The following is a 72,089-nucleotide window of genomic DNA, read 5'->3' as shown; positions in this document are numbered from 1 at the left end:
CAATAGTCATCCCATTCTCCAAGCATGCACACTATATTTACCTAGGTTCCTTACTTTGTGAAATAGATTAATTGAACATATTTCCAATGATGACCATTTCACAACTTCCAATCATTATCACAAGAGTAAGAATACCAAATTCTTGTTATGTGTTAGATTCTAACATTTTATGCAATGATCCTTTTGTAATGACATAGCACCAAAGTCACAAAGACTTTACCAATGATATTACAAAGTGCTCTATTAGAGATTGTTACAAGACAATTCTATAGACTTCAAGTCTCAAATTCAAAGTACATTCCTTTGAACATCCTTCTTGCATAAAAAAATTCTAATCAACTTAGATTCTTAATATCCAACTCCCATTATGGAAACATTTCTATATTTTCCATATGACAACACATTCTAAATAGAATCATGTCTATTCATAATAATGTCAATATGGTTCATCCATTACTATACTTCCAACTGCCCACCAGTGACCAATCCTTGGCGAACCTCAGACGGTCCTTGACAGTTGTTAATTATTTTAGTCATATCCGGTTCTAGTGCTATTTCCCTCTTCATGCCCTAGGCATTTGGAAAATCAGAATGGACAAATATTACAACATATGTAATCGATCCTATACCTGAAGCGTATGGGGTACAATACATAATGTCTTAAATAAAGACATGATGCTTTACCAGTCTCTTACTATAATATTTCGTATATAGAATTCTCTTATGTCGAATCTTTTCAACATACCATTCATATATGCCTTTTGACTAAATTTTATTAAAATTTCTCGAGCTAAGGTTTTAGATTTGAAATGAAGTATAAGTTCGAGGGTGGTCATTGATGTGAGACGAGCCTGTTTTTTTGGGTTTTGGTCAGAATCGACTGGTGAGTCGGGCATAGGTGTTCAGTAGTTATTTGAGGTTAACGACTTGTCGCAACAAGCAATCAAATTTGGAAGAGATTATCGAGTTTTTATTCGATGAGCGAATGACATGGGGTATACCGAATGGGCGATCAGTCGGGGAGACATACCTCTATAGATTCCATGTTTTGGAGAGGCAGAGTGGGTTCTGCAACAGCGAAGGGTTCGTTCTTTTTCGAGTTGGAAGGTTCAGTTTGATTTCGGTTATCCTGGGGAGATCGGTTATGTTTCAAATAATCAGTTGTGCTTCTCAGGCTAATTTCTGGGATCTGGGTGATGATAAGGGGCGATTTCGAGGGTGAAATCTAATTCAAGTGGGGGGTAATTGTAACATCCTGTTTAGGATCGTCTATGATTTAGGGTTTGTGGGCTGCAACCCGAGCATGAGGAAGTCTTGAGGCTGCGACGAGTTACTAGAAGCGTAGGACTTATCGCTATCTTCTCGTGAGTATGAGGTTCATGGGAAACAGAGTTATAGTGAAGTAGCTATGATAGTTTGAAGTTTTAACAAGATTAGTCATTTATCAAGAAAAGGTGGTAGCTGAATACGTTAGGCGTACGTGTGTGTACGCTTAGCGTACTCATGCGCATGATTTTAAAGCGAAGCCACCTAGTATGCTAGGTGTACCAGAGGGTACGCTAAGTGTACTAGGCACAAAGTGAAAACCCTAATGAGGGGGGTGTCCCTATATAAAGAATAAGATGGCCTCGTTCCTAGCCACCATTTCCAAATCTCAACTCTCTCAAAACCCTAATTCCCATTCTTTCAGCTTGAGTGATCATTGTGAGCTTATAATTGTTCTTGTGGGATTTTTGGAGTGAAGAAGGTATTGGATTTGATGTCTAAGCCCATAATTATTATTGGTATGTATTCGACCCAACTTGGCATGGTCCATTTGGGTTGCATGGCATCGGAGCGTTTGGATAGACAAAATGAGAAAAAAGGATACCAGTGATGTATATCAATATATTATAAGTTCTAATATATTAATATGAAATCATATTATTTAATTATTATTGATCAAGAATTAATTTAGAATTAATTTAGTGATCAAAAGGAACAAATTAAATATGGACTCTTATATATGTGGTGGGCCAAGTTCATTTAGGTTGTGCTATGCTTTTATGGATAGTCCATGGAGTGTTTAACCCATGGATCCTATGGAAATTAAAGGTCATGGGTATTACGGTTTACATGAATGTAACCCTAATCATCCACACTATATAAAGAGCTCCCTAGTTCATGAAATGGCACTAGTGTGTATACATAAGAGGGAAAAACTGATTTGGTGCAAGTATCATTATTCTCTAGTTATTCCAAGGGTTCTTGGTGTTGTGTGAACCATTTGAGGTGCAACACTTGAGGCGCTCAGCTCTTAAAGGTTCAAGACTTCAAGCTCCATCAAAAGGTATGTCATTCTACTAGATTCTTGTAGTATAGTTGCTTCATAGTATGCTAGTTTGGATGAAACCTTGGAATATTGAATATTTGCATGTATAATAGAGAAAACACAGATCCAATGTTTATAGGGTTGCATGTACACCATAGGAGTGTTAGAATGCTCAAAACCCTTCAGTGATATCAGAGCTAAGGCTTCTTTTCATTTATACTTGATGCAACAGCTTAAAAATCAAAAATTATGGCTTTCTCGGCACTAGACTCGCAGAGTCCACTGATGGACTCGCCAAGTCCATGAAGAAAATCATCCTACTCATTGAGTAGGTTCATACACTTGACGAGTAGGAGCCCCTGACAACATATTTTCGAGTTTTAAGGCTGAAATTGGTCTAGAATCATTACCTTAAACTGTTTTGGACTTATAAAACATGTTTTTGATGTGGTAATTATTATGGTAAACCAATTTCAAGGTTGATATCAAAATTTCATGTTATATGTGTGTTTATGTAATTCTTGAAATTGTTGATGTGATTGTTCATACACTTATGAGTTTTGGTAGATCATAGGAATTATTTGCAAAATTGTTTGTCAGTTAATTCTTGATCTAAATGTGTTTTAATGGAGTCCATAATTTGACCTCAAGTTATGGATTACCAAAAGTCATTTCTTTTAAAGATCCATTAAAACGCATAGTTTACAAAAATTGAAGAGTCTTTTTGTTTTATGAACTCCATAACTTGTCCTCAAGTTATGGATGTTAAAGAGTCTCTTCATTAAAGTTTCTAAAACCTTAATTAAACTCATAAGTTATGAAAATTCAAAAGTTTTTGAGTAATTCAAAACTTGCCCTCAATTTTTGGAATCTGTAAAGTTTCCCCATGTGAATACTTTAATTCCAAGTTAAACGCTTAGAATTTTAAAAGTTAAAATTCAACCCTTATACTATTATAATATTAATAGTTAAAAGTTATATATATGTATAAGAACAAAGTCAATCTTACCATTAGTAGGCCTCATTCACGAAGCCAGTTTATAAGGGGGGTATAAGGTTAGTGCCTATAAAATGGCGGTTTAACAGGTGTCCACTCTCACCCACTACTTCCTTGACTGGTGGATGGTCATTAGCCGAACGGGTTTGACAGGACTATAATTCTCCCTTCATTAAAAGTATTAATGATAAATACTAAGTAACTAAACACTTATGAATTCCTAATCTTAGTTACTTTAGGGAAATGTGAATTTTATGCTAAACCATGAAATTACACTTTGCACTTTGCTTAAGTCGGTAGTGGAGTGTGTGTGATTAACCGGCACACTAGCCTGGATTTAACAAGGTTGGAAAAGGGTAACTTCATGTTTATCATAGGATTAGTGGAGCACGTTTGGTTAACCGGCACATCGATTAAGTGATAAATCTTAAGCGTACCAAGTATATTTGCATGGTTATTCACACCTTGTATTGTGATCCTCAGCATCCCAGTCACAAAACTTGTTAGGGCACAATCGAGATTGAAACATTCCATTGAAAAGTTCAATAAATCTCAAAAGATCTAGGAGTTTCAAATCCAAGTAAAACCTAATAAATTATTTCGTTTTTCATTGTAGAAATTGGTGAATCGTCATTCGCCTACCTTTAAATATTTTATAGCTTGAATTACGACATCCCTCTTCCAAGTTATAAAATATTGTGTTGGGTCCTAGCCTTAATATTTCATATTGGGTGTTCTATAAAGGAATTAAATCAACTAACTTGAATTTCTCCCATTGTAGATGTCTGGTTCAGACAACTATGATCTTCCCAAATCTCTTGGAACAAGCTTTCCTAATGAAGATGATGTCCCAGAAATCATACTTTACTTCCTCCACCTTCTCCAATTATTCTCCCTAAACCCACAAGTTTAAATTTCTTGAAAAGTTCAAGGTCACTCAAGCCCTATTGGCAAGAAAAGTCTATGTGCACTCACATTTTGAAGATGGAGTCACATATTGACAAGCCGGGAGAGTTGGGTCTCATAGTCTTGAGGAAGTTGGTTGTTGACCAGGTTCTTCAATTAATTTCTAAGTCGCATAGTGAGTTCTGTAAGGACTACTATGTAACATACTATGACATGACCCTTGATGATCTTACCTATTTGCTTGATGCTGCTAAATCAGCAATGATTTAGAGCACTGGTAAAGCAAATTTGGTTGGAAGATAGACTTCCCAAACTTCCATGGACATTGATAATGGTAACATTGGAAATCCAGAACAGCTTTCTCTTCCCAATGGAAAGGGATCGACCATAGTCTACTCGGTTGACCAAATGGTAAAGAGAAAGGCTAAGTTTGAGATTGTCCCGTGTACCATTCCCAAAGGGTCTATATGTTTCTATTGCCAAAGGAAGGGGCATTGGTTGCGAAGCTGCCAAATTTACCTAAAAGATCATAAGGATGGAAAACTTGTAACAACGTGAATTTCCAAAACAATTTTTCATTTTTAAAACAAAATTTCATTCATAACAAAATCCATTGCATCACATATTATCTCAATAAACAACCCCAAAATCTCAAGTACATAAGTCTTCATCAGTGTGTACAGATCATGCTGGCACCTTCCCACGATCCTCGCTGGTACCTGAAACACATATCACATACACGGTAAGCATAAATTCTTAGTGAGTTCCCCAAAATACCACATACAACACATACGCCACTCGAGGCTATAGTACGACCCTCCGGTCGATGTGTCTCATTGGGACCCTCTAGTCTCGTAGCTCGTTGGACCCTCTGGTCCGGTCATAGCTCGTTGGACCCTTCGGTCCGGTCTGTATCTTTGGACCATTCGGTCCGGTCTATATCGTTGGACCCTCCGGTCCGGTCTATACAACACATAGCATACATATATCAAAATGCACATAATCTCATACATACAAATAGCACACAAGACCCTCCGGTCTACACATAGATACCACTCTAGGTAATGTATAGTGACTAGACTCACCTCGAATGATGTCTAGTAAACTCTCATACACGATATCCCCGATCTAGCCTCCGCCTCTAATCACATAAATTAATTTAACTAAAATTAACAAAGATTCTCATAAGCTAGACTAATCCATTCCTATAATCTCCTAGAAGGGAAAAAGACCATTTTACCCCTCCAATGGTCCAGTTATCCAAATGCTGACCAACCCTAGAAGTCAACGAAAGTCAACTCCAGACAACGATCCAACTCTGACCAGACTCGCCGAGTGCACCTGTGCAACTCGTCGAGTCCCATAGATTCTCAGTGAACTCAAGAAGACTTGGCTCATCGAGTTAACCACTAACTCGTCGAGCTATCGCATGATTCAACTCATTGGGACAAACCCTAAGCTACTCGCCGAGTCGGCTCATCACTCGGCGAGTTTGTTAAGACTCTTCTTGCATTCAGATGATTTTAAGTTGAAATACTTCCTCAAAATCCAGATCCATACTCTAAGGGCTCATTTACCATGTAAACTCGTAAACTTTACGCCCATGCATGGCATTTTGGGCATGAAATGCCAAGAACATGATCTAAATGGGTTTTTCACTCATAAATACCAACAAGGCTGAATAAAGCAAGAACCTTTGGGTGATAAAGACCTCCTAAGGTCCAGATCTGGAGTTCAAGCCTCCTCATGAACCCCAAATCCTCAAAGTCCCAAAATGAAAGGAAAAGAAGCCCTAATTTGCAAAATGAGAGATCTACTCAAATAAAAGGGAAAGGTTCGAACTTGATACCTCCAATAGAAGCTCTTGCACGAATAAGCAAAAGATCTATCAGCCTCTTCTCAATCCTAGCTTGGAATCTTCCTTTCCTTCACCAAAATGTACTCAAAATTCTCAAGTAAGGCTCAAGACTTTCTCACAAGCTCAAGGGGCGATTATGGTTTCTTCTCTGGGAGGTGTGGCCGCAAATGAGGCTATAAGTTCCTTTAAATAGGTCCCAAACTCGGTGATCTAGGGTTTCCACTTACAGCGCCTACTCGGCGAGTCTACTCTTGGACTCGTCGAGTAATTAATTTAACTCATGTGGCAACCCCTCCTCTACTCGATGATTTATAGCACCCACTCGTCGATTAGATCAAAGATTCTCAAAAATAAATAATTAAATAACATACCCGGAAATCCGGATGTTATAGAAAAGTCAAAAAGTTTGACTCTACTTCGGGTAAAATGAACTATCTAACTTTGTTAAGTTCCTACTTATTGATTATTGGTACATGATGTGACAGGATCAAGCAAAGGGAACGAAGCTTAAAAGAAGAGTATGTTGAATTTGATCGCGAAGATGGATTTCAATCGCATGGTTCGAAGATCGGATTCTTGAGCTACTTCTTAGGAGTTACGATAGATTGCTAGAAAATATGTAATAGCATAAGTTTTCATTTAAAGTTGCATTGTAAGGAAAAAGTTTTTTTGCATTTCTATAAATAAATAAATTTTAGTTTTATTTTATTTTATATCTCCTTGCAATGGCTTTTATGAAAAATTGTTTTTTATATGATTCCATTGATAGCAATATTGGAAAGTGGATTTCATTCTTTTATTTTTGGTAGTGTCTAAATTTACCAAACAAGGAAAGATTCTCATCATCCAAGTTTCAATTGGACCGAAACTTGGAATCATGCAAGTTGTATGATGAATGAGAATTTTCATCTTTGGAAAATTAAGACTAATTCCTTGTTCGCATGTATATGTGAGTCAAGTGAAGGACTAAGGGATCAAGTACACATTCTTGTGCACTGGTCAAGTCCACAACAAAGATCGATAAGACTATTCATCATGATTTACTAAAGTTTAGTAAATATGGTTATACTTACAAGTTTAAGTATAATTCTAAAACATTGAAAAAGTTTCGATGTATAGCAGAACGAATGAGAAGAATCAAATTTGGCAGAAAGATAAAAGTTTCTCAAATCTAAAAAGATGGGAGACTACTTTAGTATCATGTTTTATGATCATCTTAATGATTGTAAGACCATATCACAATTCATCCTCTAAAGACATCTTAGTGCATTCTTATGGCTAAGAAGAGGAGTCATGAATTGTTGAAATGGTTAAATCAAGAAGATGAGTCATACTTCATTCCGAAACAACTCTTAGATTCATACTCCAAGATTGTAACTTGAGTGATACATCTTAAAGAAGGTTTATAACACTAGTCAAATGTAATAGTAAAATGTGTCCTACTCTTGTACATTTGAAATTGGTAAGTTGTGATGTTTTGGATAAAACAAAGACCAACTAAGGCCAATTGTGTGAAGTGTTTCTCTTGATAAGACCTCGCACTATCTCTTAAATATTTGTTTGTCAAGGAATGGGTCTTCGCAAGAGAGTCTTATATGTCAAGAGGACAGTGGGAGTCTAAAGGATTCTGAAAGAGTTTCAAGAACTAATCAATAATAAAACTTGTAGTTTATCACTAGCACACGACCTGAGGTTTATAACCTATCGTGTTGACATATTCCTAATTTTGTGCCCATTCCAGTTAAAGTTGGCTTTCCATATGAGTTCTGAGAATTTTCAATTGGTTGCATAACAACTTGGAAGCAATGGCAGACCCTTGTGCTGCCAGGTGGCAAGAATGTAAGATTGCACAAGTTTGTCCATATGAGTTCGGATTTGTCACTAACCTTGTCTTGTGATTATGGTTTTAACAAATTCACATGGATAGGAACTCACACAGCATAAAATCTAAGTGTCATAAGGTTTCTCTCCGATTCATGAAAATGATGGTGAGAAAACGCTTTCACTAAGTAGATTCTAAGTAGATAGCAATTGTGATATTTGCATTCTCAAAGTCGTTAGTGGAGTGTGTGTGGTTAACCGGAACACTAACATGGACTTGTAAGAAATGGAAAAGGTCTAAACAATTGAGAATATGATTACGACATCCCTTTTCATAGTTCTAAAATTGTTTAGACACACATGTGAGCTATCTAAGAAAAAGGTGTATGATTTTGATAATGTTTTATCAAAGCATCTCGTATCAGAAATCTGAACTTTGGTAAGAAAGTCAATAAAGTTTTGATTTCTAGAAGTCCAGCACATTTCTGAGTACATGTCAAAGCTAGTGGAAGCATAAGTGTTATGCTAACAATTATGATGTTAGTGGGAGCATGATAAGTATTATAAGTGTTGCAAGTTAGCAATGTTAATTATAGAAAAACAAAAGTTCAATTGGGAAAAGTTGTTTTGCTATAATTAAGGGAGAGTAAATTATACTTCATTTCAATTCTAAAAGCTTAGATTGAGGTTTTAATATTATCTTTAGTCAAGTATACATATATGAATTTTATGTTGGAATAGCTCAACATAAGGAAATTATATATATGGGTCCATTATTTGCGTTCTAAAATTCGATTATAATTACGAATCCCTTTTCATAATATGAATTATGAGAACTTGGAAAATAGAAATAGAAATATTGTTGCAAAAAGACTGGTCTAGTATCATGTCCTTATGTGAGACATCATGAATCATGTCTCATATGCTTCGGATATAGGATCGATTAAATGTGCTATAATATTCATCCTTTCTAAATTCTCCAAATGCTTAGGGCATTAAGAGGGGAAAAGTCTAGAGTTGGATATGAATAAAATGATTAAGCAATTCTCGAGGAAAATTTAAGGTTTACCAAAGATTGATTGCTCAGGGACAGTTGGAAGTATAGTGTTAATTTAGGAAGGACCATATTGACATATTTTGAAAAGAGGCAACTCCTGTTCCGAAGTGATAGTCAAAATGGGAATATGGAAATGTTTCCTTATGTGGAAGTTATTTAATATGTGTAAGATTAGAAAACTTAATGCAAGAAGGATGTTCAAAGAAATGTACTTTGAATATAAGACTCCATTTCCATAGAGTTGATCTCCATTGGAATACTCTGTAATGACTGTTGACAAGTCTTTGTGACTTTGTGCATAATCATTACAAGAGGATCAGTGCATATAAGTTTAAAATCTAACAGATTTCGGTAAATGGTAGGAATTTGGATATCTTACATTTACGATAAGGATTTGGGGTTGTGAAATGAGAATCATTGGAATTATGTTCAATCTATCTAGTTCACAAAGTAAAAATCATAGACAAACTTAGTGTGCATACTTGGTGTATGACATAACTAATGTTTAGACAAACATAGTGTGCATACTTGGTGTATAGCATGACTATTGTATGGATAAACATAGTGTGCATGCTGAGAGCATGGCATTACTATTGTTTTGATTCAAGTATAAATTTAACTAGTTGAAACGTTATACAATGAATAATGTGTAATCAATATGTTGATAAATAAAAGGTGTTCTATTTATATTCATAAGTTCTGAGACCATATTGGATTCGATTATTCTTGTGTATCACTTTGCATGTTTTGACTTCTAGAATAACTAGGCCATTCTTCCTGAATGACTAAGTTATTCAAACCATACACGGTCGATAATACGTTGGAAGTAGGTATTAAGGCAAGACTGTCATGAAGTTGGTTTGTAGATGTCCATGGTATTGGACATAGCAAGAGTTGCTACAACATTCATGAATGCTCATAAGTTCTGAGTATTGGATTCAACCCACGCTCATTTGAATCACTTCATGGATTTTATCACGAGTGATCATGAGACGATAATATCTTATATTCTTCAAACCTAGAGATATGAGTTTTTGACTATGAGTTGGTTATACATTGATTACACGAAAACGCATTGGTAACTCGATGTTATAAAACGTGCCTTTGTGTATGATTCAACAAGTAGTAGAACAAGCATATGAGTCAAAGTTTATTCATTCCTTTTACCCTTGGAGGGATAAAAGCGATATATGTGGGCCCTCGATGATTTAGTGATGACACCCCTAAGTGCTTGGCCAAGCCTATACTGATTTGATTTGTTCAATTAGTCGGTCGTCATAAATCGGAAATCGGGAAACAACAAATGGACAGAGAGAATGATTATAATCCATGTCTCAGTCCATATGATATCTAGAATGGAGGAATATATGATCCCTTATCTAATGAACACGTCATTGATTTGTTCAAAGTACGGCAACAGCTTCAAGCTCTATCAAAAGGTATGTCATTCTACTAGATTCTTGTAATATAGTTGCTTCATAGTATGCTGGTTAGGATGAAACCTGGGAATATTGAATTTTTGCATGTATAATAGAGAAAACATAGATCCAGGTTTATAGGGTTGCATGTACACCATAGGAGTGTTAGAATGCTCAAAACCCTTCAGAAGGAGCATGGAAGAGAATAGAGTTGGAGTCCAGGCTTTGGATATGAGCTTTTCTGTGGTTGGAGCATCATTTGAAGGTATAAAGCTCAAAACTTTCCCATCCTTTTGATTTGTGCATGATATGGTCCATTTTAGGGTTTTTGGTCCCAAAGCTTGAATCTTTATGAGTTGTTGCACTCTTGAGCATATTATATGTCCTTTTAAGTGTTTCTAGTGGAGAGGATCAATAAAAATGAGGTCTTGGTCGTGAGAACTACCTCATGCATGAGATATGAGCATCTTTGAGAGTAAAGAGTGTGAGTTTTTTTGTTTGGGACTTTACCGGCCATGCAAAGGATTAAAGTCACAAACTCTATGGAGTATGAGACTTTAGGGAGTCCAAATCTGAAAGTGTAGCTATTGTCTTAACGGGTTTAGATCAGAAGAATGGGAAAAAGCAAAACTAGACGTACGCTGAGCGTAACCCAAGTACGCCCCGCGTACTGGGTTGGTGACCGCAATCAGGATTCATGCATGCTTGTGTACGTTGAGCGTACCAAGGGAGGTACGCCCCGCGTAAACTCGCTGTGGGCTTTTTGGGCCTTAAGGGTTAGACCTGGATTTTTGGGCTTGTGTACTAGGGATTTTGATCAGAGAAATATTTATATACATGTGCCTTGGGCCCTTGTGTTGGTCTTGTCACTTGGACTTGAGAGTTGGGCCTCAGGAGAGCCCATTCATTATTGGGCCTTAGTGGGCCCAATAGGTTATAGGTTATTGATGGGCTAGTTAGTGGACTACCATTAGAACTAAAGAGTGAGAGTTTGGACTTAGATCTTAATTGGGTAATTGTGGATTTTGGTCCAATGTTAGAGGCTGGTGTGCAGCAGCAACAGCTATAGCAGTTGTTCATCATCCGATGTGAGTCTTCTCACTATACTTACCTGAGTGGTAATACCGAGCGGCCGGAGGGCCTTATATGAGTTATTGACTGGAGGGTCCTATTTGACTATATTGAGTTATGTGATATTGTGCCTTTCTGTCTTTGTGATATTTATGTTATTCTGTGTTTTCTGAGATCGGACTGGAGGGTCCAAACCGAGTTGTGAGACTGGAGGTTCTTCACTAAGATATAGGACTGGAGGGTCTAACACGAGCTGTAAGACCATAGGGTCCTCACCGAGATATAGGACCGGAGGGTCCAACTCGAGCTGTGAGACCGGAGGGTCCTCACTGAGACACATGACCGGAGGGTCCACACTGAGCTGTAGCCATGAGAGGCTTATTTTGTGTGTATGTGGTATTTTTGGGAACTCACTAAGCTTCGTGCTTACCATGTTATGTGATATGTGTTTAAGGTTCTACTCAGGATCACGGGAAGGTGCCGGATTGATTGTACACACAAGAGAAATAGTTATGTTTTGAGGATCCTAGATAATTAATCAAACAATTATGGAGTTGTGTTTTGTTAATTAAATAATTTGGATTTTTGTGAAATATGTTATGAGAATTATGTGATTTTAAAATAAAAAAAAAATTGTTTGAAAATTTACGGTGTTACACAACTATAACGTTTATACACATATGACCATTAAACTTTACATTTGTTCAAAAAATATCATTACTTTACTGGTAATAGTAGGTCACCCGCCACGTGTCATGCAACGTGGCTACTGATGTGGATTTTACTATTTATTATGTACACATTATACCATTAAACTTTTTTTGGTACACATTATACCATTAAACTTTTTTTTGTACATATTTTACCATTAAACTTTTTATACACATTTTACCATTAATCTTATATAATTTATTCAAAAAAATAACATTTTAAAAAATACATATTATTACATAAAAATGGGGTTTCCATCATTGTTACTCCCTGATTTTGTAATGCTTGGGGGAGAGGGTTTGTTTTTTACAATGATTCTAAGCACTCCCTTTTGCAACAGCATCTTACATTTATGTTGGTCATACATCGATTGAATACCACAAGGTTTGAACTTGAGACTTCCGTATAGAATGCCTAAGAAATACTTAATTATTCATTATGTTAGCTAAAATGTAATGAACTTAGCATTATAAGTCATTTTCATATCAGTATACAATGATATAATTATAATGCAATTTTCTAATCATCAACAATAATCAAGAACCCGATTATACAGGAGTTGGATACAGATATAATCGTCAACTCATTGTTCGTTTCATATTGTTAGTTCGTTTTGAACATTAATATGAATAATTTGGAGACGTTAAGCATGGTGTTGCATGGCATTCTAAAGACCTCTAAGTCTAAATGGCCAAAACAAATCAATCTACCTCAACTGCTATTGTGTTATCTACAAGGGAGAGAGGTGTCAAAAGAAAGAGGCCAAGTCATTCGATGAGAAAAGGGAAGGGAAAATTTGGTTCAAACAGCTCCAACTCCAAGCTCTAAAATGGTAAGCACAATATGATATGCCTTCATCATAGAATCCTCAAGAAGTTATATGCTTCCACTACAAGGAGGTTACACACAAGAAACGTAGTTGTCCGCAATACCTGGAGGAGCATGAAATGCCTCAACATGAAGGAACCTTAGGAGATTGCATTTTTTCTTTGCATGTTTTAAGAGCCGTTGGTGTTGGACCATTATTTGATTTACGGACCACCGTAGTAGCAACTGCTATGACATTTTGTTTTAGGACGACTTATACTTTTTGCGGATCTTTTATGATTCCCATTTTGCTACTATATATTATTGTGTTTAACATTTATGTGTGTAGCATGTATTTGCGTTGATTACTTTCTATAACATTTATGTGTGTGCCACTCATGAATGACATTATTTTCTATTTTCAATACTTAAATCAAAAGGATAGAATAACAGTGCAAATACATTATATTGTCATTATATTAATTACGAACTTAATTTTTGAGTTAGGTATTAGGGCACCGTAAATGATACATTTTTTTGTGTGTCTAATAAAACCTTTTCTAATTCTAACAATATCTACAAGACGGTCTCGGTCTACCACAAGTCTGTCAATCTTTGCATCTACACTACTAATCCAGTTTTATGTCACTTTTTAGTTTTTTCTTAGTATTTGTTATGTATTCATCCTTTTCTTTCACCGTAGCTAGTAGAAATGTTTGTAGGTCTGTTAAGTGTCCGACTCTTTTCTAAGTCCTTTCTGAGTGAACATTTGTAGGTTCATTTTCTTTCACCTTAGACGAGAGAACATTCGTAGGTTCGTTAAGCATCCAACTCTTTTGCAAGTCATTTCGGTTGGCTTCTTCAATGTTATCGCTTCAAATATGTTATTAGTTGATAACCGTTCATCCGGACCATTAGAAAACATGTTAATATAATAATAAATATAATAGTCTTCTTTTTCACAATGTTAAACACCAAATTTATATGAACTCACTTTATAATAAATATAAATAGAAAATATAATGATTAAAAAACACTGTAAGTGGAAAATAATATTAGACAAAACTGCAAAAAATGGTCCATATGGTATACATTTTTTCTGAAGTTTCGTCCAAACCTCAACTTTTTTTGCGTCATGGTCTTTTTGAGGTAGTCTGGTTGTGGAATTAGTCAATGTTAAACTTGAAAAGACTAATATACCCTTTTAATTTGTTTTTCTCTTTTCTTAAACATTTTCCCTTTTATTTAAATTTTTAAATGTAAAAAAATAAAGAGGACTCTCTCTCTCTCTCTCTCTCTCTCTCTCTCATCAGTTATAGACATAAACACACTCACACATAATATATACTTCAACTCAAACATCACATGTACACATAAAATTAAACACATACATGTGTATACATAAAACTTTAATAACCTAGAACTAAAATTCACAAACATACATAAAGACTTGAATTGAGATCCATTCGATTTGAAGAAAAAAACTATACCCTCTCCTATACATTGAAATTGCCGGTTTCTTTGGGGAACAAATTACATGTTAGACGAACAGAATAACGCAGAGGAAGTGGTTGATCCAGATACTTAAATAGTGCGGTTCCTTCTAATCTCCTTATTCCAATAAAAAAAGCCCTAAATATGCTGCCTTTTCTGCTTATTTAGGAGCACATCCCCAAAAAAATTCTTGTAATTTTACTAACCCTCTTAATCTGAATCCGGGAAGATGTCAAAGGATAGACGGTAAAAATCGATGTTCTTTAAGATGTAGTGTGGAACTTTCTTGTTTGTACTTGAGCTTTAAAGAATTGGGTTTGTTCTTGTAGATATGTGTGTTCATATGTGGGGTTTGTTATTGCAATAAGTTTTACAGATGTATGTTTTGGAGATGGACCTCTTACCGGAACACCTTCCACTCATCCTATTGCCGTCGGAAATAGGTTGGACCTTACCGGAGTTCATCACCATGTTATCCTTTTACAACTTCAAGCTAACGAAAAGAATGAGTTGGGCGAAGCTACTTCCCCCATGCCTTCAATTCGTGAACACATGTGTTCACTAAAATGCTTGACCAAGAAATCAAACCCAATGCAGTCACATACACTGTCGATTCTCATAGTAGGCTTTGGGGTTTTGGGGAGAGATGGTTGGAGAAGATGAAGATGGTGACTGATTATTTAGTGTATGTATTATTTGCATGTGTATGAGAGAGAGACACACACACACATACACATTGAGAGGGGGAGAGAGAGAGGTGGGGCTCATGTTTATTATTAATAAAACATTAAGTTATATAGAAAAAATAAAAGAAAAACTAAAAAGACTAAAATGCTCTTCTAGTCTTCTTTTCTTTCTATATAACTTAATGTTTTATTAATAATAAACATGAGCCCCACCTCTCTCTCTCTCTCTCAAACTGAGAGAGAGAGAGAGAGCTCATGTTTATTATTAATAAAACATTAAGTTATATAGAAAAAAAAAAGACTAGAAGAGCATTTTAGTCTTTTTAGTTTTTCGATGGACCAAAACCACAATCAAACTAGTTCAAAAGGACTACAAAGTCAAAAAAAAAAAAAAAAAGTCGAGATTCTGATTTAGCATCCGAAAAAATGCATAACACAGGAACCAATTTTGCAATTTTGTCATAATATTATTTAGTTAATAAGGTGGTATATGAATAATAAAGTCCGTACACTATGACATGTTTTTTCCATATATACTATCTATGTAAAAAGGTGGTTATTTTATTATGCTATACGGTTAACTATTTATTAAATCTTCAAACATAATAAATAAAACTAACATATTTATTTTCTAATTATAATTCATTAGATGTAAAATCCGTTTAATACACGGGTTGATTAAAAAAAATATCAAAATGTAAAGAATATGTATTTTTTTAAAATAAAATCTTGAAATAAGAAATAAAGAAACATATTAATTTCAATTTACTATTACATTTATTACATATATAAGTATATATAAATATTACGTGGCTTTTAATTTTAAAAATCGAAAAAAATTCAGAAATTAATATATAAATATTATTTATTTTAAAAATATCATAAAATAATAAAATAATAAGTATCAAAAACTCATAAAAAATAAGAAATTGACGCCTAACAAAATAAATGTTTCACTTATTTAATTCTAATAGTTAATTCTAATTTAAGAGAGGCCAAAAGGAATTTAATTCGCGTATAAAAGTCGTACGATAAAAAAAAAAATGTTCCCCAAAACAAAGCAACTAATAAATAAATAAAGAGGTTTTGAACACATAATATTAGAAGTGACGCGTCATGTAGTTTCTCCTTGATGGGTTAGACTTTGTGGTTTATGGAGGACCAAAAAGATTCTCGGCTAAAAAGTTCATTTTCTAAAGATCCCTTATCCAAAGTGTTTATAATATGTTTTTTTTCTTATATCATATTATTTATATTTTTTTATATAATTTTTTTATATAAATTAGGATCAGATAAAGACTCAAAAATTGATGAGCACTATAAAAAAAAAAATCTATGTCGCTTAATGAAATTCAGTGGTTGAGATTTGGTTGGTGAAAAATAAATAAATCTAGAAAAACAAATGTTCATTATGTAATTATCAAAGAAAGGGAGACCTTTTTGTATGCCATAGGGTGTCATACCCACTCACATCATTATTACACTTGTTACGTTGTCACTATATCATTTTTCTCCTAATCTTACAAAACCGGTGGGTGTCATATCATACCTTATAACACACACATACACAAACTCCAACAGTAAAAATGAAAGAAAAATAATGTGGTAAGGTCATCATGCGCGGTAAGGTTTTAGGTTGTGGTAACGGGGGTCAGTGATGTGTTTGTCGCACACTACGACACCAAATCAGCAACCGCAATGTGCGGTAGAGAGTGCACTGACCGGTAAGTAATGAAGGCACAAAGGTAAACGGCACATAAGGAATAGGTAACCTCGTCCGACCATACACACCTCACTCTTCTTCCTGTGACACGTGTCACACCCACATTAGGTGGGTTTTTTTCTCTCAAATAGTTTTTTGCTTATAAGTTTTTTCTTTGTAAAAAAATTTATGAAAAAAACAGTGTTTTTATAATTTAATTCTCTACAAAATGAGATTAGTCATGAAAATTAAAAAAATAAATATTTTTTATTAAAATACAAAGATATTTTTTCAAAATCATGAAAATTTAAGAGATACTTCTACTCATTTTACTAGTGACTTTTTAAAAAGATTTTTTTTAAAATTAGTTTTTAAGGAGTTTATATTTTAATTTTAAGAAATGTTGTTATTATAAAATATAATGAAATTTTTTATCCAAAATTTAAAAAAAAAAAAAACAAATGATATAGTTCTTGGTAATATTATTTTAATGAGTTTGTAAAAGAAATTTAAAAAATAACATATTGTTTAGGATACAAAAGTTTAGTTTAAATAATTTTAAACTTTTATAAAAAATAAGACGTTAAAATTTTCGTTCTCCAAATTAAAAATCATTTTAAACGTTTATTATATATCATATATTATAAAATTTTGGAAAACAAATTTTTATAAATAAGGTTGTGTAGATACCAAATTTTTTTTAAAAGATTATCAGTTTTTAAAAAAATAAAATATTGAACATAATATGATCCAAAATGAAATGATTCAAATATTTATTATTCAAAAATTAGTTATGATTCAACATGTCTATAATCTTTAGTTATTATGATCTAAAATTATTTTGATTCAAACAATTTATGATTATTATTATATCTTTTATGATTCAACTTAAATGTTTCAAAATATATAATGATCCAAAAATTGATTTTTGAACAAATACTTCAATTAATTGAATATATTATTGATCCAAAATCATATAATGCAAAAATAATATGACCTAAAATACTATGATTCAAAATATTTTGATCCAAAAATAATATTAATGGGGAATATTAAGATCCTTAATATTTTTATTATTTAAAACTTTTATAATTGTTAAAAATTAAAAACTTTAACCAATATTTAGGTTAAAAAATTAAAAAAAAAAAAAAAAAAAAAACAAAAAAAAAGTTAAAAGTTAAAAACACTAGTATCATCAGGTATGTAGTAAAGACATTAAAAAAATAAAATTTATTTTTTTTTAGAAAAAAAAAGTAAACTAAAAAAAACTTGAAAACCGAGTATATATATGTTTAGTTTTTTTTTAATATTTAAAAAAATAAAAATAAATAGAAAAGAAACAAAAATAAATAATAAAATTCACTTAAATGATGTTACATGGAAGTTCGTCGAACTTGATTAAATTCTCGAATCTGTATTAATTAGTACAGACGTGCGTCGCATGCGAACGCGTCACGCATAAGTATTGAGTTTGACCTTTGTGGCATTAATAAAGTGGATGGTGAAGAATAGTCCATACGGTCATCATCATTTTTTGAATTCTCACCAAAGTTGAAGTATTTATAGATTTTGTGTCTAAATGTACATAATTATAACTCATGTTATATGATACTTGCAATATATTTAACTTTTTTATATTATATTCAAGTAAATAAAGATATTAACCTCAAATTGGCAAATACCATGTTTTTAAATAGAAGGTATGGGGCATGTTGAATCTCGTTGTTGCTGAGGTGGAGCATCCTCAACGCCGTTAAGATGCATGAACACCCCCCCCCCCCTTCTTGTTGTATCTAGTTGTTTTGCTTCTTGTTATGGCCATGACTAGATGAAACAAGATCATCTATTGGCTGCACACATTATCTATCACTATCTCTCTCCTCTTAACGGGTGTTATAACACCATGAATACCACCCCCTCTTTTTGTTGCTTCTTGTTATAACACCACTTCAAATTGCCCATACCTAATAGTCTTATATTTTTAAGTCGCATTTTGTACAACTAGGAAATTAGATTGTGGGAATCATTAACATTATGTACATTTAAAAAGAAATGATTATGGGGTCATTTTTTATTTACAAATAAATAAATAATCTAGAAGTTTATTAAAAAAATTAGCAAAAAATAAACAAAGGGCCAATAAGGACTTTCCATATAATTGATCATCCAATTTATAAAAACAATATTATTTAACCATTTAAGTTTAAATCATGCTAATTACGTCATAGAACTTTCAGATTTTTCATTTCCCTCTTATGACTTGCTACGATCGGTTGCCTATTTTCCGGCCTAAGAGCTTCTCCAACCACAAACACTAAAATAGTGATTATTTAGCACCAAAATGGTGTTCAAGTTCCAATCAACCTTTAAAATAGTGGGTTTTAGAGGGCTTCTCATTTGGCCTTTCATATTTTGTGTTAAGATTGAACCAACACAAAAATGGTGCTAAATTTAAGGTTGGTTGGAGTATTTTTGCCCTCCAAAACACAAAAATGGTGTAATACAGTGGATGGTTGGAATTGGCCTAAATGGCATGTCATGTAGGTTAATTATAATCATCTTCATCCATGTGGTATTTATTTTATCATTTTTTACTGAATAGATATTTATATTAACTTTTTAAGAGTTGGCACCACCTTTCAAAGTCCCTAACCCCTAATCTAATAGACATTTCCAATCCACCATCAACACCATTGGTAATCTACTCTCTCCCCCCCCCCCCACCCCCAACCTCGCTACTGTACCTACCAATAAATCCTTAAAACTTTCTTTGCCCATCCCTTCACCCTATAAATGTGATATCCTCTAATTTTCAGAACCTATTAAAACTTTTCTTTACACGTTTTAAATTATATTATCATTGATGCAGAAATTCCCAGTATTTGAAACATTTTGAGTACCAGTGATCGTTTCACTAAAATCCTAAGGATGTCATAATCGATATAGAACCATATTTTACAACGTAAAGACCTAATGATCATGAACTCTATTACAGACTGTCTCTTAATCACTCAACATCCTAATCAAGTTCCAGTAGCTTAAGTCTTGATACCTGTGATGCAAATAACTTGAGTGTGCCAAATTGCAAAATCAGGTAATATACATAAGGATTTGAATCGCATAATATTTTCATAATAATATTCCTTAATTATTAGACCTGCAAAACCAACGCTTACCTAATAATATATAACGCACTGTTTCGAATCGCTTCACATTTCGCGGTGGTGATCAAGGAATGGGTATTAGCAAACTCAAGACCCTTAAAGAATTGAGATTTGGAGTCTTTTGGGGATGGATGATGTAATTTGGATGATCTGGGTATTCGGTTTGTGCTTTGGATCCAAAAAGTATTTTGGTAGTATGTGAGCTCGGGCTTTTATGGAAATTGGATGTTTGTTCACGACGTTGTTGATGGATTAGGTGTCTAAGTTCATAATTATTTCTGGTATGTACTTGACCCGGTTGGCATGGTCCATTTGGGTTGCATGGAATTGCAACACTTGGATAGACAAAATGAGAGAATAACACTTATGGTTTATTAATATATTATAAGTTCTAATATATTAATAATATTATTTAATTATTATTGATCAAGAATTAATTTGGAATTAATTAAGTGATCAGAAAGAGACTAATTAAATATATGGGGTTGATTGTGTAGATCATCTATTCTTATATAGCTGGGCTAATGATCCATATTTTATATGAATTGGGATAAAACCCATAAGGTGATCCATGGATAGTCCATGGAGTTTATAAACCCATGGATCATGGAATATGAAAAGCCATGTCAATTAAGGTTTACATTTGGTAACCCTACTTGTGACACAACTATAAAAGGACTCCATGGCTACCAAAATCGGTACTATGTGTAGAACAAGAGGGCTAGCTGATTTTGAGTGATAATGTACTTCTCTCTAAGTTATTCCAAGAGTTGTGGTGTTGTGTGAAACACTTCAGGCATCACACTTCAGGTGCTAGGCTCACAAAGTTCTCAAGGAATCCAAGCATGAAGAAAGGTATGATTTTCCTACTTGCTTTTATGTTTAAAGTTCCCCATGCCATGCTAGTTAGGTTAAGAACCTCGGAAAATCAAATTTGTATGTATCTTAGTAAAATATAGATCCAAGGTTTCTAGGGTTGCATGTACACCTTAGGAGTGTTAGAATGCTCAAAACCCTTCAGTGGTATCAAAGCTTAGGCTTGTTTTCTTGATACTTGATGCAAACTTGTTGGAAAACTCAAAATTCTGCATTCTGCTGAGTGAACTCGCCGAGTCCATGCCTATATTCATCCTACTCGTCGAGTAGGTTCATGCACTCAACGAGTAGTAGTCCCTGAATGCAGATTTTTGAGTTTTGTTGCTGGAAATGGACTAGAAACATTCCCCTAAACTGTTTTTGGTCTTATAAAACTTGTTTTAGATGGTGTAATGGTTATGCTAATCCATTTACAATGTCTATTATGAAAATTTCAAATTTTGTATGGTTTATTTATGATTCTTGAAATTGTTGATATGAATGTTTATACACTTATGAGTTTAGAAGATCATTGGAATTATTTGCAAATAGTTTGTTAGTTTAATTCTTGATCTTGATGTGTTTTTAATGAAATCCATAATTTGTCCTCAAGTTATAGATTACCAAAAGTCTTTCTTTTAAATTCCATTAAAGAACACATAAATTACATGGAAAATGAAGAGTCTTCATTTTAATAAATCATTAACTCATAAGTTATGAAGTTTGAATGTTTTGCAAGTTACAAAACCTGCCCTCAAGTTTTGGAACATGTAAAGTCACTTTAGAAAACTTTAGTTCCAACCCCTATAATTTTAAAAGTTAAAATTCAACCCTTATACTTTATAATATTATAAGTTAATAATATATATATATATATATATATATATATATATATATATATATATATACATAAGAACAAGTCGTTTTACCGTTAGTAGGCCTCATTCACGATGTTGGTCTATAAGGGATATAAGGTTGTTGCCTATAAAATAGCAGCTTAATGGGTGTCCACTCTCACCCACCGCTTCCTTGACTGGTGGAGGGTCGTTAGCCGAATGGGAAGGACAATGACTTTAATCCTCATTAAAAGTATGATGATTGTAAAGCAACTAAATGTTTTTTTATAAATTCCCAATCTTAGTTACTTTAGGAAAATGTGAATATGGTGCTAATCCATGAAATTACACTTTGCACTTTGCTTAAGTCGTTAGTGGAGCGTGTGTGGTTAACCGGCACACTAACCTGGACTTAACAAGGTAGGAAAAGGGTGGCTTAAGGTTTATCATAGATCGGTGGAGCGCGTGTGGTTAACCGACACATCGGTTAGGTGATAAACATTAAGAGTACCAAGTAACTTGCATGGTTATTCACACCTTGTTTTGTGATCCTCGGCATCCTAGTTACAAAAATTGAAGGGGCACATTCGAGACTGAAACATGTCATTGAAAAGTTCAATGAATGTAAAAAGAATCTAGGAGTTTCAAAACCAATTAAACCCTAATAATACATTTTGTTTTTCATGGTGGAAATTGGTGAATTGTCATTCACCTACCTTCAAATATTTTATAGCTTGGATTACGGCATCCCTCTTCTAAGTTATAAAAATATTGTGTTGGGTCCTAGCCTTAATATTACATTTGGGTGTCTTATTAAGGACTACCTTTATATCTAATCTAAACTTGTCTTTTTTCTTTTTAGATGTCTTCCAGCAATGCTGCTTTTGGCTCAAACCCTACCGGCTCCTTCTCTCTCATGAACCTTTGTGGGAGAGTCATCTTTGATGGTTCCAACTTTATGGATTGGATCCGGAACATCAGGATGGTCACTCGTTACGAGGACAAGGAATATGTCCTCGATAAGGAGCTTAAGGAACTTGATGAGTCGTCTGCTACTCCTTAGGAGATCGTTGAATTCTGGACTCATGAGAGAGATGCCACTAAAGTGGCATGTATCATGTTGGCCACGATGACAGCCGAGCTCCAAAATTCCTATGAAGACTATTACCCTTTTGAGATGCATCAGGACTTGATAGACCGCTACCATCAAAGTGCTCATCAAGAGAGGTATGACATCATCTCCTCCATGATAACAACCCGGATGAAGGATGGTGAACCCATCACGGGCCACGTACAGAAAATGCAAAGGTATGTGGACCGTTTGGTGAAACTGAATGTGAACTTCCCTGAAAAGTTGGCAATTGACATCATTTTGCACTCTGTACCTTCTTGTTAGGATCAATTACGAATGACAAATCACCTGAACAAGGAGGAATTTACACTCAGCAAATTTCAAGGACTTTTGAAGACCGCTGAAAGTGGTCTTAAAGGTAAATCAGTTATTACCACTCCTACTCCTACCGCGGCCCCTGTCTTGGCAATCGGGCAAGGTAAAGGGAAGAAGAGGAAGAGCCCTTCAAAGGGTACCAAGGGAAAGTCCCTTGATGGCTCCTCTTCAAGTGGAACCAAGAGAGGTTCTGTCACTCCTTCTGCCAACCCTAAAGAGGCTAAATGCTTCTATTTCCATGAAAAGTCGCACTGGAAGTGGAACTGCCAAAAGTACCTGCAAGATGTGAAGGATGGGAAAGTAAAACCCAACCATGTAGGTATTTACACTATATTGTCTAATAAATCACCGTATTCTAACTCTTAGGTCCTTGATATAGGTTTTGGTATTCACATATGTTCTGATTTGCAGGGACTAAGAAGAAGTGAGAATGTGGAGCATGGGAAGATAAACTTAATCATGGGGAATAGGAAAGCTTCAATTGTCACCAAGATTGGAGTTTATTCTTTATTGCTAAGTAGTGGGTTAACATTAGATTTGAATAAATGTTGTTACTCGTCCGAATTGGCGAGAAATATTATTTCTTTTCATGGTTTATACAAACAAGGGTTTACCTTTTCGTTTGATAATGAATGTGGTGGTATTAATGCTTTCTTTAATAATGTTCTTTATTTTAAAGCATTACCTTGAGATGGTGTATATGAAACTATGTCGGTTGTTGATAACCTAGGAAATAATGTGTTGTGTATTGATTCCTCCACTAACTTGGATAAAGCATCATTATGGCATTGTCGTCTTGGACATGTAAGCAAGAAACGCATAGGCCAACTCCAAAAGGATGGAGGCTTGGAGTCATTTGACCTAAAGTCGGATGACAGTTGTGAATCTTGTTTGCTTGGAAAAATGACAAAGTCACCCTTCACTAGTACTTGTTCTAGGGGTGGAGGTCTGTTGGATCTTGTACACACGGATGTGTGTGGACCCTTCAGAACCTCCATAAGGGATGCTAACCGCTTCTATGTGACTTTTACTGATGATTATAGTAGATATGGATATGTCTAGTTAATCAAGCATAAGTTAGAAACCTTTAAAAAGTTCAAGGAGTTTAAACAGGAAGTAGAGAATCAGTTGGGCAGGAACATTAAGATGCTTCGATCTGATCGAGGTGGTGAGTATCTTAGTACAAAGTTCCTTAACTATCTTAAGGAATGTGGGATTGTCTCACAATTGACACCTCCCAGAACACTACAGCTTAATGGTGTGGCTGAGAGGCGTAATCGAACCTTGTTGGACATGGTTTGTTCCATGATTAGGCGATTTTTGCTACCAATCTCATTTTGGGAGTATGCCTTAGAAACTGCCGCCCATATCCTTAATCTAGTACCTACCAAAAAGGTTGCCAAAACACCTCACGGGGTGTGGACTTGAAAAGTTCCCAATCTAGAACACATCAAGATTTGGGGTTGCGAGGCTTTCGTGAGGCGCGATACTCACGATAAGCTCGAACCTCGAAGTGAGAGGTGTATTTTCATCGGCTACCCACATAAATCCTTTGGTTACCTCTTCTACAGACCCATTGATAATGTGGTCTTTGTAGCAAGGAGAGGAGTCTTTCACAAGAGAGACTTCATAAGCCAAGGAAACAGTGGGAGGCCAAATTGACCTTGAAGAAATTCAAGAGTCAAGTGGTGAAGGAACTTCAAACCCTAGCAATCAACCTAAGGAGGAAACTCTTGTTGATCTGAATGACGAGTCTGTACCTCTGAGGCGTTCCACGAGAGTTAGGAATGCACCTGAGCATTACTATGGTTTCCATATTACTGCGGAAGGTGATCCACTTATCAGTGATAACACACCGGTAAGTCTGGATGAACCTAACAACTACACGGAAGCCATGGCATACCCTGAGTCTGCTAAATGGAAAGAGGCTATGGAGAGCGAGATACAGTCCATGTATGACAATCAAGTTTGGAACTCGGTTGACAATGTACCAGGTCGTAAGACAGTTGGGTGCAAATGGATCTTCAAGAAGAAGACCAACATGGATGGTGATGTACACACTTATAAGGCGCGATTGGTTGCAAAGGCTTTTCTCAAACTCCGGGAGTTGATTATGATGAAACATTTTCATCAGTGGCGAAGATTAAGTCTATTAGGGTTATGTTAGCCATTGCTGCATTTCATGATTATGAAATATGGCAAATAGATGTCAAAACCGCTTTCCTTAATGGAAAGTTGGCTGAGGATGTTTACATGAGTCAGCCAGAGGTTTTTGTCAGTATAGAGTACCCTAATAGAGTGTCTAAGCTTGAGAAATCCATCTATGGATTGAAACAAGCACCTCACAGATGGAATCTTTGTTTCGATGAGAAAGTCAAAGAGTTTGGCTTTTCGAGGAGCGAAGATGAATCGTGTGTATATGTCAAGGCTAGTGGGAGTATAGTTAGCTTTTTGGTATTGTATGTGGATGACATACTACTCATAGGAAATGACATCCCAACTCTGCAGGAAGAGAAGTCCTGGCTTGGGAAGTGTTTCTTTATGAAGGACATTGGTGAAGCTGCGTATATCCTAGGGATAACGATTTTGAGAGACAGCAGTAAGAGACTAATTGGACTTAGTCAGAGTACCTACTTGGATAAGGTGCTAAATAGGTTCAACATGCAGAATTCGAAGAGAGGAGAGTTACCGATCCAGAGTAATGCCAGACTGAGTAAGACTCAGAGCCCGAGTACAGAGGTTGAGATAGCGGAGATGAGTCGAGTACTGCAAGCTTTCGTTGTAGGCTCGATCATGTATGCTATGACTTGTACTCATCCTGATGTGGCCTTTACGTTGAGCATGGTTAGCATATATCAGGGGAACCCTCACTACTAGAAAAACAGCCTTTTACGACGCTCATTGCGTGTCGTAAAAGGCTCAGATGACGCGCAAATGCGCGTCAAGGAAGGCCCTGTCATAAAGAGAGACGACGCGCTTTTGCGCGCCGTCTATAGACGACGCGCATTTACGACGCGCGTTTACGACACGCAATGCGTATCAAGGAAGGCCCTGTCATAAAGGAAGACGACACGCATTCGCGTGTCGTAACCTTACGACGCGCATGTTAATGACACGCAATGCGTATCAACAAAGCCCTTGTCAAAAAAGACCATGTCAAAAATGAAGATGACACACATTTTTGCGTATCATAATTTTAAATGTTTAAAAAAATATTATTTATAAATTTACTTATTTTCAAATTAAATTTGTATTTAATGTTTCATAATAGAAAATAAAATATCATATACAAAAAATAGAATACATTGCATAAATTTAATGTCATACAATTCTATTTCTTACAATATATAAATTTGCATTTAATCTACTATGTACATCGAATTCCAACTAACTAAAGTTGCATCTTGCCTTTCATAATTCTTTAAGACTAATGCTTCAAACAACTGATTATATGGATTAGTAGTTGTACATTGGCCCATCTCACTCAATAATGACTTAGCAAAATTCAACTCCAAGTCTTTACTGCATCTTGCTGATAGTGCTGCAAGATTTAAATAAAATTCAACTCCAAGTCTTTACTCAATAATCAAAATCCCAAGAGCAACATCCATTGTAGAGGCAAGTTCATTTTCAAAACAAAACATAGTATTTATAATGATAAGGATGTGGAGGGTATACTGTAAAAACTCAGACATGGCTATAATGGAGATAACATGGATAGATATATATACCTTAAACAAATTAGCTTCCAGATCAGATTGAGAGCTGGAAAAAAAACTAATATATATTAAGGTAGTATTTGGAGGATGTAATATGATGACATACACGTCCAGAAGGCTATTATCTATGAGCTTGACCAACACCAAGGGCATTATTGGTAGAAATAATGTTACTATTTGTAGGGTTGATAGTGATAATGTCTTGTCACTTTGTTCATGTACTGAAGCTCCCTGTTGATTATATTATGTTTTTCTATGCATATGGGAACATGGGGAGGCGTCCTATGGGGGTAGATTTGTGATTTGACATACCGGTGACTGAACTGAAGGTGAAGACAAAGCATTTTCATGAAATTTTTTGTTCATATGAATTCCTTCTACATAGGGCAATTAAGCCAACTAACTTGACTAAGTTAACATGGTTTCTAATTGAAACTAATTTCTAGATGATGAATGGAATATAAATTCAAGTAGGGTTTTGAAGTTTGAACAACAGATATGTTGTTACCTTAACGAGGCCAGGTGGAATTACCAACCATCAACACCAATAGGCCAATGCGGAGCCTTAGCTGCAACATCCAGGCATTGCAGAATTGCTTGCTCTGCCTTAATTATAGATATTGAAAACGCTACACCACAACACAACACAAAGATATTAGCCACTTTTTTTGCATCAGAAAACAAAATGAACTTAACAAACCTCCCATATCAAGAGAAGTCATGAATGACCCTGCATACACTGTAACAACAGCTACTCCATGTTCCAGCTGTAAAATAGGAACAACCTTTCCAGTAACAATCATCAATTCCACTACAAGTGTCCTCCCTAATCTTAGATTTACAATTTTCAAATCACAAATCCAATTTGTTAAAAAGAAATACATAATTAGCAATCTTATTTACTTTGAAAAAGATAAAACAATATGCATATAGATAGCTTCTGAGTTCTGACTTCCCTTAAAATGTTAATGTATAGGGTAAGATACCACTTATCAAAGGCCAAGAAGCAACTAAGCAAGAAAGATTACATTGCATAACCGTTAATCATAAGTACAACACAACTCCCACATTTAATTGGAACATAGTTAAGGTTCATATTTAAGATAAAAGTGTATATTTATTGGTTATGGTTCATATGAGGTGAGATATTGCTTAATCGCTTAACCCGCAAAAAATCCATGTCATAAAATATAAAAAAAAAATAATAATAAAGAAAAAAAATTGCAGGATATCTTCCCTAAAACAACCAATTCTGCAAATATCCAATAACATGGTAGAACCAATGGTGATCATCTTGCATAATGGAATGGAGTTGAGGAATTGACATGCCATAAATGATTTATTTCTGTCTGTTAAAATACAACTAAGCAGCTGATGTGTCAAAAAATTTAAAAGCATATGCCACATCATACACATAAGTCATAGCAGGTTGCATGAAGCATTGTCCTATTTTGAAACACCATTGCATATTATGTATAACAACAAACATTATAAATCAGAAAAAATGTGAAACATTGTTGTATAAATAAGTAACTAACCCTAAACAAGAATTAGGAGTCCCTTATAAGTCTTTAGTAGCATACTAATAACTTCCATTCCACCAAGGTTTTTATAACAATTTAGAGGTCACTAGAAATGCATGGAAAATGAAATTCATCATTTACAAGAACCTACTATCATAATACATACCTCAGAAAGAACCATGAGCATCTGATCAATGTACCAAATCTTATCAGGGGAAAGCCTACAACACCAATCAAGAAATGTTATTGTGTGTATGATACTTTGAAAATCATCAAAATATGCTATAACAATATTACATTCACCAAATTAAAAGATAAAATGAAACCTTCAACTTACTTTTCTACAATGGAGCAAATTTTTTCAGTAAGATCTCCCTTGAAGTCCTGGTCACTTACATGTAGATAATCAATTAACTCTTTGGTCAAAGGTTTAACATTCGTCTCATTCACCAGAAGGTATACAAGTTCAAGAGCTCTTTTACGAATTGAAGCATCTGAATCCTGAATCATAAAGAAGCATTCAGAAACCACAAAAAACTTATATAACTTGATTGATATTTCTTTTTGTTAAGAGAAAAGTTTTACCTTTACACATTCCAAGATTGTTGCACGATGTCTCTGAATTGCTTGCTCATCTACTGAAATTGCTTTCATCAGCATGTTCAATGCAACATATCTGCCATATAACAAAACCCAATATTTTAGACCATAATAAAGGGAATACTCATAACACATATTAAGACATAACTCACCTGATATTGTTGTCACGATTAGACAAGAATCTTCCCAATATATTGATTTCAAGAACACGTAAACCACTGCTATCTTCAATGCTCATAATGGTTTCTACACATTCATAAAGTATTGTATTCCCTGCATTCTTGTTTGGCTCAGTTTTTGTTGCCACCTACACAAGGATTTTCATAAATTCTTATAATTTTGAATTATATATCACAATTCACAATGAGCTTTATTAAAATAAAAGCTAACTTGGGCAAGAATGTCATTCATGGAATCACTAGCATCAACATCTCCATGGCCCAAAACATGCAAAAGGCGAAGCAGTCTTATATGAAGAAAAGGGTCTGCAATACCTGAAACATCATATTCAGGAGCATATGGGCTGTTGACAACATTCTTCAAAACTTTCACCAACACCTCTGTGCATATCTATACCAAAGGAAGAAAAAAGAAAATATATATCATCACTAAAATTACTAATTTGCACTTATAGAATCATATGTCAAACAGTTCTTAGCGCAAATACACAGTAGAAAGATAAAGAAAGAGAACAAGAACTAGAAGAAGACAATCCCAACAAATAATAGAGGATCTTTAACAAGATCAAGTATATTCACCTTCCTGAAAAATTCAAGAGCCTCTTCATTAAGGTTACAGAGATCTGTACAGAGCTGGATTGCTGTTAAAAGAACCCCATGATGTTTTTCTGTAAGTAAGGAAACAACAGGGTTGACAAAATTTTCTGCAAGGTCAGGAACCTTCTTTACAATCCTTATTGAGCACAATGTTGCCTGTAAATTGTAAGAACTTATGTGAGTATGATTCTTCATATGAAATGTGAGAATTAGATGAAACATCCTTGAGAATCATGAAATGAAATAAATTTTAACATCAACTTACTTTCTTACGAATATTTGGATCTCAAAATTGCAGCAATCTTTCAACTTCAGGTGCAAGATCACGAGCCATTTCTACAGAACATATATTACCCAAAGCACAAAGAGTTAGTCCCACAATGTACTGATTGGTGTGGTTAATATCTCTGCAGATGATGAAAAAAAAAAAGATTCTCAAGTCAACCATGTTGCTTGAACACAAGATATAGGAAATATAAGAGTGAAGAAAGACAAGAGCATACTGCTTTAGTGAATTGGTGACAAGCATCAAAACTTCTTGTCTTTCATCAAGAAGCAACATAAGTCCCAGATATCCTATTCTCTTTTTAGGGTATCTAAGAGCTGCTATAAGTTTCAAGCACTCCATTTGGCCAAAATATGTGGGGTATCCTAACATGTGAATGAACATGAGCTTTGCCAAGTTACGGCGTCTGTAATCATTATCATTATCACTAACTGATGCACGAATAGAAGCACATTCTTTTCTAACAACAGCACGCTCTTCTACAGCAGTTTTGTAGGCTCGTATTGCCCTAATCATGTCCCTACAGTAGACCAATAATGTTTCATGTACAGTTTTAGACCCAACTAATTAACAGAAAATTACGCATGTGGTATGAAAAGTCAAATCTTTTGCAGGTGAAGGATAAACCAAATCTTTTGTGGTATGAAAGGTAGTCAAATCTTTTATAGTTTCAAACCCAACTAATTAACAGGCAAGCAGCTCAATGGTTTTTCCTAGACCCATTTCATTTGTTGTTTTTATAGAAACAAATAAGTAAAAACATCAAAAAAGATATATGAAATATTATAAAACCAATCGGATTCTTCTGGAATTAGGGTTCTAATATGGCTTAAGATATCAGGGAAGAAGAAGAAGAATAAGTGAAGAAATTGTACGTGTTCCAAAAGTGAAGAAATTGTAGGTGTTACACGAAACATTAAGATATCAGGGAAAGAAGAAGAAGAAGAAGAAGAAGAAGAAGAAGAAGAAGAAGAAGAGACTAGATGAATAATGGTAAGCACGACATACCTTAGTGCAACCAGAAGAGAAGAATCAGACCTGCTTCATTGAATAGAATGATATATTTCTTGAAATCAGACCTAGGGCTTGTAAGCAGAACAAAAAATCATGACAAATCATGCTCAGTAAAGCATACCTTAGTTTAATCCGAGCTAGGGCTTGTAAGGCCCTAAATTGTCGGCGCTGTGTGGGATGAGAAGTTGTAAGGCCCTAAATCGTCGGCTCTAGGATAGAAGTAGATGGAGCATGTAAGTTCTTCACACTTTCAAGCATAATTGAAACCCAATCGTCGGCTCAAGCTTAACTGTAACCCAATTATAGTCACTCAACGCGAAAATATGCGATTTTGGAACGGCGGAACTCTGTGGCGAAACTGATAGCAGCTTGGAACGAGATTCAAGTAAGCCAAATTCAAGATTCGTGAAATTCTAGGGCACACAAGGCTACATGTTGCCTGAATTTCAGTCTACCGAAGTTCCGACACATAAGTCCGACTTGTACGCTTTTCGGAGTTGTACTTCTTGAGATATTGTCAGGCGAAGAAGGCAAGTGAGGAACGAAGGAAGGAGTGTCGATAACTAGGCAAGGCGGCAGTCGAATCTATGGAGGGGGAAGAAAGGATCGTAATTAGGGCAAGAAGGAAACAAAAGTGGAGGATAAAAAAGAAGGCGGGTGTTCAAAATTTTAGGGATTTCATTTTCCCCCTATCTACTAAACGCGCTTTTCATTAAAATTATAAAGCGACACTCATAGAGGACGCTCATTTAAGATACAACGCCCTCCGTATTTTTAATTTTTTTTCTCGTATGATGCTAATTTAAGGGAACGCAATAATGCGTGACCTAAATCCTTAATTTTTTTGAAGAGATGCCACTTTTTTAACGTCACTCTCCAATGTGTAACATAAATCAATGAGTTTCGTGGTTTGCGCGTCGTAAAAGGCTATTTTTCTTGTAGTGCCTGGCAAGGCACACTGGACTGCGGTAAATAACATTCTCAAGTACCTGCGGAGGACTAAGGACTGGGTCCTTACCCTCAGTGGGAGTGATGACTTGAGAGTAGTAGGGTATAATGATGCTAGGTTCTAGATTAATAGGGATAATTTCCACTCTCAGTCTGGCTGGGTTTTTACCTTAAATGGAGGAGCAATTACTTGGAAAAGTTCCAAGCAGGAGACAGTGGCTGATTTAACTTGCGAATCAAAGTACATAGCAACAAGCGAGGCAGCAAAGGAGGCTATATGGCTAAAGAACTTCATTGGAGACCTTGGAGTTGTACCAGCTATAAAGGAGCCTATGGTGTGATAGTGAAAGTGCAGCTGCCTAAGCCAAGGAACCAAGGGATCACCGAAGATCCAGACACATCGACAGAAAATACCATTTCATTAGACATCGAATAGAAGAAGGACTCCTCGTGGCAAAGAGGGTATCATCAGATGAGAACCCATCAGATCCCCTCACGAAGGGATTGGGTAGGGTTAAGCATCTTCAGCATGTGACGCGCATAGGGCTAAAGGGTGATATTAGTTTTAGAAATTAGATAGCTTTGAAATTTGTAAAGTGTAATTGACATTTGATGATAAATAAAAGTTGTTGTTTATTTATGAGTAAAGTGTTGCTATCTTTGTCAATCATTTACCATCATTTCATTTTGCATGTTTTGACTTCCAAAATAATTATGTTATGATATATCATATTATTCAAATTCTCCATAGTCAGTCATATGTTGGAAGTAGATATGAATCTAGACTGTCATGAAGTTGGATTGTAGATGTCTAAGGTGTTGGACATAGCAAGAGTTGCTACAACATTCATGAGTGCTCATAAGTTCTGAGTACTGGATTCAACCCACGCTCACTTGTATCACTTCATAAAATTTATCTCGAGTAATCATGAGACGGTAATATCATATAAGTCTTCAAACCTAGAGATATGAGTTGTTAACTATGAGTTGGTTATACATTGATTGTACGAAAATGCATTGGTAACTCGATGTTATAAAACGTGCCTTTGTGTATAATTCAACAAGTAGTAGAACAAGCATATGAGTCGAAGTTTATCTCTTCCTTCTTGGACTAGAAGCGATATATGGGCCCCTCCATGATTTTGTTTTGACATATGTACCGGGCCCGGTCAGAACTAAATTGATGTGTTCAATTAAGTTCTATGTCAAACAAATCAGAAATCGGGAAACAAACTGCTGGACAATAAGAAAGACATTGTTCCATGTATTTGTCCGACTGATATCATGAGAGCAGAGGATTATATGATCACTTATCTTAAATGGCGTATCATCTTCATCTCAGTTCCGTGAGACTTTGAAAGAGTTACGATTGTTGATCGGTTCCTGAAGTCATACTTGCAGTTATAGTTATTAGACTTATCCAAGTGGGAGAGTGTTGGATTAGGTGTCTAAGTTCAGAACTATTTTTGGTATGTACTTGACCTGGTTGGCATGGTCCATTTGGGTTGCATGGCATTGCAACACTTGGATAGACAAAATGAGAGAATAACACTTATGGTTTATTAATATATTATAAGTTCTAATATATTAATATTATTATTTAATTAGTATTGATCAAGAACTAATTTGAAATTAATTAAGTGATCAAAAAGAGACTAATTAAATATATGGGGTTGATTGTGTAAATCATCTATTCTTATATAGTTGGGCTAATGATCCATGGTTTATATGAATTGGGCTAAACCCATAAGGTGCTCCATAGATAGTCCATGGAGGTTATAAACCCATGGATCATGGAATATGAAAATCCATGTCAATTAGGGTTAAATCTGGTAACCCTACTTGTGACAAAACTATAAAAGGACTCCATGGCTACCAAAATCGGTACTATGTGTAGAACAAGAGGGCAAGCTGATTTTGAGTGATAGTGTACTTCTCTCTAATTTATTTCAAGAGCTGTGGTGTTGTGTAAAACACTTGAGGCATCAAACTTGAGGTACTAGGCTCACAAAGTTCTCAAGGAATCCAAGCAACAAGAACGGTATGATTTTCCTACTAGCTTTTATGTTTAAAGTTCCCCATGCCATGCTAGCTAGGTTAAGAACCTTGGAAAATCAAATTTGCATGTATCTTAGTAAAACATAGATCCAAGGTTTCTAGGGTTGCATGTACACCTTAACTGTGTTAGAAGGCTCAAAACCCTTCAGTTGTAAGGCATGTATGAGTTGATTAAAGCGTAGAGCTTCTTGTTATCTTTTCATGGATATATGGATCATCAAAATCAGAATTATAATGAAGAAGTTATGGCGTTCGGAGTGCTTAAGGGTTCAAGTAGAAACCCTAGTATGTGGGGTGTACCTAGAGAGTACGTGGGGCGTACTAGTGCGAAGGGCATTACATTGGGCGTAAGGTGGTGTACGCTTAGCGTACTGCGAGGGTTTGATCGGGATGCAAGACATCGTACATTGGGCGTACAAGGAGTATGCGGAGCGTATGGGGGATAAAATGAAAACCCTAATTTGGTTGTTGTACCCTATATAAGCACATTAAGCCTTTTTGGCTGGCCTCTTTATTAGCCTCCAAGTCCCCAAAACCATAGAAATCTTCCCTTAGCCTCCATGGTGGTGTTTTTGAGCTCATTATGTGCACTTTGGTGTTTTTGGGTCATTTCCAAGAAAACGGAGTTTGATGCAAGGTTATGGATCAAGGAAGAGCATGTGTGTAACATTCGAGTCACCAGGTATTTCCCTTCGATTTAATTAAGTGTAATATATTGTAATTTTGAGAAAGGTCATACGCTGGGCGTACATAGTGTACACACGGCGTACACAAATGAGGTGCGAAATGAGGGGAAGCCTTGCGTATGCTGGGTGTACCCAAGCGTACGTAGGGCGTAACATGTCCAGTTGTAAACCGTAAATTTTAGGGTTTGCACCATATATAAAGACATTAAATCTATCCCAAATGTCATTCCCTCAGCCTCTACTATCCCTAAAGAGTAGAAATCGAACCCTAAACTTACATGCTTTGTGAGTTAATTTGGTGCACTTTTGGGTGATTTTTGGTGGTTTTGAAGAACATGAAGTTAGAAGAAGGAGCAAGAACATGAGAGGGGTTGTAGATCCAAGAGTTTAACATCTTTTTCTGGCTCATTTGAGGTATCAAGCTTCAAACTTGACCATTGCATGCTTAGTTGTAGTTTTGGGGTGTTTTATGTGCAAGTGCCACATCATTTTCCCTTTACGTCTCAAATTTATGTGTCAGTTACCCACACACGCTCCATAAATAGACTCATAACGAAAAATGTGTGTTAATCATGGATTAGAAACTATTTTATATTTTCTTAAAATATTTAAGAACAAGAATATTGTTCTAGTACTTTATATGTTATACTTTTAACAAAACATCGTCCTATCAAACCCTTTCGGCTAACGACAATCAACCACACAAAGAAGCGGTGAGTGAAAGAGAAACTAATTAAACGGTCATTTTATAGGTTGTTTCCTTATACCTCTCTTATATCATAGCTTCATGAATGATGTTTACTCTTGATTTTACTAACTATCATTATTTAAATATGTGAAGACACATGTTATATTATTCTTTTACATATAGTAATCATATTATATATATATATAAATTCTTTTGGAATTTACATATTCTTTTGGAATTTACATATTCTTTTATAAACTTTTATAATTATATGTGAGGTGAATTTAAAAAAATTTAAAACTATATGATTTAAACGAATTATCTTTAATTAAATTTTAATTGATTAACTTTAAATCATTATCTATAATTTCCAAGATTCTTTAGGCATATTTATCTTCTTAGTTTAATCATCCAATTTTAATAGACTAAAATAAGATTTAAAACTGAATATAATCGTAAAATCAAAATTATAGTAAAAATCTTGAAACCCTTAAATCAACATTGGGCATGTTGCGCCTGCGATTAATATGTATTTTTTTTTTCTTTTTTTTCTCTTTACAAGTTAGCGCTCATAACTAAAACCTAATGGTTCTGATACAACTGTTGGCTTTTCTATGTATCTCTATACTAGATTTATGCAACATAAGCATTCAAATATAATCCTAAATGTATATGCACCCTAAATCTGGATTTTACTATTATTGCAATGTACTTTCAAAACAATAATATAAACTAATCAAAAGGGATAAGAATACCAACCTTTAGGAAAAAAATCGTATTTATCATTGACCACTTGTAGATCCCAAAGTCAGTCATTGCTCTTAGAAGAACTAGCACCCAAAGTAGAAATGCATCTAATGACTCATACCCAAAATACCAAAACCCTAGAATATTTGGGAAAGATGAGAGAGGACCATGAGAAAGAATTTTTCACTCTTGGAAAGGTTAGGAACAAAAATCTCAATGCTCTAAGGGTCTATTTATAGCTAAGGTAGCGTGCATGAAAAACATATTTGAATCAATGGAATAATCAGATTTAATCAAAATTCAAATATTTCCTTATCTGTTATCTGGATTGATTTTGGAAGCCTCCAAGACTCCCCAAAACCATCCACACACTTTATGGTTTCTATAATGCTCCTCTTGTTCAACTTTTGAATAATTAATATTTAGTTCCACACTTTTAATCAATTCCTAATTAATTCTAATTAATTTCAATTAATTCCAAATTAATTTAAATTAATTCTAAATTAATTTTAACAAGTTTCTAATTAATTTATCAAGTTATGATAAATTAATAAACTATTTATCTCACTATCTTAAATCTTTTCTAACTATTTCGTCAATGTGGTTTGATTTTGTTGCGTTTTTCGTCCTTTACATATGTAAAGTTAGGGACCAAACGTGCAATTTTGACCAAACCATAAAGACGAAAAACGCAATAAAATCAACCACAGAGACCATCCGAGTGCAAAAAAAAGTTAGAGACCAAACATGCAATTTTGACCAAACCATAGGGACGATTTCAATAATTTACTCTTGTTGTTATTTTCAAAGTTATACCAATTTAGTTATTATATTGGACATTGTTTCCAACACTATTAATCACCACAAGATTGTCATTTAACTAATTAATGGTCAATTCCATCATTAATGATTAAATTTACGAATTACGACATATTTTCTATGTTCATGCCACCATTGATGAACTCTCCATGAAGTTTTCATAACATGATAATAAATACAAGCATGTTTGATTCAATTTACATACCCTGTTTCTCCAATCCAATATGCATCCAAAAAACCTAGAAAAATGTGATTAATAATTTCCTAAACAATGAATTTTTTCCCATTTAGTTTTAGTTCCATTCCTTTTCTCAAACGACAATATATGATCCCCTTTTGCATCCACTACCATCTTCTTTTCCATTTCGGGGAATGATTAGAAAATTCTTTTCCACTACCATCAAGAATCTATGAATTACCAATAGAAATCTGAAATAAATATGGATTAATAGGGATATCGTTGGAAAAGTGATGGAAAAATAAAATGATCTGAGAGTACAAGGATGTGTTAGGGCACCAGAATTGTCATTAGTGCTACCAACTAAATGTAAAATCCAGTTAGACGTGCGATAACCAGTAGTTATGGTGTATTTAAAAAAAATATATATATCTAAAAACTAATGTTGAAGAAAAAAATGACTGAATGTATTAAGCTCCAAGTCATTGACCATTTTAAGCAAACCAGTATGAATGTCTTGAATTATTAATTTAGTAGTATCTGTTTTCTTAAATGATAAAAACTCTATGAAGCTTTTAACTCGAATTCACAACTTTAAAAATGAAAAAATATCAGTAAATACCATCGAGCCAAGAATATCTTAAAATTGTTGTCCAGCAATCCTTTTAAATGATATTTAACATAATTATATCTATCCATATTTTTATTAACATTCTAAATTTACAAATTCTCCTCTGAATTCTGAAAAAGTATATAATTTTTTTTAATATATTAAATATACGGTATGGTTATTATTTTCTTGCTAGTGACAGGTATTTGATTATCAACAGTGACAATGAAAGGAACCAGCATTTGTTGATTAATTAAAGTGTTGGGTTGCCCTCTCAATTAGCAAGAGGCTTTTATCAAGGACTTATTTAATTCTAATATTTGTTATTAATTGAAATTAAGAATCTTGGAAGTTGGTTAACTGCTAAGCACTATACCATTTATAGTTTAATAAAACAAGAGTTTTTGGGTTCGATATTATAATATAGTAAAAATATTTAATATATGTTGTGGGCTGTAGGATGAATTAATTTTCATAAGAAACTTTTTTGCATATTTTAAATACGTATGACTATTAGATGCGGATCTTGTTCAACCAGTCATTGAAGGTTATGAGACGGACCACAGTGCTAATTATTTGTTTATTCACGTATTTATTATTCTTTTAATGAGGAAGAGTATCTTGGCCACGAGTTTTATAGTTTGAATTTTGAAGAAAAAATTATTCCCCAAAAGGCATGGTTGACTTTTTAAAATATATAACAACAAAGTTTAACCCATGGTTGCATTTAAGGAAATTACGATCAACATTAAATTAAATGTTTAATTAGTTTAAATTTATTTTTTAATTGTAAGTAAAACATTCTTACTTTAAAATATATTTAACTCATTCTTTTGACTAAAAATTAAGAACTGCATAAAAGATATAACGTGAACAAAATATATCAAGTAAATCAATAATCAAAAAGATAGAAAAATAAAAATTATTCTAGTTTTAACAAATATAAGCATGAAATTTAAAATTATTAGAGGATAAGTAGTAGAGAATGAATGAAGTAGTGATTTAGTTTTTATGACAAATTTTATATATAAATTATGTGATAATATTATATATTGTAATCGTAAAAATAATAATAAAAAAAAAGGAAGAGAAGATTCATTTTATTTCACATGATAGGTAGATCTCACACATACATGAGTATATGAGTTTATATTATATATTATATACTAGTTTATAAACCGTGAGAACCACGGTTATAAAATTAATTAAATTTTCATATCAAAAAATCAAAATTATTAATTGATATTTTAAATAAATTATTACTTGAGAAATATTTTTTTAGTTATATAAAATTATAATCATTGATTTAAATAAATACGTGAAGTTATATCATCTTATAATATGTGTTAATTTTATTTTATTTTTCAATCTAATGTTATTAAATATAATATAATTAGAGTGAGAAAATTAAAATTTGAAATTTAAAATGAAAAATCAGTTATTAATTTAATATAATTAGAGTGGGAAAATTTAAAATTTGAAATTTGAAATGCAAAATCAATTTTAATTTAATTTAATTAGAGTGAAAATTTAAAATTTGAAATTTAAAATGGATAATTAATAGGTTGACAAGTGGCATGATAAGTGATATATAATATTAATGATGAGTTCTAATTGTATGACACTTGTCAATATGAGATTAAATCTATTCTTTTATTAGAATAGTAAGATAAGATAAGATTAGAATAGTAAGATAAGATAAGATAAAATAAGATAAGATTTTGGATATACTAATAAAGAGTTTGAATTAAATAAGTACTAAAAAATAAGTGAGTATTGCGACTATAAATCTATGTCGCAAGATTGAAAAAGTAAAATGTGAATGTTTGATTTTATTTATCGGTGTGCGAGATGATATGATGTTTTTGTAATTATGTATGGTATTTGGCATTTTACGGCAAAGATTAATTGTTTGAAAGTTAAAGGGATAACAGGAAAAAAAATCCCTCATACGTGCCTCAATTTTCGCCACCTCCCTTTGTGTTCTTTTTTTTTTTCTCTCTCTCTCTCCTACTAAGCCCTCAATTGGTGAGTTTTTTCCACCTACTTCATTTTTTAGCTATATTTTTTTTGAAAAAAAATCTGAAAAAACTAAAAGTTCTTAAAATTTAATTTTTCTACAAGATGAGCACAATGATGGAAATTTTAAAAAAAAAATTTGTTTTTTTAAATTAAAAAACCTAGAAAAAAGATCTCCATAAATCATAAAAATTTAAAAGATACTTCTACATAATATATTAGTAACTTTGTAAAAAAAAATTTAAGTAAGTTTTTGAAGTATTTATTTTTAATTTTAGGATATATTATTTTTTTTTTTAAATTGAACATAATATGATTCAAAATGTGATGATTCAAAATATTTAGGATTCAAAAAAAACTTTTGATTCAATTTGTTTATGATCCTTTATTTGTTATGATATAAAAATATTTAGACTTAAATATTTTATAATCTTAATTATATATATTTTATGATTCAAAATATATAATGACCAATAAATTTTTTCGAACGAAAACTTTATTTAATTGAATATATTATTGATCCAAAATCACATAATTTAAAAATGCTTTGATTTAAAATACTATGATTCAAAATAATTTGATTCAAAATTTTATAATCCAAGAATAATATGATACAAAAAAAGTATGAACGAAAAATATTATGATCTTTAATATTCTTATTATTTAAAATTTTATAATTGTTCAACATTAAGAACTCAAACCCATATTTAGTTTAAAAATAATAATAATAAAATAAAAATAAACAAACACACTGGTATCTTCAAGTATTTAGTAAAAATATTTAAAAAATATAAAAAACGAAAAAAAAGGAATTTTTTTTTATAAAAAATGAAAAAAAAAAACAAAAAATGTTAAAACCGAGCATATATTTGTTTAAAAATATTTTTTTATTTTTTTAAAATAAAAAAAATAAAAAATAAAAATAAAAAACGAAAATAAAACTCATTTAAATGACGTTTCATGGACGTTCGTCGCACGTGATTAAATCATCGAGTCCATATTAGTTACCATGGACGTGAGTCGAATGCGAATGTACCACGGCCAAATATTTGGGTTTGACATTTGTGACGTTGACGAAATGGGTGGTGGAAATTTGTCATCGCAGTCCTTGCTATTTTTTGAGTTCTCACCGGAATCGGACTCTACTAATAAAAATATAGTGCCATTAGCTATACTCCCACTATACAATATACATACATGAGTACATGAGTTCCATTTAACACCATCTATATTATATATTTTTGGATATACTAAAAAAATAAAGAAAATGACTTTGGAGAGTAACAAACTATCGTTTTTGTTTATTTTTAGTCATTTTGCTTTTTTGTTTTGTCCACAATTTACCATTTAACATGTTTTTGATGTTCACAAAATACCATTGTAACCGGCTATTGTATGTATAACAAGTCACGTTGAACTTTCCGACCAAAAAATAATTTTTTTTTTGTGAAAATATGAATTTTTCCGTCAAATCTATGTGTTCTTAGTTAGCTTTTGTTCTTGAAATGATCAAATAAAGAATTTTTTGAAGGAATCAAACCAGATCAGATGAAAACTCCCCAGATGAAAAACAAACATGTATGTGCAGGTATGTGTGTGTAGGATCTAAGAAGCCTAGATCTGTTGAAATGGTGGAAATCGATTTCATAAACCCTAGGTTTGTGTTCTTGTTCTTGGAACGATTTCATAAACCCTAGAAATTAAAAATCAAAGTTGGTGAACAACCTACAGATAGAACCTGAAATGCCAAGAACTCACCGAATCTGAGAAGCCTAGAAAACGTAACTTGAAAATTAAATTTGATGTGTTTAAAATTAAAGCTTGGAAAATGTAACCTGCAAATCGAACCTGATGACTGATGTGTCTGAAATCGAATTTGAAAAACAAACATGTATGTGTGCAGGTATGTGTGTGTAGGATCTAAGAAGCCTAGATCTGTTGAAATGGTGGAAATCGATTTGTGTGTGAAATAAAAACCGAATATGTTATAGATTTCTTGTATGTATTTGTTTCTAGAACTTAGGAACATAAAAAGAAGTAAATGATATATTTTTTCAACACTTACGGTGGCCGAAAACTCGCCGGAGAAAACTGATGGTGGCCGGAAGCTCGCCGGAGAAAACTGATGGTGGTTGGAAACTCGCCGAAAAAGACAACCGAAATGACATACTTGCGAGAAACCTTCAATACTAGGTAATAATGGTATTTTTTTGAACACCAACAACAGGTTCAATGGTAAATGGTGTATAAAAAAAGTGACTACAAGTAAAAGACAGTGAGAGTTCATTACCCTAGTAAGTCATTTCCCCATAAAAATATAATGCATCAACTATACTCCCACCATATAATGTCGTGGGGCGTACCTAACATTATGATAACACACAGTATGAGCTAGTTTGAGTTGGTTTTTTTAGTTAGAATCGAACCCAAACTAATAAGTTTGGTTTTTGGGTTATCTAACCTAATGAGGTCGTTTTTTCGGGTTTATGGGTGGTTTATTATTATTATTATTATTATTATTATTATTATTATTATTATTATTTTCAACGTATGTGTTTTCGCTTTTAACATGTGGGGTTTGAGTTTTTAACTTCTTTTTGTTTAATGATTTTAAATCGCCCGAAGTCTTTTTAAAGACACGAGGAACATTATATAAAACATGAAGATGAAAGATGTTTCTATCTCTTCAGTGATGTGGGAATTAAATTTGTGAGCTAAATAAATATGAAGATGAAGGATGTCAGGATATGAGATGGGGGACTCAAATTTAAGAGTAATTTATAATTATTCGTAAATCAATTTGATTTAGTATTCTCAAATAAAACCTGAAACCAATATGGTTGTTATTGTTTTAAAAAGTACCAATATGCCCTATATCGACCATGTTTTAAAGATATGTTTTTAAATACCATGCACCACCCCATCACCAACTACCACAAGCGAATATTATGGATTTTTCTGTCGAATTTGCCATAATGTCACATACTTTAGATTGGGCTTCAATTTCATGAAGAACTTCATCGCTATCATCTTCAATTATTAATGGTGATTATGTTAAGGCTAGTATTTCACCCAACAACCAACTACCATCTACGGCCGCCTTACCACCACCACTAAAAGAAGATCAAAAAATTTATATTTAAATATTTCCAAACCTTTAGAATCAAATCCAAACAAGAAAAAATAGAAACGCCGTCCCTTATAATCTTTTTCAAGAAAATAACCAAAATGAAGAACACAAAATCCGCATCCTTAATCAGCCCTCACACACACACCTTAGAGAGCTTTGCCAACCTACCTTATCGAAGAAGAAGGTTAGAGTTGCATTGTTTAAAACTTCTAACTCTAAACTTAAATCAAATGTGTTGTTTGGACCTCAGAAAAAATCGAAATCCAGTAAAATCATATACACTTGTAAGGTGGTAGGGTTTGTTGGGAAAATTAGGGTTTGTGGTCGAGATCTGGATACCAACTTGGATCGTGATATCACTTTCCGAACTGATATTTCTACCCTATGCCTGAGTTACAATAAATTCAACCTAGGATAATCCAAGTGGACACTTACATTTCTAGGCACAGAAAACGTAAGCCAATATGCTAAAAGAATCTGTGAATGCGTGATGGAAAACGAGAGCTAAAGAACGTAACCCCCATCTGAAAAGAAGAGTTGTTTATATACTAAACACGATTAGGGTTTCATTAGGGTTGGGCCGTCATTAGTTGCATTGGAAGCCAGTAATATTAATCCGGATTAGGGTTACCAAAACTAACGAGTTTCGTTAGTTTTACCATAATCACCCTCAAGAAATTGAGTTTTCCATTAAGCGGGACCCTAGCCAGGGGCTCTGCCCCTAGACCCCGCCAAAGGGGCGCTGCCCCTTTGGAAACCCCAGACTTGGGGGCGCTGCCTCCGGACCCCCGACTAGTCGTCGAACTGGCTTCTGACTCGATCTTATACATGCGTGCTCTCCGCACAACCCCGTACATGTATTAGAGTACAAATCTTGAAGCCCATTAGCTCACATGTTAGTTCCAATTACTTAAAATGACATGGTGACACTAAAATCACCAACAGGGTTGAGTTGCCATCTCTGATGGGTTATGTCGTTGCAAAGTTAGCAAAATTGTTCATAAGGCAAGAAAATGAGAGAGTAAAATAGTGAGTGTGTGTTGGGTTTTATAAAGGGGAAAACTTGTCATTTGATATATATATATATATATATATATATATATATATATATATAACCCATATTGACAAATGGTATGATAAAAAAAAGAACCAAAGTTTCAACTTTATGAAACCATAGATCCATCGTTGGAAGCATTTTTTAAATTTGTCCTCAACCTACCACTTTTTGAAAAGCAAAAGGACCAATTATGAAAAATTATATATATATATATATATATATATATATATATATATATATATATATATATATAACGTATCCCACCGGGAATCCATCAAAGATAACGAAATCACTAGGCCAACATACGGATCGGCCAAGTAGCAAAACGTGACTAACGTCGGGCCTCCGCCCTCGTCTTTGAGACCCCTTATTCGTTCCTTGGTGCCCAAGCGCCAAGGCTAACATTGAAGACAAAACAGTACCAAGAACCCCAGAGCGACAGGTTTAATGCTGTGGACGCCGCTTCTGACAAAGCCTGCACCAATACCAAACAACCGCTCACAGAACACGATCCTCCAATCAAAAGTCTTCATCCCCTACCAAACCTGAAAAGGTAAAAGATACTGTCAAGGATCTATTCCCCTATCCACAGGTATAAAAGGCACCCTTCTCCCCCAGGAGAAGGAGCCGAACTCTTCAACACTCTCATTACACTTTTAACCCTCTCCCTCACTCTCTCAATCTCATTCTCTCTCTCTCCCTCACTCATAAACCTCACGAACTTGATCATCAGAGCCTCGTTCCGGGATAGCCTCCTAGACGAAGACTGACAGTGTTATCTTCTTTGTTGTGATCCACATGCTCTTCATTCATGCCCTCAGAAAGACGGAATTAAGCGGGTGACTTATCACAATAGTTGGCGCCACTCGGGCTTGTACTCAGTCCTTTAAAACCGACTTAGAAACACCAAGCGTCGGAAATGACAGACAAAGGACCACAACGGCAAGAAGGTGATACCACTAGCTTGGTTCGACAAATGCAGTCCCTCAATGGGAGCGGTCCATCGACACTGGAAGGACAACTGCTAGCACAAACACCGACAACGCCGCTAGTCGGCTCCCCGACAGAGTTCATCGCTAGTTTACAACGACGGACACCTGCCATAACTGCACATCCGGCCACGACGACCACCACGACGCCCCAACGCGCACCGACCACATAATCACAGCCAACAATTCTTCAGTAGCCATCCTCACAGCAGGCAGGGACCAGCAGCTGGTGCCCGAGCACTATCACATCCTCCATATAACCAATACTTGCGAGTCACCTGCCTTCTCTGATGGCCGCCATATCACGTGTCTTGCTATTCGCACAACAACTAACGTTCAATCCATACTCCTACTACTACCGAGGCATGTACCCCCCAACACAGCCGCAAAACAACAACAGTCAAGGCACACTGGTTCAGGGAACGTACTCACGCACCATGGGACCAATGGACTCGAGCTCACGATCAAATCAACTAGTGCATGCATATCCCACATAGGAGGTGTATGTGCCACAAACGTTAGGGTACAACCACAAATACCATTACGAATATGGTCAAGGGTATTCCTGCCCCTATCACATGCAACACGCAATGGCTAGTGGAGCACCTGCATATCTACACATGTACGACTCAGTAACAAGCATTAGCTTGGAATTTTTCTAGGAGCTCATGCAATAAGAAATATTGCATTCTTCCTTGATCCCAGATATCCCAAAATACAACGACACAACATATCCCGAAGAACACATAGATACCTATGAATAGACGATGACATCGCTGCGGATGGACAAGAGGTTCACCTGCACCTACTTCCCAGTCAAACTGTCAGGAAATGCCAACAAGTGCTTCAAGCGTTACGGCCGGGAAGTATCTCCAACTTTGAGCAGTTGAGACATCCATTCCTACACAATTTCATGAAGTTGAGAAAAGTCAAAGAAGATGCTAACTTGATCATGGCATGAAAGCAGAAGGAGGGAGAGTACATCCGAGCATATTATGCCTGGTTCACCTTAGCAACTTTAAGCGTCCCAAGCCATGAAGAATTCTTACTCATAGGCGCCTTTGCCCAGGGGCTACTCCCAGGCCCCTTGTCTAGAAAAAAACAAGGCACAGTACCGAAATCCAAAGATGAGCTTAAATACAGGGTCAAGAAATACCTTCGACAGGTCGAAGGAGAAGAAAGAAAACAAGCAAATTCAAAGGCCGTAGCGAGCGCCTATCTCGAACAAGAATCAGCCGACTCCTACTCCTGCCACAGCCATAAAGAATGCAATGATGGAACCCACAACAAACAGAGCAAACATTCAAGTCATTCCTACCGCAGATTCCGCCCATTCGTCAAGGATGATCAGAAGAGCCACAAGTCGGAAGTGCATGCCGTAGGAAAAACCCCATAGCGGACGGAGAAGGAAAAAACTAAATATTTCGAATAGCAAAAAAGCAAAACACACGACACCGGAGATTGCATGATACGCAAAAGAGAAGTAGTGGACAAGCAGTTGAAAGGAGACCTAACAAAAATAGCAAGGACCCTACGGTTAAAGTTCGAAGCTGACCAAAAATATGGGAGAACCTGCAAGGAAGCAGGAAAACAACCAATCAAAAAAGAGGAGATTTTCATGACAACCAGACCCAAGGATCGAGACAAGTACCAACGGCCGGCCAAAGGCGATGCGACCTCTCCCGGACACACTCTAAACATCAGTTTCTCGCCATCAAACTCGCGGATGCCCGGCTGGAACCCAATAGATCCAATCATAATCCCCGCCATGGTTAGCAAGCCTTAGTCGACGGAGGTAGAGACATCGATATCATTTATGAACACTGTTTCAAGCAACTCCCGCCACGTTAGAGAAGGAACCTGAAACCGCGAGCCCAGGCACCACTCGTTGGCTTCTTAGGACACAAACTATGGCCACTTGGCACCATAAACCTACCATCGACTATATCCCAGATACATCGCGTATTGTTAGTATGAACACTAAGAAGGGTTGGGTACCATTAAGCATACCCACGCGCCTCCACGAAGTGAAGACACAAAGTACGAAGAAGAATCCTGATAGAAAACAAAACCAATGGATTGCAAATGTCGAGGAGGGAAAGATAGGGAATTACCCTGTAAAAGAAGATACAGATAGGAGGCTCCCAACAACGGAAAAAGCCTGCAATTGGCAGAATCTTTCCCCAAGACTGCACTTGGTGCAAAACCCCATGAAAAATAGAATCAATAGCAACAACGCAACACCAGATGGAATGACACCTCCCAAAGATACTAACCAAACAACCGGCATTGGAGAATGGAAGAGATTGAAAATCATCTTCCGAAGGACGATTGCCCAAGAAACAGCCAGTCGGGTGAAAGCAAACATCAGAGAACTTGTAAGCACAGGAAAGGCACAGAGTAAGAAGGACCAAGAAGAAGAAGAACTCATCTCAATGACCCGGGAACCCTAGGACCCAAGCCAATGGTCCTAGCTCGGAAGGAATCAGGAGAAGGGGATATGTGATCAAACTCTCACCGGATGATGACAACCCCACTAGCTAGTGCAAGACCTAGATGTAGGATAGCATCAGCTATTGAACCCCCGATATCTACCTAAATGATGTATGTGTCTCTAAGACATCATACAAAATATATATGCAATGAAAATTTAGAATGAACAAATATCAATATACTTTCGTACAAATGGCAAACAAAAACGGGTTGATCACCCGTGCAGCATAACAATAAAATCATGGATGAAAACACTGTTATAAGCCTCAAGGGCTCATAATTTCCCCCTAATAAACATGTCAACAAGGTCAGTAGAGCTACAACTCCTGACCATGGAAAACAAGAGGCTTTAAAGGATCATAACCTTTCCCTCAAAACATATAAATTCCTAGACTTCGAGGTGACGATCTCGGTTTGGTTCAGATAACAAAGGTCGGAGTGCAACACTCCTTGGCCTAGGGTACAGAAAAAGACCCCAAAAAAAAGTCCTTTAGCTAAAAAAATGGACATTCCAATGAAGTAGGCCAACTAGGGCCCGCACCTAAAAGCCTGCCAGAGCCTCAGATTATGAGGCCGGGCCAAAGGACAAACAACAGTCTCAGAGGCCTTGGATCATCAAAACTCGTCAAAGCAAATAGCAACCACCCCTAAAAAGGTCAACACTAGCCTTTGGGAAGAATTCAATCCAAATATGGCCAACATAAATCGTCAAACACAAGGATAACACAAAACGATAGTGTAACAAACCAAAAGAAGGAGAACTTAACATACACAAGATAAATTTTCTACCTGGACAACCCCCTAGGATTTGCACAAAGACCACGTAGGGCCAAAGAAAAGCAGTGAAACATAAATACCAAACAAATATAAACATTGTTTTTAAATATCCAAAGAGAAAATGAAAGCCATCAATTACCAGGGGAAGCACCAGCATGAGAAGAGCCGCCTTCGACCTAACTATCCTTGGCGTCAGAGTCATCACACAACTGCCAAAGGCAAGCCATGTCAAGCTCGCATAGGTGGAGGTAGGAGGTGAAGTCTGTCTCCATAAACGCCTTCACAACAACATGCATCGCCTGAATATGCTCCGTGGTAGCAGCTGCCTCCCCAGGAACAAACTTCCCAGCAATGATCTATTCCCGGACCTCCTGCTTTCTATTTTCTACACCAGCAGCCATGCATGTCGTCTTCATCTGCTTCACTCCCATCCCAAACTCAGAACATTCAACCACCTTGTCCACCACACAAGCAATTCCTTTCTGAAGCAACCACCCCAGATCATCCTCCGTGTTGTTCCTCTTCGCCACCTCATCCCCAACTTCTTATTAGCGCGATCCACCCGGTCCTCAAACGCCTTCTTCTCTTCTACCAAAACCTCAATACGCTGGGATAAATGCTCCATTGATCCATCCAAAGCAACGACCTTATCCCCCAGAGATGCCATCTCCCCCGCCAGGAGATTATTGTTCTCCTCAGCCGAACGCTTCTCCACTTCTAGCGCACGTAACTTGGCCCTCAAATCATCCCGCTAAGCCCTGGTCTGAACGAGCTTGCCAGAATTGGAATCGCCCTGGCAGAGGCGAGATGCAGTCGCAACCATATATGAACCAACCTGAGCAGTCGCGTATAAGAGGCTGTTAGAAGAATGGGCGCTCGAGAGAAGCTCCAAGGCCTCGATAGTGGCGGGGGGAAACCATGACAGCCACAATCGTATGCCACCGTATGCTGGGAGAGGAGAAACTCCCGAGTTATCCCCTACCCTGGCACTGTTGGGTTATTAGCATAACAACATCCTATGTGATCATGCAACCCTAATTGCTTTGGATCTAAGTTTTTCACTAGTTGAACATGCAATTGAATACCAAATCAATAAACTTTAGGTCTAGCATATAATTTTCGAAAATCATAAAACAAAAGGGTTTTGACTTTACCTTGCTTGTTGTGTAGTAATAACAAGAACTCCTTGTAGATCCTTGACTCTTCAAAGCTTAGTGCCTCAAATGTTGCACCTCTAATGGCTCATAAACACCACTAGCAAGAAGATTAGAAGGAGAGAGGAGGAAGCTCTTAGAATTTCGGCTAAGGTTCTTTGGAAGCAAGCATTGGCTGAAAATCTTATGCCTAGGGGTTCCTTATATAGCTGAGGGTTGCTAGGGTTACTGGAGGAAACCCTAATTTCCTTCTTAAGGCTTAAACAACCCATGGATCCTTAAATAATCAGGATCCCGAAAACCCTGGTTCCAGCAAACAATCCTGAGACTTGAATTCTGACAGTGAATTATCTTTAGTATACTTGAATGTTGATAATCAAATGATTTTCGGTTAGGATCCTAGAAAGTTTAGGATCCTTAAACTTTACCTAGAGTTTTCGAGAATAGGGATAGATGGAACCTAATTATCTTCGAGTTTTTCCTTAAGATTCATTAGCTCTTCAACCTTAGAATTTACTGAGGAAAAATCTCAAATTAGGAAAGAACTCAGGGTTGCTGTTAACTTCTGATGATAATGTTATTCATTGATGAGGATACTTAGCGGTTAGGATCCTTAAAGATGAGGATCCTTAATGCGAAGGTCATACAGGGGAGTTCCCTTCTTAGGATAACATGTTTAGGTTATAGACTTTGACAAAATTCTTATGTAACAGTATAGGTTCAATGGATAACATGTTAATGTTATATATTGGGGAGGATCCCAACTAGTGATTGTTATAAACCTTAATTAATTTATGGGGTAAGTGTGACAACCATCAAAATTCGAGTCAGCACTAGAATTGATAAACTTAGTTGCACGTATAGGAACGAAACATATTAGACTTAGTAACTAGAAGCTAAGTTATAACCAAATAGAAACTTGGAAACAATTAGAAACATTGGATAGTGTACTTAGATTTCACATTGATATGTGAATTCTACAACTACTTAACTGTAGTGACTATCCATATTTAGGTCGCTCTTTGACTCGAACGCCTTTTCATGAATCGTATACATACACCATGCACTTGACCTAGTAGTAGAAATTAGCTCAAAGTCTCATAGAAACTTAAGACAGAGTTGAAGACTAGGACTAGTATACTTGAATCCTCAATTTCGCTTGAATCTCAAAATCACTACATAGAATGCCAATAAACTGGTAAAAATAAATTACAAATATTATTCCTAACTTGAATAAGAGTTATGAAACTCTAAAATAGTTTGAAGTCTCAAAATTTAATTAATTTTTATATCTAAAGACTTACAAACTCCTCAAAACCCTAAAAAGCCCTAAAAACACATATTTATAAACTTTAACCTTAAAATTTCTATAAAAATAATTATGAAACTTATAATATTATCTTATAATAATTAAAATTATGAAAATGAATTCAAGGAAAATAAATTTTAAAGTATCAACATTTATTCCTAATTATCAAGTTAAATCAATAAATTTTATAAAACAAATCATGGCTTAATGCATTATTTATATAAAAAAATGGGAAAATTTATAAAAATTGAGGGAAATTTATATAAAATAAATGGAAGAGATGGGGAGTCTCTATCCTCATTGAAATTTCAGATCTCTCTCCCCATATCTCCCCTCTTCCCAACACAAAATCATTTTTCTTCTCTCTCACACTCTATCTTCCCTTATTCTCTCATTTCTCTCTCACACTCTCACACACATTTTTTCTCTTCCTTCCTCTATGAACCACGAAATTTTACAGAAAACATGTCCAAGAGACTCAATATACTGAAGATCTTCATCATCTAGTGTTGTTCATTACGGTAGCACACGATTTCCTTTCATTTTACTTCAAGTTTTCATGGATTTTCTTTCATTTCCTTGTTCTTCTACACCTTTCTCTTAGAAAATTTTGGTGCATGTTCATTCACTTCAGTTTTGATGATGATGGTGGTAGATTTTCACCAAAAACATCTTGCATGTTACAAAATGGTGAAGATCCATGACCTAAACCTAAGTCAAAACCATGAAAATGCTTTTTTCTACACATTTTAGTGGAAAATCACCACATGCACCCTAAGTTTTCTTTCAAAAATGATTTTTGACCATTTCAAAGTCATGAATGGTCTTCAAACCAACATGCATGTGATGATCTTCAAGCTTAGATACTAGATGATCAAAGTTTGTTGTTAAAAGCTATCAAATATGTTCATAAAGGATTTATTCTCAAATAAATACCTAAAACTCTTTTCTGATCAAATCCAATTTTTTCAAGAATCCCACTAATAAAATAAGATGATCTGTAAAGTTTCAGAAAATAATTCATTTTTCTCGAATTACTATAATTATTGCAATAAAATAGGGCAATAAATCACATAAAATAGTTTCTGAGGTCTATAAATCCTAGATAAATTCATGTATGATCCTTATTGTAAATAATGACTTCTAATTAAGTTTCATCGATATTTGTTACAGTTTAGTGTGGTTTTCAATTTTCTTTTTTTAGTCGCAATAAATCATAAAATCACTTTATAGAATTTGAAAAGGGTATCTAATAATTTTTGCAGCTCTTACCGTAGTTGTCAGACTCAGAAATATATTTTCAGAATTTTTCATAATGCATTCCTATTTTTCCCTAATTTTTGTATTTATAATGGACTAATAATGGGAAAAATAGTTTTGCTCATCCAAAATTCATGAAAATATACCAGAAGACCTTATAAAATATTAGAACTTCAATTCAGTATGCTATTTTTCTTCTACTTTCTAAGATTAAATACACTTAAATCCACAAAATCGTATTCCAATAGATAAAAACTACCTTTAGTATTTTTCCCAGAATATCTACACTATAAATGAAGTTTACAAAAATTTTGGTAATTTACTTTAACTCTTTAATAATTATTCTTCAATTAATGATTATTTAATAGGATTAAACAAAGAAAAATCGCAAGACTAATTGAAAAATATATATTATATTTTTCACATCTTCTATATGCGTAAAGTTGGAATGAAATTCCGAAAACCCTTTTTATACGTGAACCCCAAGTTTCAATGTGAAGCGGCTAAACATTAAATGTATGACACATGGTTCCATGAAAACCGGGCCATAAGCTATAAAAATAGCCGCATTAGAAAAGTGATTGTGACAACCCGAAATTTTTTGCCTTGTAAAGTTAAGCCAATCAACCTTAAATCAGACTCGCTCTTGCTATCTTTTAGCACTTTTTAGATTCTGTTTGACTGTTCTAAGCCTTATACATTCAAGGAAGGAGTGTTAGGATATAGCTACTGAAGTTCAAAACCATCAAACGAAGCCATAAACTCCATCATGTGGAGTTTACGGCTGTAAACTCAACCATAGCCGAAAAATCTCTCTCATATATATATATATATATATATATATATATATATATATATATATATATATATGAGAACACTTCATTTCTTCATTCTTTTCCTTCCTTGGCCGAAATCTCCTCAAACTCTCTCAAGTATCATCAAGTTCTTCATTCAAATCCTCAAAAAATGTAAGTGTTCTTCCCTCTAGTTGTTGTTATCCTTCTTAAACATGTATCATTCTTTTATTATAAACACTATATTCATGCAAATACATGCCATATTATGTCATTTAGGACTCGTTTGTGTCTCGGGAATATATTTGCGGAACTTCTCATCCTTACACGCATATTCGTTTGAATCACCCACATAAGGTGAGTTCATACCCCTATAATGAATCTTTTAACTATTTTAAATGCTTTTAAGGGGGGGGGGAATATAAGTTGAACACAATGAAAATTGTGTAAATGTTTGTTATAAACATCTTTCAAAAGATTGCTTATGTCTTTTATAAGTGATAAAAACATTTCAAAAACTCTTTTAAAGTTATCTTACTTTATAGTTTAACAAAACTCCGTTTTTAAAGTACTAGCATAACTTAGTAGTAAAATGAGTCTTTTCAATAACAGTTCAAGTAAAACACTAGTAAACTATAAGGGGTATAGTTTAGAGGTTCAGTTCATACTAGATACTAGAGCATACTATAAAGAGAAACAGGGAGGTAGATACAATACATCAGAGAGACATACTATACACTATACATAATAACAGAAAGAACATACTAAGATACTATAACAAGACGAACATACTAAGTGCTATAGCAGGAGAACACTATAGGATCTACCTATACCAATTATCACTAACTCATTGTTCTAAACAAAAGGTGATAGTAAATTGGGTATACATGATCATATAACTTTAATGTGAATTTACACGACCTAGCAATTTGTTTGTGTAAGTCGTGTTTGGTCCCTAGAATCTCTTGCAGGGAGAGCGTATAGCATGGGTACTACTCATCACATTATGAACTTAATAAAACAAACTTGTTTTAAGGTAATCAGTACATTAGGTTGTCAATTCAAAAGACAACTGTGTACTTACATTTTCCCATTACTTTCATATTGTGACAGTTCCACTTGAAAGTTAATGCAAACTATTTTTGAGTTAAGAGAGTTATAAACTAGGGAAAACTCACATCCTTTCAAACGACAAACAGAACAGTCGAGTCTAGTACATTCAGTAGAAAGGGACCTATAATGCTAACTTATGATTCTTAGTGTACACGTCAGGGATATATATTAATTGGATCCGACGGGTAATAGGGTGTGTGCTTTCTGCTTCATTTCCTATTCCTTGTTTGGTTGTGGGCTTAGAGCAGATGCACCCAGTCTACTATTTATTCGATCTTAGTTATATATATATATATATATATATATATATATATATATATATATATATATATATATATCTTATACACCAAGTAATCATAAGGGGTACCAGGTATGGGTCAGGTCATAGGACACTAATTCAATGCACATTTTTCTAGTAAAAAACATACTTTTCAAGTAGAACATTTGGTATACAAAACTAGAAACTTACCAGTAAAGGGTTTAATCCATTTTATTAAACCAATATAACTTAAAGTACCTTAAGTGGTTAATTCTATAATACCTTGGTTTATACATTAGGGTTATATATAATTAATACCCGATAGGTAGTTGGGTGTGTGATTTCCGCCTTACTTCCTGTTCCTTGTTTGGTTGTGGGCTTAGGGCAGATTTACACAACTAACTATCTATTCGATATTAGATTATATATAGCTAGTATAAACCAAGTGATTATAGAAGGAACCATCGTGGTTAACATTTTTACTAAAAGAAATAAGGGTTTTCTTAAAGAATGTCTTCATCAAATATAAAGGAACTATTGCAATTAACTATGTGAGTAACAAGTGAATACACCTGGGTTATATACAACGAAGATCTAACAAACAATGGGATGTGTGCTTTCCGCCTTACTTCCTGTTCCTTGTTTGGTTGTGGGCTTAGGGCAGATACACACAATCGATTGTTTGTTTACTCTGGGTTTTATATAACTTGTATCCACTTAGTACTCATAGAAAGGATTGTAGAGTCATTTTTACTTATCTTTCATCAAAGCAGGAAATATAAGATTTTCTGGAGGAACAGGCGAACTTTTCTAAACAGAACTTACAACTTTCTTACAACTTACATCGCTAAAATCTTATGAACTCACCAACTTAAATTTTGATCAACTCTTTCAAAATAACTTGTATTCTCAGGAAACTAGTGGACAGGTACGCGCGCTGGGAATTCAGAAGATGGAGCATAATAGCTTCAAGTCTTGTTTTGTTATTTACTTATGTATTCTATGTTTAGTGAACACATACTTTGTAAACACTTTCTTTCTAATTAAATGGTTGTTTATTGCTTTGATTACTATTATGCATGTCTTGTGATACTAAACATGACGTCCTCCGCCCCCGAACGTTTCCGCCGTTCCGGTTTTGGGGTGTGACAGTGATGATCACTTTCTGCCTTAAAAACCGCATAAAAACCAAATCATCACATCAACTGGCTGTTCTCTTGCCCCATTGGAATAAGAACTATAAGTAACCCTTCGGCATGGAGGATAGGCTCTTTCGCTTTTGGGTAGTAAAGCAAAATCATTTGCCAGACTTGCAAAATCATCAGCCTGAGTTGGTATTACTCAGAACCTCAAGGATTTCGTGGGTGCAAAGTGTGCCAAAGATAAGATAAGAATCAAATTAAGAATATTTTGGTTCTGTGATGTCGATTACAAATCAACATAAAGTAGTAAGATCACAGGAAAAGATCACTTCATTCTACATCAAGAGAGATGCTGAACTGCTTGTGTGATTTCCTGTGAATTACAATCGAATAATCATAGAGGAGTATCAAAGGGCTTCTTTTAATTGGCTTCGTGGGTGGATAACAAATTTCGTTACATACCACAACTAAACATAAGTATGAGTAAATGTAAACGAAATTACCTGTTTGACCAATGTAGTCAGTGAAAATTATTCTTTGGTAAAATATTTCGAGTAATAAAGGATCTAAAAGATATTCAAACAGAAAGCATATTCAAAAAAAATTCTTGGATCTTGTTGGGTAAAAATGTCTTAGGTTTCGAACATTTTAGCAAGACCACTCAAAACAAAAGAATATGAATTTAAATATCGAAATTAGGTACTGAAACAATTGTTTCGTTAAAAACTTGAACTAAAAATTCACTGTCAATTCTTTGTAGGCTTCGAAATGCTGGGTTTCACTTTCATCACGATCTCATGAATCCAGATCATAAGCACAGATTGTTTACATACCTATGACCTGGGTGGTTTCAACTAGAGATGTCTTGGGTATGTGACATAGGGTGTGATCGTGTAGGAACATTAGGATGAAAAAGATTGGATTTAGAATTGAAAGGTACCTTGCTAAAAATGGACCAAGTAGGAAACTCTTAACTCATTTGAGAAGAGTAAGGTAGCTCAGTAACTAATGGGAATATAGTTTGATTGGGAAGGAATTCTCATAATGAGAGATCCATTAAGGCTTCAAAAACCCAATGAGTCTTGGTGGCTTGGGACAACATGCTTCTAGGGACACCTAACTAGTGCAAAGTACTGAAATTTCACTTTTCCCTATAGTTGTAGTGCATGTTCCACTAGAGATTTTCGCAAGCAAGCTTCACAAAACATGTTAACGAAACAAAACAAATTTTTTTTTTGTATTTTTGGTTTTTGAAATGAAAATAACAAAAGAAGAAAATCTTTTTGATGTTTTTGTTTTTGTATTGAAATAACAAAAATTAAAGAAAATCTTTTTGTTTTTTTTGTGTTTTTGTAACGAAAAATGAACTAAACATGTGAAATCTACAGTACCAACTAAAAATAGTTAGAGAATCAAAAGACATACTGAATCATTTAGAGGACTTTCGAAATCAAAACATGTCGAACGATGAACGGTGAACAGTAACCTCTGAATGGCTCAGCGTAAAGTTGTCATCACTTCCTTTTATAACGAAGTCAGACCCGGAATGACATTCACATCAAGCATTCCTAAGCCCGATAAAATACGAAGAAAATTCTTTTCATCCAATCAGTTGTGTTTATAATGTGAACTTCTATATTTCCATCTTTAACATGATCCTTGATAAAATGATAATGAAGTGCGATATGTTTTGGCTTCGAATGTTGCACAACATTATGACAGATGTGAATAGAACTTTGTGAATCACAATACAATGGAATTTTCTTCATGTTGATTGCATAATCACACAGTTAACTTTGAATCCATATGATTTGACAAGTGCTCATGTTGATTGCATAATCACGCAGTTAACTTTGAATCCGTATGATTTGACAAGTGCATGTTGCAGCAGCAACATATTCAGCTTCAATTGTAGAAATTGAAACAAATGTTTGCTTTTTTTATTGCCAGCTAATAAGCTTCCCATCCAAAAGTTGAAATCCTCCACTTGTGCTTTTATGATCAAGTTGACAACCACCCAAGTCAGCATCTGAAAATGCTTGAATGAAAAATCATGTGTTCAGAGGATACCACAATCCTAACGAAATTGTTCCTTTAAGATAACGAAATTGTTCCTTTAAGATAATGAAAGATGTTCTTGACCGCTGTAAGATGTGTTTCCCTGGCATTTGATTGGTACCTAGCACAATTGCACAAAGCAAATATAATATCAGGTCGAATTGCCGTTAGGTATAGTAACGAAGCTATCATGCTTCGGTACAAAGTAAGATCAACAACTGGTTTGTCTAATGAAGGACCAAGTATTGTTCCAAATGCCATAGGTACTCACAACTTTGAGCTATTCGTCATGCCAAACTTTTCAAGTAGATTTCAATAGTATTTCTCTTGATTGATAAAGATTCATTCTCTGCTTTAACGAATATTTAATCCCAGAAAAGTGTTTATTTTCCCCATCATGATCATCTCAAACTGACTCTTCATCATGTTTTCAAATTCTCTAGACAATTGAGGATCAGTTAAACCAAAAATAATATCATCAACATAAATTTGAACAATAATGAGATGAATCCTAACTTTATTTCAAAAGAGAGTGGGATCAACTAATCCTTGTTTAAATTTTGATGATTTTAAGAAATTTGTAAGAGTAGCATACCAAGCATGTGGAGCTTGTTTAAGTCCATAAACAACTTTGTCTAAAACATAACAATAAGTAGGATGTTGAGAATTGATAAAACCTAGTGATTGTTCGACATACATCGTTTCTTCTAACACTCTATTAAGAAATGCACATTTGACATCCATTTGATAGACATCAAAATCCTTGTGTGCTACATAGGCCAAAATATTCAAACAGCCTTGAGTCTTGCGACAGGGGCAAAGGTTTCTTCATAACCAATAGCTTCTTGTTGCCAATATCCTTTTACTAATAGCCTAGCCTTATTTCGAAAATTTTTCCCTTCTTTATCAGTTTTATTTTTTGAAAATCCATTTTAAGCCTATTATTGATACATCTTTAGGTTTTGGAACTAATCTCCACACTTTGTTCCTTTTGAATTCAGCCAATTCAGATTACATAGAAACAATCCAATCAGGATCTACCAAAGCAATCTTAACTGACTTTGGTTCAATTTTAGAAATAAACACATTGAACAGACATAACTCTTGATTAGCATTTAATACCTCATTTTTCGCAAGAAATTGAGCTCTTGTTAAAACTCCATCTTGAGGATCACCAAGAATTTGTTCATGTGGATGACTTCGAGTCCATCAATCCATTGGAGGATATTAAGGATCAAAATCTAATGGTGAATCTTCGAAAGGTTCATCTGTTTCGGAATCATCACCTGCAATAGACACTTGATCAGTTGAATCATGAAAATTTTCATATTGTAAATTCGAATTAGTCATGTGAGATTCAATTTACTCCCTCTCAACACTTTGAAGATTATCAGGATGCTCCCCTTCAACAACATCATTCAATTGTTCTTTCTCCCCCTCGAAAATATGCTCTCCCTCAACCACAATAGTTGTAGTCAAGTACTCCCCCTCCACTTGAGCATTATTAGTTTCAAACAGAATTTTGTTATTCATTGAAGAATTGGTTGATGAGATCATATCATTAGCATCCTGTGTGAGAATCATCAGAATGTTTCGATACTTCAGGCACTCGATTATCATCAGCATTGATTTCTGCATCAATTACCCTATCAGAAACACCAAAAATTAAATCATAATCAAAATCTAATGAATTCAAAATTTGATATTCATCAGTTGATTCATTAATAATTGGTTTTTGTTCAAAACATGTTTCGACTCTCTTAACATAGTAATCATCAAATGTGAGATTAAAAGTTTCTTCGATTTTATTGGTTCGTTTTTTTAACACCCTGTAAGAAAAAGAAAAATTAGAATAGCCCAAGAATATTCCTTCATCAGCTTTTGATTGGAACTTTGAAAGATTATCCTTGAGATTCGTAATGAAACATTTGCAACCAAAAACATGGAAAAATTTAACATTTGGTTTCCTGTTGTTAATGATTTCATAAGGGGTTATATTAAATCGACAATGAATAAAAAAATGATTTTGAGTAAAACAAGTCGTCGAAACTGCTTCAGCCTAGAGATATTGTGGAAGATTCTCATATGTCAGCATTGTTCTAGCAGCTCCGCAAAGTGATCAATTTCTCCTTTCGACTACACCATTTTGTTGAGGTGTATATGGAGAGGAAAAGTTATGCGACATTACTTTATTAGATAAGAACGAATCAAGAACTTTGTTCTTAAACTCTGAGCCATTGTCATTCTTGATTTTTTGAACCTTTTTCTTTAAACTCACTTCGATATGCTTAATAAAGTCGATCATTGCTTGAGTTGTTTCTAACTTTAAAAGAAGAAAATATACCCAAGTAAACCTAGAAAAATCATCAACAACAACCAAAATTCATCTCTTCTTGTTGACAGTTTCAACAATAGAAGGACCACAAAGGTTAATATGAAGAAGTTCCAAAGGACGAGAATCAATTACTATTGTATGAGCTTTTCTATGTTGTTTTCCATGTTTGCAAGTTGTATATAAAGTATCGTTATCAAATATCAATACTAGCAAACCATGGACAAGACCATTTAACACTAATTTATTCAGATTTTTGAAATTCAAGTGCGAAAGTCTCCTGTTGGATATTATTCCTTTTATATATCAGCTCAGATACCGATTTGTTGGAAATATAACAATCTGATCACCACAACAAAAGGCTCGGTTACCAGTTACTGTGTGACAGATATATTAGTTTAAGATATAAGATAGATATATATATAAAGAATAAGAATTGCGGAATAAGTATAAATATGAAAGCTGTAAATGACTGAAAGCTATAATAATATAAATGACTGTATTTAAATGACGTTAAGCTATAAATAATATAAATGACTGTATTTAAATGACATAAAGCTATAAATAATATAAATGACTATATTTAAATGACGTAAAGCTATAATAAAGTATATAAATATATAAATATATATCAAGTAGGTTCGTCAATAAATTGACTGAACCGGACTCATGAAGCGACTGGTCGATATTTGTTCTTTGAATGGACTGGTCGATATTGGGACTCTTGGAGCGACTGGTCGATATATGTTCTTTGAATGGACTGGTCGATATTGGGACTCTTGGAGCGACTGGTCTATATTAGTTCAAAGATCAATCCGGCATTGGATAAGTAACAAAAGTTCATTTAAAGCTCGATTTTATGTAAAACAAGTGTTTACAAAAGGGTACAAAATACATGGGTTTATGTATTTGTATTTGAAGTATTTTTGGGTAAAAACATGCACACGGGTCGTATAAGATAAGGCACAAGTGACACGGGTCGTGTAGGAGGTTTTTAGAAGGTTTTAAAGGTCAAAATCCTGAACACGGGTCGTGTTGATTTAGGCAAAAACAACACGGGTCGTGTTCGCGCAGATCCTTGCATACACAGATTAAAAACCTTTAGTTTTCAGAAAATCTCTCTGGATAGTCATTTCTCTCTCGCGTCTCTCTGGGGTTTCCCGTGGTCAAAATCGTCCACGAAAATTCCTAGATGAAGCTAAGGTTCTAAAGAATTTGTGGTGAAAATCTCCCTAGTCTTATTTTGGCTGTGTTGTGCTCGGTTTTCTGTTTTCTAACATGCAGATTCTGAACTTGAAAACAGAAATCTCTCTGGATAGCCAATTCTCTCTCGCGTCTCTTTGGGGTTTCCCGTGGTCAAAATCGTCCACGAAAATTTCTAGATGTAGGTAAGGTCCTGAAGAATTGATGGTGAAAATCTCCCTAGTCTTTTTGTGCTTGTAACGAGCCCAGTTTTCTTCGTTTTTGACTTGAAGATTCTGATGTCGAAAAACAGCAAGGTGGTGATGGTTGTGGTGATTTGAAAGGGTTTTTGGAGGAGGTTTAAGGAGGGTATTTGGAGGGTGTTTGGAGATTATTTTGAGATTGGAAGGAGGTTAATATAAGGGAGGTGTTTGGTGGTAAATGGTGTGATAAACAAGGATAATGAAGATGAAGAACCTTGAGTTTCAATGAAGAAGATGAAGATGGTTGATGGTGTTCTTCATTTAGCTTGTTGATGATCTTGGTGTTCTTCACTTCATTGTTGTTTGATCTTGGTGTTCTTCATTTTCTCCAGGGATTTGTCTTTGTTCTTGAAGAAGATGATGATTTTTGATGTTCTTGGGAGTGTTTGTAGTTTGTAGGAAGTGTTACAAGATTACAAAAATGAACACACACACTTACACACACAAACTCATGTATACATATATGCATGAAACAAATATCTTCTAGTGCACTTGAGTATATGGAGAGTTGGCTGCAAGTTGATGTAGAGTAGGAGGCAAAAACGTGGGGGTTCTTTTGCTTCTCATTTCCTTGACTTTGTTGACCATTTCTTGTAGACTATTCAACATATATACATATATAATACATATATACATATATAATACATACATATGTATATAATACACACACACACACACACACATATATATATATATATAAATATATATATATATATATATATATATATATATATATTGTTGAAATTGTTTAGTCACACATATGTGTTTTCGTCATTCGCGTGTTTTCGTATTTTCCGTTTTATCACGCATTTGTGCAACCTGAAATAACTGATAATATTTGTTAGATTGTATAAAAACAGTTCATCTTATTTCAGTGATGGTCACATACTAGGTTACATAAGAACATTTTTCAACAATTTCCCCCTATGTGATCATTGCTGAAATAAGGAGTATAATCATATTGACAGTTTAACTTTTGAAGATTCGAGATAAAAGATTTGTCAATGGATAAGATATATAAAAAACCATAGCAATTGATTTGAAAGTTTGTGACTTGGTTTAACATATCTTATGTAAAAGATTTTCAGAAATTTGTTTCCGAATCAAAGTCTCGGGTTCGGTTATCAAAGGGTAGCCATATATGTATCTAAAGAAATTTCTTAAGATTTTATAGCATTATTAATGACGACAAGTGGTTTAACAGGTCGATTCAGATGAACGCTCATAGGTATAGCTCACACTTCACTTGGGTGTTTGGTTGTTCTGGCAGCAGAACAAGTTAATGATCACTAAAAATGAGTGATATCTCTCTCTGACTACTCACACTCATATTGGAGGTGTTCAACTATGCTTTTCTTGAAAGGTCACTTAGTCTCATTATTAGATAATCAATCACATAAGACTGGTTTCGGCATTACTCAGCGGGTTTCTTCATTCATGCCATTAACTTTCTCTCTCTCTCCGTCGGGAAATACATGTAGAGGGGTTTAGCAATTTTCATAGTGCAGTTTGCAACTAAGAACTTTCATTGATGAAGGCTACAGTATCCCGGGAAATCCTTTGTTGTTGCAGCTTTTTCTTTGATGGTATCCTTTTTCTTGATCAATATCCTTTTTGTTGTAAAAGGATATTTTGTTTTAGCATCGAGAATTTGCTACATTTGAGAAAATTGGGATTTTTGAGAGTATCTATCTTGCGGGATTAAGATATCCCTTTTTGTGAAAAATGGTTAAAAACAGATCACGAGATCTTTTGATGTTTGCTTTGAAATAACCATTTGATTGAACTTTGTTTGAAAATACCAAATGTAGAGTTTTTTTTTGTTTTGTTTGGTATTTTTTCGGTGAATGATTTGGCTTTCTTGTTGATTCCTTTTTATCTTGCTTTGTCTTTTCTTGTTGATGGATCACGGGATCTCAAGACATCATTTTTGGTTGGCTTATATCTAGGTAGGGATTAGTGGCATAAAAGACAGTTTGTCTAGTATGTATGAAATGAATGTATCGTCCCTGGTCATTTTGATATCTAAGCAAAAATGAGACCGTGACAAGGTATAATCGGATATACCTTATAAGCAATAGTGACACACCTAAGCTCACAAGAAATGAATTCCACAATGATTCAGATTGATGAGGCACAAATTCTCACATGGGTTTTTGTTTTCATCTGAACCTCCTAACCTTATGTCCCTTTTTAAAATCATCAATAATGAAATAAAATTGAAGGAAATAAAGTTATGTACATTATGAAAAGTAGGAGATTTGAACCTTCACTCCAATTGAGAATCAATATGACTTAATATCTTCATCGAGCATAAGCATCTGAAAATTAAGTCAAAAGACGATTAATCACAAGGTTCTATAAAAGCTTATTATGGCAAGTCTTTTATAATATTTTTGAAGATTTGTTTTTCTGAATGTTTTTGGAAATATTGGTTATTTCAATGTTTTTGGTTTTTTTTGAAAAGAAAGCAGTTTTCAAATGTTTTTGAATTTTCTTTTTGAATGAAAGTAAACACACTTTTGTACAAACAAAAAGTAAAAGTTTAAGGATGGATGTTATCTGGATTTAACATTCCTAGACGGCCTAAGAAGTATTGAAACTTCGTTTCATCGAGAGCCTTAGTGAAGACATCGGCAATTTGATCTTCGGAGTTGATGAAGTGTAGTTCGATATGACCCTTTTGAATGTTGTCTTTGATAAAGTGATATCGAATGTCGATGTGCTTTGTCATGGAATGGTGAACGGGATTGTGAGAAATGGCAATTGCACTAGTTGAGTCACAAAATATGGGAATTTGTGAGATTTTGAAGCCATAGTCACGCAGTTGAGTTTGCATCCATATGACTTGTGAACAACAACTGGCGGCAGCGACATATTCAGCTTCTGCTGTTGATGTGGACACACACGTCTGTTTCTTTGAAGTCCAACTCACTAGTCTACCTCCTAGGAATTGACAGCTACCAGATGTACTCTTCCTATCTAGCTTGCATCCTCCGTAGTCTGAGTCGGTGAAAGCGTTCAGCTGAAAATCAGATTTAGCTGGATACCAAAGGCCAAGTTTGGGAGTGCCTTTAAGGTATTTGAAGATACGTTTCACAGCAACTACATGGGATTCCATAGGATTTGCTTGGTATCTAGCACAAACACATGTAGAAAACATGATGTCAGGTCTGCTGGCAATGAGGTACAAGAGTGATCCGATCATTCCACGATATCTTTTCTGGTCAACGGGTTTGCCATTTAAGTCTGCATCAATTTTGTATCCAAAAGCCATTGGGGTTTTTGCGGTATTGGATTTTTCCATTGAAAAACGAGTGAGTAGGTTTTTGACATAATTCTCTTGGTTGATGAAAATGCCATCAGTTGACTGTTTGATTTGAAGTCCGAGAAAAGTAGTCATCTCCCCAATCATGCTCATTTCAAATTTGCTCTTCATTAGATCTGCAAACTTAACACTTAAAGATTCATCAGTAGAACCGAAAATAATGTCATCAACATATATTTGTACGATTAACAGATGTTTATTAAAGATTTTACGAAAGAGTGTTTGATCAATTGAACCTCTTTTAAAACCTGATTCTTCGAGAAAGGTTGACAACGTGGCATACCAAGCTCGAGGTGCTTGTTTCAAGCCGTAGACAGCTTTCTGCAATTTAAAGCTGTGATCTGGAAATTTGGGATCTTCGAAACCTGGTGGTTGTTGGATGTATACTTCGCGATCTATCTCTCCATGTAGGAATGCACATTTAACATCCATTTGGAATACTTTGAAATTCTTATGTGCAGCATATGCAAGAAAGATGCGAATTGCTTCAATTCGGGCAACTGGAGCATATGTTTCATCGTAGTCGATTCCCTCTTGTTGTGAATATCCTTTGACTACAAGACGTGCCTTGTTTCGACAAATGATTCCTTGATCGTCAGTCTTGTTTCTGTATACCCATCTTGAACCTATAACAGTAACATCGGGTGGAGTAGGAACAAGATTCCATACGTCGTTTCTTTCAAATTCTGCTAGCTCTTCTTGCATAGCTTTTACCCAATCTGGATCTTTTATAGCAGAATGTATGGTTTTGGGTTCGGTCGTGGATAAGAAGGCTCCAAATAAACATTCATTTGTGGATGCGCCTCTAGTCTGAATGCCTATGTTGGGATCTCCGATGATTTGGTCTGTTGGATGATTTCTGGTCCACTTTATTAAGCGATTCTCTTCCGCTATAATAATTGGAGTTTCAGTATCCCATTGTTCTTCTCCGGGCGTTTCATCTTGGAATAGGTTTGAAGGTTCCCCCATAAATGATGCATCGGGATTGTTTTGGCTATTTGGGGATGGGGTGTTTAAAGGAGGATTTGGTGTTTGTTCCAAAGAGGAAGTATGTGTTGGTGGTTCCCCCTCGGATTGATTTGCATCATTTTGGTTTGTTTGTGGAATTACTTCACTGGGTGTTCCTGTAGGGTCAATTAAAGTAGTTAGAAGTTCAGAATTGTAAGCGGTTTTTGGTTGTTCAAAAAGCAAATCAAGATCGATTTCAATGTCTATGTCAGGAGAAGGTGTTTGTTGAATTGGATTTTGAAAAATATTTTCAATCATTTTTGAACCAAAATGTTCAAGATCCAATTTCCTAACATAAAATTCATCGAAATGAACATCGGTACTTTCTTCAATTACTCTAGTACGTTTATTCAGTACTCGATAAGCAGCTGAAGAAAAAGAGTAACCAAGGAAAATTCCTTCGTCCGACCTTGATTCAAATTTTGAAAGGTGATCTTTATTATTCTTTACGAAGCATCGACAACCGAAAATATGGAAAAATTTGATGTTTGGTTTTCGGTTGTTAATGACTTCATATGGTGTTTTATGAAGATGTTTATGGATTAAGGAACGATTTTGAGTATAGCAAGCTGTGGATATTGCTTCTGCCCAGAAGTATTGTGGCAGATCAGCGAAGATAAGCATTGATCTTGCAGCTTCACATAGAGTTCGGTTCCTTCTTTCGACAACACCATTCTGTTGTGGAGTGTATGGGGCTGAGAAGTTGTGTTCAATTCCTTTGTCTTTGAGAAATGAATCTAGAGTATTGTTTTTGAACTCTAAACCATTATCACTTCGGATTCTTCGAACAGGTCGTTTCAACTTCAGCTCGATTTGTTTGATGAAGTTGATCATCTCTTCAGGTGCTTCTGATTTTAGTCTTAAGAAAAAGACCCAAGTAAAGCGCGAGAAACCATCAACGACAACAAGAATGTACTTCTTCCCTTGAATGGTTTGGGTTTTGGCAGGGCCACAAAGGTCTATGTGCAACAACTCTAGTGGTTCGGACACACTAGATTCTGAGATGCTTTTGTGAGTGGATTTGGAAAGTTTTCCTTTTTCACATGCGGCACAAAGAGTTTCGTTATCAAGCTTCAGAAGTGGTAGCCCTCGAACAAGATCATCGCCGATTAATTTGTTGATGTACCCAAAGTTTAGATGGGAAAGGCGGCGGTGCCATAACCAACTAATATCTGCTGGGGCTTTAGATAGCAGACATATATCGGGTTTACCATAGATAAGATCCATGTCAAGTGGATACATATTTCCGGCACGGTCAGAATCAACTATAACATCTTTGGTTTTGGCGTCCATGATCAAGCTTCGTTGTTTGGTGAAAAGAACTTCAAGATTGTTATCACACAGTTGAGAAACACTGATGAGGTTGTGTTTCAGGTCATCGACGAAGGCAACTTTCTTTATGGTAAAATTACCATTTGTTATGTTTCCATAACCTTTGATTTTTGCTTTCATGTTGTTGCCGAAGGTAACATCTTGATTGGTTTGTATAGGTTTGAAGTCACGTAAGTAGTTCCGGTTTCCTGTCATATGCTTGGAGCAGCCACTATCAATATACCATGTATCATCATTGGGTTCTCCAGCATTAAGTACCTACAATCAGACAGAAACTTTAGGTACCCAAATCTGAATGGGTCCTGGTTTGTCAGTTGTTATTTTGGGTGCTTTTCTTAATGAATTTCTTTTATCATTTGACTTCACATTATTGTAATGGTTTGGTTTATAACGATGGAATGGTTGAGGTTTGATTTGATCTATCAATTTTACCCAAAATGCGATTTGTTTTTGAAAACGTGTGGGTTGATAAGATCTGTGATTTGGTGAAAGATATCCTAGATGTGAAGGTTTGTTTGAAAAGTTTTCTTCATATCTGGGATGTGATGGGCGGTTTTGAAAAGCTTTTTGACGATGATGGTTTGAAACTTTCGGATGTGATGGTTTTTGAAAGTTCCTTGAATGATTAAAAGTAATATCTTGAAAGCGGTTTTCAAAAGGTTTTTGAAAAGATTTTGGTTTTTGTTTGGATACCTGTTTATGAGGTATGACGTTTGGTTTCTTTGGTTGTTTTTCAAAAAGGTTTGGTTTGATTAGTGGGGTTTTGGTGACTTGAATGGATTTTTTGCTTGTTTGTTGTTTCTTGGAGTATTTTTGTCCCAGACTAGTTTTTCCAACAATTGATGAAGTCATTGTAGGAAAAGCAGTTGGTATAGAAGTACTACCATCCTCATAAGAGGAATTTTCTCCATTCAAAAAGTTTTTGAGTTTTGTGGTTCCATCGGTATTTTTGATTTGGTGAGTTAAAGAACTTGCAGAGTCTGTTTCAGAATTTACAACTCTTTTGAAAGACTTTTTGGAAACACTGAAAGCAGTATCATCTGGACTACAGTTGATAACTGTTTCTTCATCTGAATCTTCCTCATTAACAGATGTGAAAAGATTTGGTAGAGTAGATTCAGAGTTTTCACAATTCGTCATGTTTTCCTGTTTTGCTTGTTCAATTTCAAAGGATTCTCTTCCAATTCCTGGTCTATAATTCGTATCAATTTTGCCAGTTCCCAAGGTGTTTGCCTTGGTGAAAATATCATCACTTAGTTTTCTGGCAACTTTGATAGAATCCATATTCCATATCAGTCTTTTATTCTCGGTTTCAAGAGAATTGATTTGTTTTAAAGAATCAGTCAGCTTTTCATTTAAAACGTTGTATTTGTCAGTTGATTCTTGAAACTTTTGTTTCAACTGAAGGATTTCCATTTCTAAAACATCTTTTATTTCAGAAGAAATGACTGACTGATTTTTTAGTTCCAAATCCCTTTTCTGAATTAGGGACTGATTTAATTGTTCCAAGACGTGATTATAATCTTCTGATTTTCTTTCAACGTCTCTTTCCAATTTGCTTTTTGTTCTTGTTGATTCTCCAAATTTGAGTTGCAAGGTTTGTAACTCAGATTTGCAAATATCATAATTGACCATTGTGTCATGATATGTTTTGAGATCAACTTCCAGACTAGTCTCAATTTTGGTTATGTGAGACTCAAAAATTGTTTTTGAAAAACCAAGTTCAGAGATCATAGACCATACCTGTTCTATGACGTTTGGAGCTCTTGAAGGTATTTCAACACCAGCTACGAAGCAGAAGTTTGATTGTGTTGGTTCGTGTTCAGCTTCGTCATCAGAAGTTGGCCAGTATTCCACACTTGGTTCATGGATTGCCATCAATGCTCTTTGCTTTTCTTGGTTTTCCAGTTTCTTCAATTCATCGGCTCTTTGAGCATAGTATGCTGAGTCTTTGATTTTGGTTTTGTTTTTGGCTCGACATTCTCTGGCATAGTGATTTGTTCCTTTGCAGTTGTGACAAATGATCACTTCTTCATCACTATCATCCTTTTGACTTTTAATCGGAAGTCTTTCAGGTGTTTGACTTTGGGTTTGTTGGGAAGGTTGAGAATGGTTTTGTTGGAATCCAAAATTTTGGTTGTTTTGAAAACCATTGTTTTGATTGTTGTAACCTTGATTTTGGAAACCTCTGTTTTGATTTTGAAAACTGTTGTTTGGATTGTGATTATGACCTGAGTTGGGATCGTTTTGAAATCCCTGGTTTTGAAAACCTTGGTTTGAGTTATTTTGGAAAGAAGGTCTTTGAGAATTTTGTCCAAAGTAAGGTCTAGGTTGAAAACCTGAGTTGTTTTGACCAAAAGATGGTCTTGGTTGAAAACTTGAGTTATTTTGTCCAAAAGATGGTCTTGGTTGAAAATTTGGTCTAAAATTTGATTGACCATGATTTGGGATAAATCTCTGGAGATTTGTGTTTGCAACCAACGCACACAGTTGTTGATAATCTACTTCATCATTTGAATCAGATTGGAAGACTTGGTTTTGAAAAGATGTAGTCTGATTAAAATGATTAAAGTTTTGATCATTGAAAGGTGTTTGGTTTTGAGAAGTTGTGGACACAAGTGCAAGTGGTCCTCCAAAAGCTGCAGTGGTTGGTGGGTCAATCGAGGATTCATACGATTGAAGTTCTTCATACAAGTTGTACAAAGTTTCAGTATGAATAGCTGGATTTCCCTGAATAATGAGTTTAACCATTTTCCAGCTTTCGAAAAGATTGTTTAAAAACTTGAGATTTATCTCGTGTTGTGTCTTTTTGATACCCAAATTGTTCATTTTAACCATAATCAAATTGAACCTATCGTGAGCATCATGGATGGTTTCTGATGAAAGCATTTTGAAATTATCGAATTCATTCAAAACAGATGTTCTTTTGTTTCCGATAATTCTTTTATTTCCACAAAAACGATTTTTCAAATTCTCCCAAATTTGATTTGCGGTTAACAGTATAATGTCATCCATTTGACTTAGAATACTGTGAGGTATTCCAGAAACAAGTTCCTTTTTGGCTTGGAGTTCCAACTTTTTTGTAATTTCAACTTGAGTGACTTGATTTGTAGCAAGAGTAGCCATATTTTCTGGAGTAACATATGTTCCTTCTACACACTTCCAGACATCTTCATTTATAGAATTAAGATGAAGATTCATACGGCCAACCCACGAATTATACTCTTCAGGAATAAGTATGGGTGCCCGTGAACCAGATCCTAAGCTATTTGCAATGGAGACAGAGTTCATGTTGGAGTAATTTGCCAAAGACATTTTTTTTGAAAGGATTTTGAACAAGTGATATTAAAATGAAATTTTTAAAGAAAAGCTTATGGAAGGTTTATAAACGCTATAACCAAAAGTTTTTCGACAAAAATTTCAAGGTAAATCACACAAGCTCTGATACCAATTGTTGGATATTATTCCTTTTATATATCAGCTCAGATACCGATTTGTTGGAAATATAACAATCTGATCACCACAACAAAAGGCTCGGTTACCAGTTACTGTGTGACAGATATATTAGTTTAAGATATAAGATAGATATATATATAAAGAATAAGAATTGCGGAATAAGTATAAATATGAAAGCTGTAAATGACTGAAAGCTATAATAATATAAATGACTGTATTTAAATGACGTTAAGCTATAAATAATATAAATGACTGTATTTAAATGACATAAAGCTATAAATAATATAAATGACTATATTTAAATGACGTAAAGCTATAATAAAGTATATAAATATATAAATATATATCAAGTAGGTTCGTCAATAAATTGACTGAACCGGACTCATGAAGCGACTGGTCGATATTTGTTCTTTGAATGGACTGGTCGATATTGGGACTCTTGGAGCGACTGGTCGATATATGTTCTTTGAATGGACTGGTCGATATTGGGACTCTTGGAGCGACTGGTCTATATTAGTTCAAAGATCAATCCGGCATTGGATAAGTAACAAAAGTTCATTTAAAGCTCGATTTTATGTAAAACAAGTGTTTACAAAAGGGTACAAAATACATGGGTTTATGTATTTGTATTTGAAGTATTTTTGGGTAAAAACATGCACACGGGTCGTATAAGATAAGGCACAAGTGACACGGGTCGTGTAGGAGGTTTTTAGAAGGTTTTAAAGGTCAAAATCCTGAACACGGGTCGTGTTGATTTAGGCAAAAACAACACGGGTCGTGTTCGCGCAGATCCTTGCATACACAGATTAAAAACCTTTAGTTTTCAGAAAATCTCTCTGGATAGTCATTTCTCTCTCGCGTCTCTCTGGGGTTTCCCGTGGTCAAAATCGTCCACGAAAATTCCTAGATGAAGCTAAGGTTCTAAAGAATTTGTGGTGAAAATCTCCCTAGTCTTATTTTGGCTGTGTTGTGCTCGGTTTTCTGTTTTCTAACATGCAGATTCTGAACTTGAAAACAGAAATCTCTCTGGATAGCCAATTCTCTCTCGCGTCTCTTTGGGGTTTCCCGTGGTCAAAATCGTCCACGAAAATTTCTAGATGTAGGTAAGGTCCTGAAGAATTGATGGTGAAAATCTCCCTAGTCTTTTTGTGCTTGTAACGAGCCCAGTTTTCTTCGTTTTTGACTTGAAGATTCTGATGTCGAAAAACAGCAAGGTGGTGATGGTTGTGGTGATTTGAAAGGGTTTTTGGAGGAGGTTTAAGGAGGGTATTTGGAGGGTGTTTGGAGATTATTTTGAGATTGGAAGGAGGTTAATATAAGGGAGGTGTTTGGTGGTAAATGGTGTGATAAACAAGGATAATGAAGATGAAGAACCTTGAGTTTCAATGAAGAAGATGAAGATGGTTGATGGTGTTCTTCATTTAGCTTGTTGATGATCTTGGTGTTCTTCACTTCATTGTTGTTTGATCTTGGTGTTCTTCATTTTCTCCAGGGATTTGTCTTTGTTCTTGAAGAAGATGATGATTTTTGATGTTCTTGGGAGTGTTTGTAGTTTGTAGGAAGTGTTACAAGATTACAAAAATGAACACACACACTTACACACACAAACTCATGTATACATATATGCATGAAACAAATATCTTCTAGTGCACTTGAGTATATGGAGAGTTGGCTGCAAGTTGATGTAGAGTAGGAGGCAAAAACGTGGGGGTTCTTTTGCTTCTCATTTCCTTGACTTTGTTGACCATTTCTTGTAGACTATTCAACATATATACATATATAATACATATATACATATATAATACATACATATGTATATAATACACACACACACACACACA

The 72,089-nt window shown here is 34.8% G+C and overlaps 1 pseudogene; it reads right to left on the bottom strand.

Moving 5' to 3' along the window:
• Positions 1 to 27,388: 27,388 nt before the first annotated feature.
• On the bottom strand, positions 27,389 to 30,561 carry LOC145089177 (AP-1 complex subunit gamma-2-like; annotated as a pseudogene).
• Between the last annotated feature and the right edge of the window lie 41,528 nt (positions 30,562 to 72,089).

Source organism: Lactuca serriola, chromosome 2 (assembly GCF_051521515.1).
Source record: "Lactuca serriola cultivar US96UC23 chromosome 2, Lser_US96UC23_V15, whole genome shotgun sequence".
Classification (NCBI taxonomy): Eukaryota; Viridiplantae; Streptophyta; class Magnoliopsida; order Asterales; family Asteraceae; genus Lactuca; species Lactuca serriola.
This window is presented reverse-complemented; position numbering and strand designations above follow the sequence as displayed.